We start from the raw sequence: 72,089 nt of genomic DNA, 5'->3' as shown, positions 1-72,089 counted from the left end.
CTACGACAGCTACAAGCTAAGGACTGCATTTAACAACACTGAGTGAAGAGAGAGAGCAAGCTTTATAACAACCTAATAAGTTAATTAAATTATAATACCTTGAGCGGACACCCATTCGAGCACGAGCAGAGTACTGGTTTGAAGTGGGTGGAATTGGCGGAATACCTGAGCTCCGTTCAGAAGAGATGGAGCTTTTTTTTCACTACTTGCGTGAAGCTTTCGGTTTTGGGGGTATCTTTTACACTCTGATCATTTACTCCATTCAGGAAAGTTGCACCATGGGTGGAGGTGGCAATGCTGTTTCCTCTGCCGGAGGCTCAGCTCCTTCCTCAACCCATCTTTTGAGCTTTTCATCAAATAAAATTGTTCTCATCACCCAGTTTAGCCTGCAATGCTCACCATGGAAATGCAGCCGAAGCTCACTATTCACATAAGATACCTGCATTAAGAATAATTTTCAGAAATTCAGTTAACTATAAATTACCTGGCGATCAGGTCGAGATCTTAGGACCAAACCAACAGTCTTTTGGAATAGCTGTGAGCCAAAACGACCAAATCGAGAAGTCCCACTTGACACTGCTGCTTTTTCTTGTTTCCCAGATGAGTTAGCTTCACAGATAAATTAACCTTATCAAAACAAAGATCAGACATAAGATCACAAGCCATTTGTTAGCACCCTTTTTCCCAAACGCACAGAAGAAATGGGATGGGGGGGTGTGACAAACTCTCCTTCACAGGGCACTCTGAAAGAAAATGATAGCTTATCTTCTTACTTTAATATTTGATAACATAATTTAAGGGGTAAAAAGAAATGGCATTTGCATTTGCCTTGTTCACGATTCTTGTGTATCGTATATGCCATTTCAACAACTGTCAGCTAAAACCATGATGATCGAGAAAAAAAGAAATACAACACCTCCAAAACTTGACTCTTGATATCTATGTTGCTTCGACTCTTAGTTTACTTGGAGTACCATGTACAACACATATTTGGGCATGGGTATAGGGGGTATAATCCACCAAATACACGAAAAAAATTTGAAAATAAATCAAACATGCCCATCCAACAGATGGCAAGTACCAACTCACACATCCAAGTTCAAGTAACATAGCTTGAGTTATCCCCCAAAAAAGTTCAAAACACAACTACTGTAACACGATGGTAAATTACAAGACTTACATGATATGAACAGAGAAACAACAAACATGATCTTTAACTTCAAATCATTGCAACCAAATTCATACCCCAGTCATCAATAGAATATCTTCTTTTCCGAATACCTTATCCCAAGAAATCTTTCAAGCTCAACTATAGCAACAGTCAAACTACACTAATCTCATGTCATATGAGCAAAAAGTAAAAATCAACAAACAACATTATCTTCAAGTTCAAATACAAGATAAGATTTTTTTTTTAATTATGAACTTATCCTAACAGTTCTTGTCAAAGGCAGGCAACTATCGCAACACTCTTAAAATCTTCCTAAATTCAATTTTGGGAATGTTTCCATTGCTATGAATCACATTCCGAAAACAAAGGCAAATCATCACTGTTCCAAGGATTCACATGGACTAAGGGGAAGTAAGTGTCTTTGAGAAAGAACCATGAGCAATTAAGTGTAAATGGTTGCAAAAAGACTCCTCTGCATGTTTTGTGTAAAAGAAATTAATCAAAAGCTATTTAAGCAGTCACCTTTCTATCACTTTGACCAAAGTATGGCTCAGATGCTTCTACTTGGCATTGCTGGTAGGTCAGTCTGACTAGTCCATTGATTAATGGGTTCCATTGACGCAGAAGGTGTCAGTGATGTCACGGCCATTGTCGATTCCATTGATGAAGAAGATGTTAGTGGTTGTATTAACATTGTAGGTTGACTGTCAGTGTTTGAGGCCCGTGGTTTGTGGGTAAACTCATTTGATGAACATTGTTATGCGATGTAGAAGGAAGAGGCGGAGGTTGGCCTCCAACAACACGAGCAGTATTATCAAAGAACGTGAGCAATTTACCGACCAGTTAGTTGGCCAAGTTTGTATAGTACCCTGTACAATAAATTCTCTTCTTAATTCAACAAAGAAAGGAAGGCTATGTGGTCTAAGGACTAAGAGTAACCTGCTGGTGGATTCTTAATCGATCTTCAAGAGATGACCTAATTGTTTCCAAGTTTCCACTTCAGATGTTCGGCCAGTTCTCAAAGACTTCAAATGGCTTGACAGTATCTGAATCAACATACCATGAAAAATATAAAGATAATCTACTTTAGTTACATCACCAAATGACATATGTGCCTCAAGACTTACTTCAAAGAATCAGCCATTTCCCAACTTCAGCCAGCATGTAAGCATAAATAAGCTTATATGGCTGAAAAGGTAGGAGAACTGAGAATTTCCAAGCACCTTAGAGTACTCATATAGTTCTGTCCTCTGCACAGATATCAAAAAGGATAGTATACAGTGCTACCGTGGAAGGTGGAGATAAAAATGAATGGCAAAACATTATGTCCAAGTCCAATATCTTGTCAAAATTCAAATTAAGAACTACTCCACAAGAACCAATGAAAAGGGAACTAAGCACAAAACTATTTGCATGACAGACAACGAGAAAGCAGCAGAACTGAAAAAGTTATCAGTAAGTAAAATTTATGCAATAAAGGTCAACGGCTACATCTTTTTGAATGGTCCTACCAATATCAGAAGACAGAGTAATGCTTAAATACCTGAATTGCCTCGGGACTAACATATGTTCGTGGAAAATTCCAATGATCAGCACCAATGACAAAGTCTAGCACCATCTGAATAAGGCTCAAAGTTGGTTTCTGCAACTAAATAGCATATGTGCGCAGCAGCAGCCTGTGCAGTTTTTTCCAAATGCAAAGAAATTATTCGGTGAACACAGAGAAAGGAGTTTATTTTAATAAAAATAGATATACAAGTGGGGAGCGGTATGGAAGAGATGGAATGGCTTAAACCAGTAAGAACTGTATTACCTCACTCCTCTCCTTCCACAAGCAATCTCCAAGATGAATAATAACAAGTTCATCATCTTTTGTTCTATTAGCTGTTATGATGGCCAAGTTCTCTTCCCATCCATCCAACATATTAGCTGCAACCTGCAGTATACAATATATATTTGTACAAGCTGAGAAAAAATGGTTCAAAGACTCCATGCAAGTTACAGGAAAAATAGAAAAAAGGAGAATGATCTTTTCAGAGCAAGCACTCAAATTATGTACACCTGTCCAGGCTGGTTGGGAGTATTTACATAACCAGGGAGATTGCTACTGAAGGAAACTGTGGAAAATACATCTGCTGGTTGGCCTGCAACTACTAGGCATAATGTCCGCAATGGTGACCCAGCTTTTAATTGCTTGAGTGCCATTAGCTTCACAGTATCGCCATAAAACTGGCAGTCATAATTTTAATTATCAGAAGCAGAATCAAGTCTCAAATACTTGCAGGTTTATTCAATACCAATGGAAAATAGATCAACCATTGTATATCCTGTACATATATATAAAACAGAATAATAAATAAAATTTATGCAAAACGTGATCACGGTAACCTGATCACCAAGCTGAGATGCAATAACAAGAGCAGGCCCCCACAGTTGACCTTCTCGTGCGAATTCTAGTGCTTCCTTCTTTCTACCAGAGACAAGAAGCCTCTGTACCTCTAGAGCAGTAGCCTTAACCAATAATAGATACCATTATGGAAAATCTCAATGAAGTTTTTCCTGTTTGGAAAATGCGTGAAAAATAATAAAATTAAAATTACAAGAAACTGAAAATGGTAGTCCATCCATACCTGAATCTGCGCTTCTGATGGCAAGTTCTGCAAGCAGTGAACGACAGCACTGTGTGAACCTAATTGCACTCCCTTCCCTTTCACAGACCCTAAAAGCTTAGCAATGGCTAATCTGGGTATCACTCTCCTGAAAGTAAAAAAAAAGGATAAAAGAGATAAAAAGAAGAAAGAAAAAGTATAAGGTCAGAGCATAGTAGAGTCCATGAGTTAGTTGCACAGTAACAGTAAAAAAGGGAATTAACAATTTCGGAATAGTTCACCTTCAAAGTTTGGTCAGTACCAAAAGGAGACCGAAGTTTTCCATAGTACTGACACGAAATTTTCAGTAAAGAAAAAGCAACTTCAAAACTTCTCCTCTATAGCCCACACTTGAAGATTCACAGTGTGCAATCCTTTCATCAATCCACTTATACAACTCTTTATTTCCAACATTCCCACCAACTAGAGGACCAGGTAAAGGTTGTTGGCACAATGACTGAAAGTAACCTTGGGCACCAAATCCGAAGCTAGAAGCATTACTCTTGTCTGTGACAACTTCCACTAATTTAGTACACTCACCACCTTCTACAGATCCCTTCACCCAAAAAAGAAAAAAAAATTCCTGATGTCTACAGCAGCAGAAAAGAGTTGCAACAGAAAGGAAACTAGAACTACATGAAATTAAAAAGAAAAGAATTTGTGCTACCTGGTTCCCATACATTGCACTTGTTTGAAACAAATTGTTGTTGCTCACCACAAGTTTTCCACCAAATCCAAAAGTCACTAGTGCATGGGGAGGGCGCCCAGCAGAAGACCTTCCCTCAATGGGTGAAGAAGAAAATGAAAGTGCCTATTTGAAGTGGCTGTTGAGATGGTTCCTGATATCTGAGCATCAATGAAAGCCGGTGTGAATTGCATCTGTTTCTCGGCTGAACAGTTGTCTGATTATTAATGTAGTATACTCTGAGGAATAAAACTGTCAAACCTAGACACCTCACCACCATGTAGAAAAGCCTGAGTTTGCTGGTTATAAGGATCAACTGATCGAGAAGGTTCAAATCCATTTTGTTGATCTGCAGGATTGTAAATGTTTCTTAATTGCTTGGTTTCAGAAGAAATGTCTGTTTCACTCTTCAAAACTGAGTAATCTCGGAAACTATTTGAAAATTGCTGATGGTAGTTGCCTGCAGATTCACTCTGATTCATATAAAGTCATGACTACCTGAAAGCTTGGAACTCATAGCTTTCAATATTTTTATTTTGATATTGCCAATCATTATTCATGATTGCTGACTGTTCTACAGTTGGAGTATACTCCAACATCTTCCATTCTAGGGCAATTGTATCATAGTACCAACCAGGGTACTGGGGATCAAACACCATGTGTGCGGGATACTCTGCATTTCCTTGTGAATTCCAATTCCAGTTTGAGGTATCTGAATTCCCAAAGTCCTCAGAGAAAGTTCCTGCAACAGTCTGATTTGTTTGGTGCAAAGACTGTGCGTCCATTTCCCATCTGAAATAAGATAACCACTATCTGAATGTGCCACACCAAAGCTCTCCTGTGAATTCATAACCGTATTTAGATATCCCTCCACTTGATACCATTGCCCGGTATTTGGATCATATTTCCATCCTGGATAAAGATTTTCCCAGTACTGATAATTGCTAAAATCCTGCCCATCTACATTTTGTTCTAATCCCATGCCATAGTATTGAACGTCATTATTTTGTGGATGAATAGAAGAAGCCAAATCAGAAAATGAATTCTCTGATACACCAACTGTCGCATTAAATTCCTTGACCATATCATCCTTATTCCCCACTTCAGAAAAAGGGTCCTCAGAGTTATCCCCAAAATCATTAAAAATTTCTGAGAATGGTCTAGATCCACCACCATAATGAACATTTGAATCAGAGTCAAATGAGCTCCACTGGACCTCTTTCACACCAGTAACTGAAGCTATATCAGTCTTACTGGTACCACTATCCAGCACACCCCCTCCTCCCATCCCTGTCACACTGTACTCCTTCACATTACTAGGTACCAGTGAGTTGCTCTCCTTAGTGGCCACAATACCCTCATTACCATCCAATAACGCAGAAATATCAGCATCTTCTACACCCTTTTGAGCTTCTGTACCAATGTCAACATCCTTTTCACCGGACTCAACCCAGAAGGCCTCGTTTCACTAATAATCAAATTAGCATTACTAGGTACCAGTGAACTGCTATCATTAGCAGCCATTACCCCCACTATCACCCAATAATGCCGAAATATCGGCATCTTCTAAACACTTTTCATCTTCTGTACCAATATCAACATCCATTCCACCAGACTCAACCCCAGAAGGACTCGTTTTACTAATAATCAAATTAGAAAAAGCTTTTGCTTCCTCGGAATCAGCAGCTTCTACTACATGTTAGGGGTGGATCCAGAAAATCAAAGTTGTCGTCATCATTGACCAAATTATCAAAGAAATCCTCATCCAATTGATCCTCCACTTCAATGGAGGAGAAGCCATCTATAACCGGGGTGGGGTTATGAACTCTTCCTATTAATTCTCCACTTCTTCCCTATAAACTAAACAACACTCTTTTCATTTGTGTAAATACCAAAATACGACTTACCAAAATCTAAAACAAAATCCAATTAAACCCTGAAAATTCAAGAAAAGGGATTTCAAAACTTTCTTTTCGATTCAAATCAAAACAAATATAACAAAATAAAGGTTGGATTGCGAGCTGAATGAAAGAGATTAAGAGGATCAATACGGGAAATAATTGAAAGGAGATCGAGAGAATTACCTGGGACTATATAGAATTGGCAAAAGGAGAGAATTGAGACAAAAAGAGGAAATTGGCGCAGTAGCAAACAGATTTGCCGCAACCCGTAAACACTAAAAAGTAAGGAAGATTGCTCTTTCTTGATTTCTTCCCATTTGCCTCCACGTGTTCTGCATTGACTGTTTTTTTTTTTGGTAACAAATAAAAAATAACAGATAATGAAATAAGGGTAACCTCCGCCTTTACTACCTAAACTATCACTTTTATTTCAATTAATATCTAAATTTTTATTTTTTTTAAACTATATATATTATTTACCTTTTATTTCATTTTAGTACCTATTATTTTTTTAATTTTTTAAAATTTAAGAACTAGCATTTTATGGGTAAATTACAGAATTCATCACTCAACTATCTTTTCACTTTTAGTTTGGTCATTGAAGTTTAATTCTTTTAATTTAATCACCTAACTTTCAAACTACTCCTGTTTTGATTATCCTAACTTATTTCATTAATATTTACTATGATGTGGCATCTTTTAAATACTATTTTATTAATATAAGATTAAAATAAAAAGGAAAGGACGAGTTGGAGAGGTCAATAAGAGTGAGATCGTGAGGGTGGATAAGTTGTTTGTGATTTAGGGTTTGTGGAATAGTTATGGGTTTGGTTATAATTTAAATTTATTTTTTTAATTTTAATTATGTATTAATAAAATAAAAATCCATGTCATAAAAATATTATTAAAATAAATTAGAGTGATTAAAACAAGAGTAATTTGAAAGTTGAGTAGTTAAATTGAACTTTTTAAACTTTAGTGACTAAAGTAGAGTTAGAAGATATTGAGTGGTGAATAATATAATTTACCCATGAAAAATGTCATTATGTTAAATTTACAAGCGAGTTACTAAAATAAGTAAAAAATAAACTTTAGGTATAACTTTTAGAAAGTAAATTATGTACTAAATATAACAAGGTGATAGTTTAAATACTAAATATGTAGTTTAACTTGAAAATAAATGCTGGTTGTATGAAACAAGACCATTGGTGGTAGTTTTATTCTTACTACAATTTTTTATTATTAAAATACTACAAAGTCTACAATTCTATTTAGCATATTTAGAAAATAATAAATGAACTAATCATACTAGTTGATTATTAAAAAATATCAAATATTTTAATGAAAAAAATTTCAAATGATTAAAAGATTATCTAAGTAACATAGTGTAATTTAAAATTAGTAAGTTGATTGAATTTTGATCAAGGAAAATTATACGATTTTATTTTAGTAATTTATTATTAAAATTTAATGGTGATATTGCCACAATATAATGTCATATCATCATTTTAAAAATTAATACATCAACAATTTTATTTACTTTTAAACATGTGTGATCAAAATAAAACAAAATTATAATAAGTATAACTTTAAAATGTAATTGAATAATCAAAATAAAAATTCGAGAGTAAATGAATAATTAAATTATTTATTTATTTTTTAATCAGAAGTCAATCAAAGTACAAGAATAATTTCCTAAACAAAACGTACAAGTGGTAAATAAAATATATATGTATTTAAAAATCCATAATTCTATGTTCAAAAATTTAAAAGTATATTTATTTGAATATTATAGAATATATTTAAATGATCTAATTTTTAATATTAAACTTCAAATCCTAAATTTTAAATTTAAACTAATTAACTTTATAACTTTCAATCTTAAATATGACATATATAAAATCCTGATTATGAAATATGTATTCCACTGTCAATAAATATGATATAATAATCTTTTTTTTAAAAATACCATCAAAGAAATTAAAAACCATTTTATTTTATTTTACTTTTAAAAAAGAGTGTGATTTCATTGTGGGCTGTTTATTGTGATTATTTTATTCAAAATCATTGGGCATAAGCCCCAACTCTGTTGAAGGATTTTTGGTTCAAGCACGCAATTAGTGTGGGTTTAGTAGATTTATTAATCAATGAGTGTATGAATTTATATATTTTCAGAAAACGACATGATTTTTATTATAATAAAATCTTTAATTGAGATTCTCATGGGTTAAATGATCATGATGAATTCAATTGGTGTCAAAATAAAATATAAAAATAGTTAAAATGTATTCGGATACTCGTTACATAATTAAATGAAAATATGATTGTTATCTTATTAATCACACAAGTGTATAGTTATAAAAAATTTATTTTTAGACATTTGTGTGATGGGGTATAATTATATCTTAATCATACATATCATGTTTCGTAGTACAAATTATAATTGTATGATTGTATAAATTTAGAGTTTAAAATAATATTAATTGTAAAATTAAAAAATGTAATTACCTATACCAATTCTCCTATCATGCTTTCATTTTTCAATCTTTTTACCACATGACTTGCGTCCAAGAGCAACTTGATTAAGACATTAAATCAGTAAAAGCTGAGCTAAATACATCACCCTAATTAAATTTTGTTTCACCCAAAAGCTTTCTTTATGGTACGTACTTAACAAAGATTTCCATTACAATTATCTGTCTTAATCAAGTTCTTAATTAAGTTGTTAACAAAATCCAGAGGCGAAAGGGCATGTCGGGTAGCCTAACTTTCACGGTTCGAAGTCCATTGCGTAATGAGTAGGCGTGATCTACCAATGGCAGTGAATCGTCAGAAACATATGGAAATTCAGTAAGAAAAAACAAATTGGGGACTCATTGTTTTGTGATGAGCTTTGCAAAGTTTCAAAGGAAGTAAACAGTCCCACTAAATCAACCATTTCTACCCACTACCATTCTAGTGCATTTGCTATTAGAAAATAGTATTAGTGTCAAATAAAAAATAGGGTAAAGTACACAAATGGTCCCTCGACTATGGGATACCGCTCTATTAAGTCTCTCGACTATTAAAAGTTACAAAATGATCATCTGACTATAGATTATTTCTTAGTTAAGTCCCTTGACTATTTAAAATTACAAAATGATCATCCGACTATTCATTATGTGCCAAACTTGTCATTTTCTGAAGAAAAAAAAATTGGCAGTTGTCTAAGCTGGATGTTAACATGATGACTGAGATATGATAGTCATTTGAGATTCTGGAATCAGATTTTATCATATCACAAGTAGCATGTTAACGTTCAACTCAAAATACTGTCAAATTTTCAACGAAAAAAAAGATGAGTTTGGAACATAATGAATAGTCGGGTGATTATTTTGTAACTTTTAAAAGTCGATGGACTCAACAAAACAACGGTCTATAGTCGGAGGACCATTTTATAACTTTTAATAATTGAGAGACTTAATAAGGTCATATCCTAACCTATAGTTAGGGAACCATTTTGTGGAATTTATCCTAAAAAAATATTAGTATTAACTAATAAGTAATAATGAAACATTAATAAAGTAAGTAGGATGATTTATAATGTTGTGGTAGAAGTTGTTATCTTAGAAGCAATTTCGTTCGGAATGACATAATCTCAAAAGTGGACGTTGCCTCTAAAGTTAACACAATCTTTCGTTCGAATTAATAAGGTCGATGAGGGATAAAATCGTTAAATTAAAACCAAACACTTTAACCGCTCTCTAAATATAAATAACACATCCGTCAAAATAATATCTCATTGTTTACATGACTAACGTTTATAAGCTATTTAACTAGGAAATTTGTCATTTTGAAATAAGATTCTCGTCAGAAAAGAAAGATGTTATTTTAACCTCGCCTAGTGGGCTGTCAATGGGTTGTTCTTCCTTGCATCATTGCTATGGTGAAGTCAATTTTATATGCAGCCGACGTTGAGACGGAGGAAAATCACGAAAAGAAAGCGTTAAAGGGACGAAAATTCACAAAGATGAGTCGAGAGTTTGCCATGTATTCTAATCTAACCTGAAAAGGCTAAACTTCAAATGGCTTCAATCCTTGGTTTTTCAATCATCCGGTAATCATGCCTCTGTTTTCTCATTCTTCGTCCAACCCTTGAAGTTGATTCGAGGACTGTCATTGACCAGTTTGTGATTATTTTTCAATCAAGTCTCCTTTCAAATTCTGCATTTAAATAATCCGCACTTAAGAAGATGAAGAAATGTAAAATGAGGATTAATCCAAATTTACTTTTTAAAAGAAGCAATCGAATTCAAGTCCCTTCCACTCCAACTAGGCAAAACATGGTTATTACTAGTTTATTGAAAGCGGTTAGTTTGTTAAACCTAATATATTAGTGGTTAAGCCTAACCGATTGCCAATATACAAGGGTATGTTTGTTTCGCGTAAAATATTTTTCGGAAAATTTTTTTTTTTTTCTACCAATCCGAAATAAAATGTGTTATGATTTTGTGCGAGGATTAAAACTGCCACAAAGTATGGGAAAAACATACCAAAAATCATAAGGATCATGCCACAAGAGTAGAAAATTTGTGCCACAAAAACAGGGAAAAGTGTCAAAATGAAAATGATTCTTATTCAAATTAAAAAGATTCAAGAAAAAAGAAGAAAAAGACATAGTATAAAAAACAAGAGAATGTCGACAACTAATATTAATATTATGCCGCCGCTAACTAAACAAAAATTAAAGAATAAGAAAAAGATAAAAAAAATTTGAGAGAAAATTAAATAAAGAAAGGAAGAGGGCTTATATGTTCTTTTAAATCCACGCTTAAAAAATTAGTACTATGAAGTTATTATTCGAATCAGACATTTTCTTTTAAATTAGTACATAAAAGAGTTTTTACTCTCAGCTTTATACTTAAACCTTCTTTATTAAGATTAATACTTGAAATTTAATTTAATTTATTATTTAATATTACTATTAATTATATAAAATTTTGGTGATGTGATAAAATTGGATCACAAGTTAATGTTGATGTGATTATGTGTTTGAAAATGTTAAAATATTAAAAGTATCAATACAGTAGATGAAATTAAAATTCTCATAGTGATTTGAGAATAAAAATTTTTTAGATATCAATTTAGAGTAACTTAAGAGCATTTTTAAAAAACAATATTAGATGTTTACTTTAGGTAATAATATATTAGTTGGAGAAAATCAAAGTAATTACGGCGGCTGATCCTATAAACAAAGTGCTCAACTTGGAATGGAATTGGTAGGGTATCGTCAATTATTCATTTTTTAATAAAAGGAAATTGCGTGTAAATAAAGGCAATTGGCATTTGGCAAGCTCCAATAGCCAGCATATAACTAGAGTTTAAACAATTGTATTTGTAGCCTGCGGGTCTATATATTATTAATATGCTAAGAAAATTCTGTTTCATATTATTTTATAATTATTTCAAAATTATTTATATTATTTTATTTAAAAATTATGCTTCCTTTCCTAATTTTTGTTCAACCCTTGATAATTAAATTAATCAAAATTAATAGAAAGATTAACTTCTTTAAATAAAAAACAGTATATGAACTCAATATCACAATATTAAAGTATGAAGCGTAAATTTTAAACTTAAAAATATAATGGTTAGATCTAGGGACGAACGTAGGATTTTATGTACGAACTTGAACTTATAAAATTTTAAAGGGTGAATTTAAACTTATAAAATTTTAAGAGATGAAAATAATTTTTCAATATAAAATATATAAAAAAAATTTAAAATATCTAGTAGTTTTAGATTTTTGGGGGCGACCGTCCCCACCTATCCCGCCTAGGTCCTTCATGATTAGATTATATTTTAACCTATTTTCTAATATAGTTAATAACTTGAATTTTATGTTAGTTTTGCTTTCATTGTTTGAAAGTGATATCATTTATAGCAATTAAATTAAGTCTTTCCTTCATCGCTTCAAGCATGGTACCGATTTTGAAGAGCATTACTTTTTTGTTACCTTTTTAATCGTATTAGCTTCGCTTGTGTGTGCGTGCGTTTGTGTTTGAGGACCAGAATGATAATATGAGAAAAATTATAAAAATCACATGAAAACATAAATAAATAATATCATAAAGAAAATATATAAATACATTACTAATAAAAAACAAAATAAACCACAATAATAAATATGTGTAAAATAGGAGGTTAACTTAGACATCGCAGCATGAACACACCACAATAAAATATGCTTTTATTTAGATTTTATTATTAGAATGAAACACATCTAAAATAGCTATGTTAATGACACATTTTATGTGTTTTTAAATCAATCCATTTCAATGGCCAATGAAGCAAGTTATGGCGTTTCTATGCTATACTATTCGAGATCAGTTGTAAGAGTCGAATAATGATATATATATATATATATATATATTGGTGCCTAGAAGTTTAGGTGAGGGGTGATTTTTCGTCTGGGATCAAGACATAACTAAGACTCAATTATAATTTACTTAGGAAATTATGGATTACCCACTAATAGTGACGGTGGTAAGGTTCAAACTAGGCCTTACAATATTAAATTCTTGAATTCCAACCACTTGAAGCAACATTCGTTAGCAACAATAATAATAGTATATATTCGATACACACGAATGTTTTGTAAAAAGCGAAGAGCATGATTAAGTTATGAGAATCGAGATAATACACCCATTACATTGTCCCAGTTAGGGTTAAAAGAATGAGACAAGATACATTCGTAAATTATTTGAGTTTCATTCGGTCAAAGTTCAGTCGTATTCGATTTGAATAGATTCGATTAAACTTTTTAATGAGTCAAAACGAGCTACTTGATACTTGACTCAAAAAGCTCATAACTCGTAACTCAAAAAAAATCGTAATGTTTTAAAAACTAAATTATTAATAATATTAAAACATATGTTATTTTTTATTTAAAAAATATAGTATAAGGTTTTCTTGTACTTTAAGGTTTATATTCGAGTTTCAATCGAGTTAAACCTGAGTTCAAATTTTCTTGAAGCACGAGTCGAGTTTCGATTTTTTATTTTAAGTATAAATCAAACTTGACAATCTTAAACTTTTCGAATCGAATCTAATTCAATAATACTCAAACTCAAATTGAGTAAACTCTTTTACAGGCGTAGTGAGAGCCTGAAAGACAGCACATTGTAACGCCGGTCCTACTGTGGTCTCTTAAATCTCACTCACTACTTAATGGGGCTTAACCTATCTAACCACCTCCAAATTTGTTCTCTTCTCCCCCACAAGTAAAAAAAAAATAAATCTTCTTCTACCTTCTAACTGCCTTGGAATTCATTATATATGGTAAATCAGATTCAACTTCAAGGCTATGCAAGTCATCGAATATTATCTCCATACCAAATGTACTGGCTTAGCAGATTCGTAGGTCAAGCATGAAACAGAAAACAGAGGAGGAAAGAAAAACAGACACCAAAATGAAAATGCTGTTCGAACAAGGAAACAAGAAACAGAAAAACCAGGAATCCATCAACAATAATGCTTGTTAGTGAACTGTTATTTTTCATTAAAATCCAGAATATGTAATCCAATGGTGACCAAGAAACAACTCTACAAATCTTGTGTTTCGAAGACAATCCAGACAAAAACTACAGTTATGAATAGCAGGAAAAAGGCTTTAACAAAGCCTGAATTTTTACTATGGAGCAAAATTCTTAGATGCCAAAACTATGGGTCAAAATTTTTACCTTTGCATGTGGTTACAAATTCAGCATCGGACACGGCGGAAAGTTCAATTTGGCTGGCATCATCGTCATCGGTCGGAGCAGGGAGATTGAGATCTATGGAACTGTCTCCTAATTTTTTGGAACTTGGAACAGGGGTTGCTGCTTACTAGTTTTACATGAGATCTTTTATGTCCACCAAGGGCTTGTCCAGATGAGAAGACTCTAAAACAGACAGGACATTCGTGGATTTTTGGTCTGACAGTGAACTAGTAGTGGTGGTGCCCATATTTCTGTTTCAATAGTTGCCGGCGGCGGGTAAGCTTTCATCTTTTTGTGACTCGCTCTGTGTCCACCCAGTCCTTGGTACGTTTTAAGAGCTTTGTTGCACGTTGGCACCAGTATTACCTCGACTTGTTCTATTAACTTGCTTGATTGAAGAAATTTCTGTTTCTTCTTCATCATCATCATCATCTCGATTTACTTTTTGCTTTTCCATTTGTCCCTCGAAAGCATCATAAGACAGAAAGCGACATCTTCAGTTGCTGTGTTGGATATCGAACTCACCGGTTCTGGATCAGCCCAAGACTCGGTACTCGGCTGTTGTCCTTCTTGTCGTTGTTGTTAACTTTAATCTTCTTTCTTTCTTCTTGTTGCTGATTTGTTAGTATCCTCCGAGTCAGTTTAGATAGTCTCGAGTTGGGTTCTTAGACGACTCGGTCTCACTTTCTCTGTCTTGAAGAACAACGGAGGCAGCATCAACGAAACTCAGGATCTACCAAGCGAACACTTGTCTTGGATTCTCTTCCCCTTTGAGTCTTTACTGAGTTGATTCGTTGATCGTTCTTGCTCTGCAACTTTGGGAGGAAGGGGAAGATTCAACATGTGAGACCTCATGTGACCACCCAAAGCTTTCCATTTGCAAAGCTTTGAAACATAACTTACACCTGTGTTTCTCCATTGCCGGAGAGCAAAGACAGTTTGTGCATGTATGAAACTGAAAAAAGAGTAGGTGACAAGCATTCCTCCACAACAGATTATATACTATTTTTACTCGCAGTAAAAAATAACAAAATGGGGAGCTTTTAGTTTCTTATTAAAGGGTAATTTTTTTCTCCTAAAACCGGCAAATAATTAAAAAAAAAACGTACACATGAAGGAAGAAAATGAGGACAAGCAACATGCGAGGCTATATTCCTTATAAATTTAGATCTTTTTTATTATTGAAAAAGGTGTGATGGGTGGAAAAGAAAACCCATCTCAATCCCATTGAGGAAGGAGTTTTCTATGGAGATTGGAGGAGAGTAAATGGCGTTTTGTAAGGGTCGGTAGACCGGTCTTAGTCCAAGTGTTTAATGGTGAAAATTTTAGATATTTAAATTATTTTGTATAGATATTTGAATTAGTCACTTTCGAACTCATGTTAAGTGTTGATCTTTCTAAATTTTAAGTTCAAGGAGGTGTGTTATATAGATAAAAAAATATTCTAAATAGATATTTCTTATAATATTTTCGTACTATTAAAAGAAAGTCATATTGTATTGAGTCTCTCCCTATTAAAAGTTATAAAATGGTCCATCGATACATGATATTCTTTGTCGAGTCTCTTAATTATTAAAAATTATAAAATGATCACTTAACTATTCATGTGTTCCAAAATCGTCATTTTCTGTAAAAAAAATGATGCCCATTAGAGTCGGATGTTAGTATTGACTGAGATATGATAAAATATGATCCTAGAACCGTTGAGTTGTATTTTGTGGATTGACTCTCCGTTTACATTATGTCGTCGAGTCAATGCTTGAAATGTTATATCATAGCAAGTGCTTGAAAGCAACGATAGTACTAGTGGACGTTATTAAAATATGATTTTATCATATCTCAGACAACACGTTAACGTATGAATAGTCAGAGGGGCTATTTTAATGGAAAAATGGCGAGTTTGAAATATATGAATAGTTGAGTGACATTTTATAATTTTATAGTCAGAGGACTTAACAAAATAACACTCAATAATTGAATGATCATTTTATAAATTTTAATGGTCATATGACTCAACAAAGTAGCATGTTATAATAGATGGACGATTTGTATACTTTACCCAAAAAGAAAAACCGATCCACTTTGTTTTAAGACATAAAAGTAAAAGCACTTGGTGTTGGTATACACTAGTTCAAGGTGGATATAAAGGAGCTGGGGGTGGCGTGACTGAGACTGGTAGAATATTTACAATGCTAAGATTGACAATACATGCGGGTGCAGTGAACATTAAACTACTCTCGGATCGGACACCCTTACATATCTTCACCATATGGTTCTTTTTGACCCTAACTAATGGGGTGAAATGATCGGACGATACTTCTTAAAAAAAAAAAACTGGCTAGCAGTGTTGAGGTTGGACCATGTACATGTTTTACATTGGGTGCATCAGTATGATACATCACATTCATCGACCATCTGCTCATCCATCAACATCTTCCGACTGCCATCTTCCATCTCTTGATATCACTATAAGATCGATTGTGGATTTGATAATCATTGGCATCCAAATAATTCTGATCAATAGTTAAACTTAAAAAATTAAAAGGAATGCTATTTAATTTATCTAGCTTAAAATTTAAGAACTTCATAAGGGTAAACCCCTTCGGGGGCACACATTTCGTCGTGCGGCTTAATTAGATTGAAATTGAGTCCAAGAAATTATAAAAAGAGGATTTTTAAATATAAGACAAAATGTGAATGACTAAAAGTGTAATTTTTCATTTGTGAAAGATGAGGGTTTTAAATCCTCCTCCATATTCTTCTATTCATTTTCCTCTTTCTCATTTCCTTCTCCTTCTTCCTCTCCTTGTGCCATAGTTGAAGGTGAGTCTTTGAGCCCTTTTAAACTATTCTAAGCTTCAATTTCGTTCTAATCCCTCCAACAACTTCGTTTTAATGATTTAAGCCTTGGATTCCTTATTTGTAAGAAAAAGATGGGGGTTTGCCATTCATGTATTGGAAGAGTGTGGTAAGCTTAATGAGCTTTATTTCGGGATTCTCTAACCAATGTAGTGTATTTCTAATCCTTTGGAGTGTGAAGGCTTTCATAAACGTGATGATTTGCTAAGATTTGAGTATTTTAGGGTTTATACTTAGTTTCATGATTAAATGGTGTTTTAGATGTAAAACATGTATTTTTATGTCACTTTAAGACCCTAAGTAACTTCCTAAAGCCTTAGCACATTTAGGAACCAAACTAAGACCTTTAAAGTGATTTTTGAATGTTCTCGAGCTTAAATACATTTCTAGGTTCGAGTATTGATACTGGATGAACTGTGATGAATTTTGTGCATTTCTAGCTGGGACTATCAATATTGCTAGGGAGAGTATTGATATTATCCCTACAATATCGATACACGGGTATACATACCGATAATTGGCCAAATCTCAACAACTTAAGTCATTTTTTCTACCAATAATCATAAGGCTATCGATATTTGACCCTCGGATATCGATACTACTCGCCTTTGATATTGCAAGTACAATATTTGATACTACTGTAAGAGTCAAGGATGATACGAAATGGTAGAACTTAGTCTGTGAAGGACATAAATGGCTAAAGCGGTTCAGAAACACTCATAGGAGTGGGTTATAACTGAAGTAACCATACCAAGTGTAATATTTCCAAGTTTCTTCAATCAAACATGTATTGAGAAATCATGAATGAATGATCATTCCGAAAGATGTGCAAGCGAGTGAAACGATGAAAGATGTGACTAGAGTGATAGTATAAGGTGAGTACTATGTGAAGTCCTTTAATCAAATACGAGCTAGTTACCCTATCGATTCAAGGGTGGATAAATAGGTAGTCTGGTGAGAGCGACTAAAGAGTCTATATAAGTTGTATTAACTAACTTAAGGGCGTGAAACACTAAAAAACTTATAAGCTCTTGCATAACGTTCTAGATGAAAGAACGAGTGAGATAGTATCGAGTGAGGGGATATGACCTCGTCTGACTTCGATAAGTTCGATAACGAGTAGTCGAACTACTTTGATTACCTTTTCATGGCATTGGTTGACGTGTGCGTGTTAAGACGTTAGCTCTTTAGAAGAGCTTGGTAATAAAATTGAGATAACCATGTAATGATATATGTGTCATAATTATAAGAATGAGGTAATATTCCATAAGACTAGCATTTGTATGATGCTCGGGCAACAACGAGGGCACTTAAAATGCTAGTTGAACATTGTACTAATGTTATGTGACCCATACACGTTGTGAGTACTAGAGTAGACTGGCATGGCAAGGTGTCGATGTTATATGACCTGACCTAGCCAAAGAGTCTGCAAGGTGTCGGTGTTATATGACCCTGACCTAGCCAAAGAGTCTGCAAGGTGTCGATGCTATATGACCCTGACCTAGCTAAAGAGTTTATAAGGTGTCGATGCTATGTGACTCAGACCTCGCCTAGGGTACTTGTGAGATGTTGATGCTAAGTGACTCAGATCGTACCTAATGTTCCTCTAGTAAGCAAATAAGGGTGTGAGTTCTGTGATCCTAAAGTGATCTCGAACTACACCATAATGCTCACTTGTGTTGATTATACTTGGTGTCTTGTGAAACTATGTACTATTATTGTGTGTTGCTTGATGATACATTATAGAATGATATTGAGGTTAGAGACATAGTACATATTTATCATGGTAGGGCCCTTGGTAGTGATTAAGGGAAATGTAAGACTTACACTAAAGAGATAGAATTGTTGAACCTTAAGTTTGTAGTTTATTTCCATATCTTCTAGCATGCATATGTTTATGAGATTCATATGTTGTTCTAGTTTAGAGATTATACTACTGGACTTTTGGATGTTTCCGTTCACAGGTTTTATATTCAGTCGTTCGAAGAGCATCGTTGTAGTAGGATTCCCAGCATTCCTCACAGAGCACTGGTTGGTTACTTGTAGTGAGCATTTGTATTCATAGGACCCTTACTTAAGTATTATGATTTGTAAACTTTGAGTTGTATTAATTATATTAAATTGTCATAAAGTTCTAATTTATAAAAATGATTTTATTACTATTATTGATATCTTTTTACAAATATGATGTTTTAAATTAAAAAAAATGGTTAGCCACTGCGTTGGTTTTGTGTGATAATTAAATCATTCGAACTTCGGGTCGGATCGGATTAAGGTGTTACAATAAGTGATTAGACTCAACATATAGAGGCCTAGTCCTTCTTACTACACATGTAGTAGGAAGAGGACCAAGTGTAGTAAGAAGGACCAAGGGATCAACATATCTCAAAATCAAAATCTAATGGCTAATATTATCAATGAAAAAGGTCGAAATAATTAGGCTCAGATCTACGTCATTTGTAGCATTTTTGACGGAACAAGTGTTAGATTTGAGCTTATGACGTTGAGACGAATCGATAGAACCACTTTTATATTTTTTTATATTGACGATTATGACCGACGATAATTGATCGAGCATTAAAAGAGAAAAGAGAAAAAATTAAAAGAAAATATATTTAAAGCATCATCACATTCATTTATAGTGTATAAAATATTATTATAATGTACAAAATAGAAATATTTGTAATTGTAAAGAATATTATATACTATATAAATATATTAGTAATGTACATAGATGCGTTCTTTGCTAGTTTTAGAGTGACACGAACAAGACACTATCGTAATTTGGTCGGTCATACCACTTCTACGTAGGCAGTTCAAGTGTTCACTAAGGAACTACTTCCATGCCTTGTCGAACGAAACGTAAAGGGATTGCTTATATTTTTGTGTTCTCATTTGATAAAGGAGTATAAAAAAATGAAAAATTAGAGCTGGAAATAGGTGACAATTAGAAGGTCTGTGAGATCTAAAATGAAATGATAAGGTGAAAAAGTGAATAATGAAAAACACGAATAGCAAAAATGATTTTGATATGGATATTTGGAAAAAAAAATTAAAAGAAAATAAAATGTTGTTTCTGATAATGTAGCATTGGCTAGAAATGGTAAAAATATAAAGTAATTTCACATGGAAAAAGAGAAGAGTTTGATGATGATATATATACTTTCTAGATTGAATATGGATCGATAAGGAATTCAATTTGTACCTGATTCATATCTATCTTTCGATTTATATTTAAAAAATTTCATCTCAGACTAATGTATCAATGATGTTATAGAGGGGGAGCAAAACTGTTACACAATAGTTTTTATTATTATTAATCATCGGTATACGATTTATTTACTAACTTCAGACGTGTACTGTAGTGATTTATTATGGGGGTGACTCTTCCAATTCAATTTACTCCATTCACGTTGCCATAGTTTAAACTCTTAATTTTATATAAAGATATAATATCTCATCCTATTAAACCAACTATGTGATACATTCAATTTGTTTTGTTTTAAGTCTCTCCTAAACCTGCGTACTAGTAGAATTTGTCACATGAACGTTAGAGCATTGGAACCCCTCTTTGATTTTAAAGGAAGTAAAAAGGTGTTTTCTATCATCACGTGAGATGATTAAGAAATTTTAGAAAACTGATTAGCACAAAAATTAATGGTTGATTATAAAAATTAGTAGTTTAACACTTTACTAGTGGAATCGTTCAGAGTTTCATGTTATCTAACAAGTGCCCTGGAAGAAACAACAATGAAGAGGCATGGGATTAATTAATTAATTATTGTATGGGCATGTTACATTATACATCTCCAAGATGTAATTGATTTGCTGCGTGATATCTTCCACGAGTTGCATGTAAATTAATACTATATGGTTGTAAAGAGTAAATTAACAACATTGGAAGCAAAACAACACAAATAATTTTCTAAGTGCATTTGCTTGCTAGTCGTAGTTGACGAAGTTGTCAAAAATCCGAAGTCAAACAAGTAATGCATTGGCATTTTCTTAGGAAGATTCCACTTGAAGTCATGGTGGAAGCGATTTCAACTTTTCCATTGCATTAATTTGCCCCCAAAGATGGAAAACCAAGCCACCAGGAATCGTTGACTACTCGTTCCCTCTATCCCATGATTCTAATTTATAGGTTGGTGGAACCATCAAACGGATCCATGAATCTATGTGTCTATATCAATCTTGTTCATGAATTATCGAAAATGTGCAAAAGCTCTATTTGCCTCTGTCATTCTATGAGTCTCTTTCTTTTCGCGTATGGAATCATCACTCCCTTTGGTAGCATTCTACTAATTCGGATCTTAATTTGAAAGTCATATTTCGACCAGGACGCTTTTAGGATGCCCCTAATAACCAATGAATGGCAAGCGTTTTTCCTTGTGTGGATCCTATTTCAATGGGAACTTGATGAGTCGATCTACCTACACGTCTTGCTTTTACTATTATATCGAGAGTTACTCCACATATTGCTTCACGTAAAACAGATAGTTGATTTGTTTCTATCTTTTGTTGAATCTTTTTCAAGGCTCGCTAGATAATTTAATAAACAAATTCACAAATTAAAGTGAATGTTATTTTTTTCTAGAGGTCTTAATTCGAACAATTACATCTGTAAAATATGTACATAATAAATGGTTAAAACAGATTATGAACTCATTATATGATTTTCTATAAATATTAATTATGAATTACCCGACTTTGATTCTAGATATTTGATTTTTTTATATTTAATGTACCTTTGGAGATATCATCTAGAGGTATCTTTTGAAAATCGCACCATTACATACCATTAAATATTTAATGGTACTCCCTAAATGACGGTAGTCCCATGATTGGACATGTGACAACTCTACATAATTTGTTAGAGACAAACAGAACAATTATTATCACTATCGGTCTGACACTAGTCATCCTAAAGCTGGGATATTTATATCTTGAGAAAAGATTGAAGAATAAATCTCTCCCCTTTGGACAACCTTGTAGATGAAGCCATTCATGTCTCTCACACATGAGAATAGGAAGCCGTCGGCTACCAGACGATTCTCTATAACTGTGATTCTTTATTTAGATCAAAAGAAGTCAACAGTTAACAACTGACAAAACCAATTCGGTCATATCCACAATATTCATTCACATTAGTGTTTAATTTTATTGTATGAACTTGTAATCTTCTTGGTTATGGGTTGGGTAGGAAAAGCTTGAAGGCTATACTGCTTACTAAACCAAAAGCAGTTTCTGTAAATCTCCTTTCTCAAGTTAGACCAAAACATGCCAACATTGATATTTGATAAACTAGTTTAATTAAATTTATAATTGCATTCTGTTTTTAGAATATATATATATACAAAATGTGGAAAAAAATTGAAAAGTAATATAATTGAGGACATTATCATAATAATGCAATTAAGCATCACAAAATATTGAATTAAGAGACAGAGCCAGCATTAGTAGTTGTACCAATCCCAACTTTTTATTTTTGTTCAAATGCCAATCCCAACTTGCAGCCATGGAGATGAACCTCCACTCATGTTGATGTCCTTTAGTTTTGTTAGCTTCAACTTTCTGTCAGTTTCGTCTTCTGCATTTCGCATAAAACTATTACAATGATCATTGTTGTTTTGATTGTCAACCTGTTGCAGTTGGTGTTGATTATCTTCTTTATCTTTGGCATCACCGCCTCCTAACCATAGCTGTAATATTCCGGTCGAAACGTCAAAACCTGAATGATTATCGTGCTTCCGTCGTATAATATCGTGATGATCAGTTGCTGCAGGAAGATTGAGATCAAACTTAAGATTGAGTGGCTCGGAATTGTCGATGAAATTCGGCTCCATTCGATCTTGGAACCGATGGAACTTAGCCAAAGAGGAGGTGTCGGGCAATTTCGAAGTGATCCAATGGCATCTTTTGTGTCCTCCCAATGCTTGTCCTGATGAAAAAACCCGGTGACAGATTGAACATTCGTGTACTTTGATTTCTTTTTGGGTGCAGAAGCCAAAGGAGTGCTCGTTCCTTGATCAAATTGCAAAGATGACAGTGGTTTCCTAGGGAAAAACTCTTCGTGTGTGGGAACATCATATGCTGACTATCGTCCATACGATCCAGCCGGGCTGCGAAACATCCCTTAACCTTCTGTGACTAGCTCTATGACCGCCCAGTGCCTGATGAGAATTGAACACTTTCCTGCATGCTTTGCACTCAAACAGCCCTTTGGCTACGCCTCTTGCCTTGTCCATTCCTACCCTACATGCAATAGGAGCAATGAAATTCATTGTGTTTCTTCTTTCCTCTTCTTTGCTGGCCGAGGCACAAGATTCATCCGGCTCGGTTACGAAAGGATGAACCGTTGCATTCGATAACAGCATTAGGCAATTCGCGAGATCTTCCTCTTCGCTCGACGGAAAAAAGAAGTTGAAATCATCCACGTTAGCTCTAAACGATCTTTTCCTTTTAGACCACCCGCAACCTCGCCTCATTGTGTCATTGTCGCCATCCGAGCCGGGTGAGGACACAAGCGATTCAGCATCGTCGGAGCTACATTTACCGTGCTCGAGAAACGATTTCCAAGACAGAAACTCCTTCCCACAATTCTCACAAACCCTACAGGTCTTTAATCGATTAGGGTTGGTTCGCAACTCGTACATGCGCTTGTTGCTAGGTGGAACATTCCTTCCTAATTTATCTTCCCAATCACTTGCATGATCGTCGTCGTCAATGTGGCCACTCTCGTCACCTATTCCATGCGCCCTCATATGCCCACCAAGTGCTCGCCCGGACCCAAATCCCTTCTTGCAAATTCTACAAAAGTGCTTAAAGTCCGATTGTTGTTGATCCACAATAAAAGCCATACGAAAGGGAAATAAAAAGAAGTAAAAGGCTGAACGATGGAGGAAGAAGGGTGAGTCGATTGTTCTCGTATAATGAAAGATTGTAGAAAAGTTTGTATGGTGACTTTTCTTCGGCTTTGTGGTTGTGCTGGTGGCGTCGCCGCCAGTCAATTCAAACGATTACTGTTAACTATTAAAAAAAACACGGAATTCCGTACAACCAGTGACTGTATGTTGTGTTTTTGGTCCATTGGAGTGTGAGAACGAAATATATATATAAAGAGGGAAGAGAATGTGCTTTGAGAGGTTAAGAGAGAAAGTGGTTTTAACTGTCGTACCTGTTCAATTCCAAGCCAAGAAAAACTATGTCATGCTTCCCCTTGTCTCTCGGTTTCCTCTTCCTGCCTTTTCCACATTTTTGTCTACTCTGTCCCGTTTTTATTATTGTTTTTTTACTACGTGCGACACGGCTTGCCTATAGGAAAATGAGCAGCACATGTTAAACTTGAAAACAATTAATTAAAATAAATTATTATGCTCTTAAAAATATGTAGATATGCATAGCATATTTTATTGTTGTTGCATGCTTACGTTAGGATATAATTGCTTTGGATCGACAAGCCGACTAATGACAAGAGGAATAGGGATGGAGTCGGGATTTCAACTTGAGGATGATAAAATATAATTAATCGTAAAAAATGAGGGGACAGAGTATAACTAACCATAGAAAATGAGAGAGAAAATATTAATATAAACTAAAATTTAGAGTCCTATTTAATATTTTACCATATAATTTTTTAATAATAGAAAAATTGGTGGAAGGGCAGTGGCCTGAGACATAGGATGGTTCCGTCCCTAGACAGGAGTGATCTTAGCTAAGTAATACTTTTGTGTTAGTTTATCGATCAATTAAAATGTCAATAGGGTAGAATAAAAAAACACGATAATTTATAGTAATTTAATTTTTTTCAATAAAATTTATATCTCATATCTTATCGTTGATCGTTTAAATTAACATAAAATTTAAATCTTTTGAGAACTAAGCAAAAGTGTCTCAATAGTCCATTCGATTAACAAATTGTTGAATAAGATATATAGTGATTTAATCTTGTCATCAAGTATAGTCAATTGTTACTCCAAAGCTTGAAATCAAGCATTGTTGGCATTTAAGAAGTAAGCAAAAGAGCCTCAATCTAATCCATTTGAGCGTACATGTCTTCATAATTTTAAAGCTTGAAGTCGTACATAGAATTCATTGAGATATCCGTGTGAGGTGGCTCAATCGAGTATGATCTCCATCTATTATAGCTAGAGGAACATTACCCTGTTCCTCAGCTTGATCTTCATGTTCCTCGTCATTGTCCATGTGATGTCACCATTGGAAAGGATCTTGCTCACCGATCTCAACACTAAAATCTCGATTAGTCTTGTGGGTCAACTTGAAATCAATGATATTAGATAATTCGAGAGATGGGTCTAAAGCGGTTGACACATGTAGTTGATCTAAGACACTAATACCCCTGTCGACTTGCATCAACTTAGGAGTTTGGGCCAGCGATTCAATGGGGTATGTAAGGAGATTTGCATGGATCGCAAATGACACTCTCTTGTTGTCTATTCGTCTATTCTCATATGTATCCTTCACCAACATGGGTAGGAAACTTTACCATTAAACTGAATGCAGTTAATATTAATTTGGCATTCTTCATCAGAGGTCTTCTAAAGTTAGCATTATACGCATAGGGTTAGTTGACTACAAGGAACTTTGTGTCGACTGTGACAATGTTTTTGTCATCTCCCAAGGTAATAAGTAACACGATAGATCTACTTACATCCATCGAGCGGTTGGAGAAAGTCTACAAGGCTTTAGTCCTTGTAACCCTTCCGTTTTTTGGAAAGCTTCTCATTGTAAGACCTCCACCGCACTTACATTATTCGTTAAGACTCTTTTAACAAAGAAGTTATTAATGCGAGCTAAAATGACTAGTGGCTCATCAATGGTTTCGTCGAAGACTTAGGAAGAGTCCATATCCCTAAAACTGACTTTTTAGTCTTCTATGCCTTTTTGTAACAGTTTTCATGGGGTGTGGCCTTTTGTAAGAGGATGTCCAAGGTTGAGATCCTCCTAAGATTACATTAATTATTCTTCTTAGTGGCCTAGGGACGCGCTCGGGTTGGTTTCAAGGCAAGGATGACAAGTTGAATTGATTGTTTTTGTTCTATAAAGTTCATCTTGATGGATTTTTCTTGATCATGATGTGATTTTATGCTCACCGTACTAAATTGTTGATGATTATGTCGGTTATAAGTGATTCACCCCTTTTAATTTGAACAAAGAATCATAGTCGATTGTTACGAGAAGTACTTAATACAATAAACAATATTCTTGAGACTTGAGAGGATGAAAAAAAGAAAAATATGAAGGAAAGAAGAGATCCCCTTCTAGTTATGTCGTAAGGCTTATATATTGACTTATAAATACGTTCAGTATAAGTATCGATCCTAGAATAATAATTGTCATTTATAAGTCAATAAAGTGAATTATTCATACTATTATGGGATAGAGTTCATCGATAATAATTCTATTAATAATAAAATCAAGAATTAAATGAATATAATTGTTAATCATATCAAAAGGCTGCAATTGTCTTCTCTAATATATTCCTAAAATTTCAGAGGTTTTGACCTGACTTTGAAGAAGGTACAACAACTATAAATCTCATTTTTAGCATCCATTTAACCACCAATAAACGAGAGGCATTGTGTAAAACTGGACCGACAAATCGGGTTGAAGACCCGAATTTATAGCGGGCCCTTTCAAGTCCAAAATGGAGCACTCCGGGACTGGTAAGACCCTCGATTCTAAAACCAATTTGGGCAGGAGATGCAGCAAAACAATATTATCTCCTCCATGGCAACGGTATCTGAATCACCCGAAGATAGCCCAAACCCTAATCCACCACCATCGCCGCCTCAGCCTCCGCCCCGCGACCCCCTTTCTAAAACCTTATCGCATTTTCCTGACCAAGTCACTCCGTGGATCGATTACGCTGTGGAGCAATCTGTTCTCTACCAGAAAATTATCGATGGGAACGTTAACGCCACAATCGAAGCTTCTAGATCTCGACTTTCAGAAATTCGCTCCACTTCCTCTGCTCATTTTAATCAAACCATCGTACGCTTCTCTTTTCTTTTTTGAGCCTTGAATTAGAACGGATAATTTATATCTCTTTTTTAATTGCTAGGATTCACTTAAAGATGTAAAATCGCTACTTGGTGTTTACGAGAACTTGGCATTTAACAAAGTTAAAGGTCTGCTCCATCAACGGATTCAGTACATGCACATTCTGTTCGTATATGGGAGAATCAATTTTTAGTTTCGATGTTTCGCATTTTGTTGCAGAGGGAATTATCAGTGTAGTTGCAAATCCATTGATCACGGGCGGTGCTGCTGTTGGCTTGGGATTTCTGGTACTTAAAAGTATGGTTCTATAATATTTTTAGCCAGTTTCTGCATTCATAGATTGTATATACAACACTTGAATCAATTAAATTCATCTCTACCATGTAATTTTACGCTCGAATGAATATGCATAACGTGTTATTCATAGAAACTTGCTCTTTCTATGTTGTAGTGCTGTTCTTTCATGACCAATTTTAATGTTTAGTTCAAGTTTTTTGTAATAGTGAAGAGGTCTTGATTAAGTTGCTGCTTAGCTTACTTTCAGGTTTATGATTCCTAGGCTTGCATATCTATAATTCCTTAATGGACACTTTAAGCAATTCTCTTCAACTTCTTACTTACGTTGTTTTATCCTGGATCTACAACTTGAACCTAATTGATATTGTTTTGTAATTTTCAATGCGCAGGGCCAAGGCGTTTGCTATATTACAAGGCTTTGCGTCTTTTTCAGTGTGAAGAGGTAACATAAATATTGTTCTCTTTATAAGTTATGATTTATGGAAATCCCCTGTCTGTCCTCGCTACCTGATTTTTGTTGGTGGATTTATTTTGATTATAAATACATATACACAATTTGGATTTTAGAAGACCCACTACTTATTTTCAATTTGTAATTTAGAAGAGGACAGGAATGAGATTTCAAGGTGCATGCAAAGATTTTTAAGTTTGCAACAGTTGAAGGTAGTAGAATTGTGAAATGTCAAGGGAAAGTTGGAATAGCCTGTTGTCGTAATGTTGGAGAAGCTTTAATAGCTTCTTATGTTCCCGTTTCATATAGCTTGAATGTCTCCCAAAGAATGGAACTATTGTTCTGCTTTTCGAAACTTCTGTTTCTTTTTGCACATCATGGTCCATGCAGCGATATTTTTATCAGTTTTTAATGTTTATAACACGATCACTCAGGTCAGAAGTATTTTTCTTAATTTTATTAGACTTTCGAGAGGGAAAAAAACCCAGAATAGGCTGTGCTCATTAAAATTCAGTTTAAAACGCTATTATAATCCTACTATTTGTTCTTGCAGTCCATGATTTCCAAAGCTGATACTAGAGTGAAGGAGCTGAGACAGTCAATTGATCGCCTTAAGGCTGAAAGTAAGAAGTTGGAGGTAACATTTTCCCCATTTGATCATACAACTATTGACAAGTATTCTTTTATCTCGTGATAGTTGCTTTCACGCTTTAATAATATTAGACATTTGTACATGTACATTGTCTAGCTACTCGTGCATTGTTTAGTATACCTACTTCAACTTTTAGTTTTGTTTTATAGGCTATTCTCGGTGATGTAAAATTTAGGTTTTCTATTTTTATTTTTCCTGATATCCCCACAAACAGGTTGTTTCCAAAAATTAGGATTTTGATCTTCGAAGCAAACTTGACTTCCTCTGGTTTGTGTTGGTTTTTTAAATAGCATGATTTTCTCTGCTTATTGGATAATGAAATGGACTTATCCAGAAACTACATGGTTTATGCATGTGTGATTGTCAATGGAAGACAACTTTTATGCTTCGATTTAGCTTATTTTAGAATTCTTCTGTGTTAAACACATAAGTAATAATTTTTTTCTTTATTTAATAATAATCGGAAGGTAAGAATGAAATGTTGATGAAAACAGAGAATTCACTGTCTCAAAAGGTATACTTAAGCTGTTTTAGCTAGTGCTTTGGGTTGTGTGTTCAATGGAATTTTGTAATCCCCGGGACTGTAAAAATATTTAAATTGCCGAACTGACTTTTTGAACAGTGTTTTAGCTGTTTTGATCTGGTGATGTCTATAGCTACTTGTTCTTAATAGACAACCTGGAAATACATTGTCATGTAGTTCCTAGACGATAAAATTTTAACGTTATATTAGAATATCACTAGAAACTGTGTACTACTTGGAAACTATAGTTCCTTTAATCAAACATTTGTGAAATATGTTTCATAATTGCTGTTTCCAGCGGAGTGCATCGGTAGCTGAAGAAGAGCTGATCCGTGGCAGGACAAAACTCAGGTTTGTAATTTCAAAGGAAGTGCAGTGAAATGTTAACTTAAGGACAAAACATTTGTGAAATATGTTTCAATTTTGTTTCAGGCAAGCAGGCAAGCAGATCCGAAGTGTAATTCAGTCAGCTTATAAGATTGAAAGACAAGCAGCAGGTATTCAAGCACTTTCTCTCAATTAGGTTCATTGAATTGTTTTACAGCATTAATGTGGCTGAGAAAAATCCCTTTATGTATTGCATCAGGATTAAAAGATACCCTTGGAGAACTTCCAAGCAGAGAAGCATCTCAATTTAGATCGCATGTAATCTTTCTGGATATGAATAACAAAAGATACCTGTTTTTTTTAATGTATTTATTGATTGTGATATAATGAATGTGCAGGTTTCCAAGCTTGCTTCTGAGGCGATGCGAGAACGGAATACGTTGGCAAAGGAGGTTTCAAAAATTAGTAATCATGGAATTGCAGTCTGAGGAATCCTTTGCCCCTGTTGTTTTCTTAAGTTCACATAACAGATAAGATGTTTTGAGTGAATACATTTTGTTATTATAATTTTAATTGGAGCCTGGTGATTGCACATCAGGGAACCTGTATAAAATAAACAAACTCCCATTCTCAAGGTTTGGTTTCTTAACTTTCTGGTCTTGAAGTTTTGGTCCAATATATGAAAAATTAAATTCACTGTTACCATTACAGTACCTGCGGATGTATGGTTTTTGTTCTAATATTGTTATGTTTTGGTTGATCATTTCTAGTTTGTCCGTATTGTTTATTATCTTTTTCAAATATGTACATTTTTATACTTTAATTTCTAGTTTCTCAAAATTATATTAGATATTTTAAAGACTCACTTGTTTAGTTTATCTCCCAAAGTCCGACTTGAACCAATTCCATTTGGTTTTTCAACTGTTTTTTTTTAAATAAGCCAAGAAATAATAAAAATATATATCCGGCCACGCCATGACCGTGACAGTCGCAGCTCTCACCGTATCATCACCTCCGACTCCGAGTGTCTCGACCAAACTAAAACGACGACCCCGTTATGATCCAAACTCCATTTATGCCAAACCACGCCATTTTCGCCTTCCTATAATCACATGCTCCTCCCTCACCGCCCAATCGCAATCCGCCAAACGTCACCTTCTCAATCTCATATCCGACCAAGACCGGGGCCTCAAAACCCAAAACGACACAACAAAAAGAGATTCAATCATCAAAGCCATCGATGACATGGCTGTCCGGGCCGCGACACAGTCACCACTGGCGCCTCCCTATCCGCAACATGGCGGCTCCTATGGACCACCGAGAAAGAGCAGCTCTTCATAATAGAGAAGGCTTACCTGTTCGGTACTCAAGCCGGCGACGTTTTGCAGGTCATCGACGTCCAGAGCAAGACTCTCAACAACGTGATTACCTTCCCACCTGACGGAGTTTTCTTTGTTCGCTCTAACTATTTCAAGTGATTTCTTCTTTGGCTCAAACTATTTTTCAGTTATTGCTCTATTCATCTCGCTTAAATACTTGCTCAAATTTGATTGGACCTTTTAGGTTTACGAGCGCGGTTCTCAGTGGAAAAACTGGGAGATCCCATTGCCTCCATTTGGACAGGGTTGGTGAGTACTTGTATCTTCGTTTTTATTATTATTATTGATAAATTTATTATGCGAGATTCAAACTTTTGGCTTTTAATTTTTTGTTCGTTTTACAGCCACAAATAGTTTTAGGTCTTGATTTACATTTGGAAATCTGGGTACCAAGTTCAGCATTAGCTAATTATGTCCAGTCCTCCTTGGTGCTTTTTCTTGAACTGCAATTCCATAGAATCATGTTTACCACTGATATTTTTAAGGTTCATTGTTTCATCCAACGGGAAAATATTATTGTACTTTATGAAAAAAATTTATGGGCTTCTCTTTGTCATATAGTTTACCTGTTCTTTTCGAAGCAGGCAAATGTTTTTACTGATCTTAAAATTCTGTATAGGTTTGAGCCCGTCTACCTTGATGACGAGATTCGAGTTGTGAAGGATATTAGGGACGATTATTTAATTGTAGAGCGTGGTCCATATAACTGGAAAGAATAACGTTGAAGGACCTTGTCTCTCATGATAATCAAATGTGAGCTTCCTAAGGTATTGAAAATTAGTTATTTCTTCCTTTTTGTCTGACTTTTTTTTTTGAATTTTTCTTGTATGGCTTGATTTGAGTGTTTGAGGGCAGTAAGGGCTAAAAGTGAGTAAGAAATTGTAGCCATAAGGAGCAAAAACAGAAATAAAGCTATGCTTATTTCATTTCTTTTCTTGCTGTGTTACATCAGTATGCACATATAAATACTTGAGGAAATTGCATAGAAAGTTACCGGTAAAGGATTTTCCATTTATTTTTCATCAGGTGAATGTTGCATGGATTGGCTTCTGCTTCCGAATATTATCTGCAGAATTCATTTCCCCTTCACTGTTCTGCTGGTGACAAACAATGACACGCAATGTAAATTTAACAAACATATACGGTTATGTGAATATTTTCCGGAGTTGAAGCACAAAATCGCAGCACAGCCTTATATGAGCTGATTACTACATGCTTCCATGTTAATGCTTGAGAGTCCATTTTGTATTATTTTTGCCTCATGCACATAGGATTAAATTGAATTGATTGACTAGGTTCAAGAATTTTCATTTCCATTCATCTATCCACTCATATTTCTTTCCTTTATTTAGACATCATGGTTTCACACTTGCTTTACACGCTATTCTACTTGTTGAGCTCTCAAATGTTTGAAGCCTATACTCTGCTTGCTTATTTACTTAGAGCTCCCTTGTGAAACATATTTTGCTCATTGTTCAAAGTCTGGGAATGTATTATTAATTGAATAGAGAATTATCTGAGATTGCTTATTTACTTCGATTTCATGGGCCTTCTCTCCTTCCCATCATTTAGGTTTTATGGGTTTATACTGCTAAAACATAAAAAGTGCACGTGTAGATGTTGGTCATTGTCGATGAGTCGGATGGAAAATGTTTTCTCGAGTATTTTCTTGTCGTTGATGATTCGTGGAGTGATGAAAGGGAAGATGTTATAGAACAGTGATTGGCTCAACCATGGTTTGGCCCAGATTGAGATTGAGGAATCTAGAAACATGTCAAACCGGTGCTCATGCATTTGATGAAGATCCCATAAACTGTTGGCAATTTCTGATTTTGCTGAATCTTGTTTCAATTAGAACAAAGGTAAAATGTTTTATGGCTAGTCCAAGTTGGATAGATGATTATCTGTTATTACCTAATTTCTTTTATGGGAAGTAAATAATTATCTGTTATTACCTAATTTCTTTAATGGGAAGTAAATATTTGCATTGATTGTGCCCAGCGCATTCGATGCTGGCAAAGATTCAAAATGCTTTTCGGATGGATTTTTTGACCCAACTGTATTGTTTTTTCAGTTTTTGGTTTGGGTCAATACTCAAGTTTACAGTGGGATTGTTTTTGCCATTAAAACGAAATTTTAAGTCAACAACACTTCCATAAATATTCTCAAAAACACAAACAAAAAATTCTCTGACCCAATTAGACACAGCCAAAATCCCCAAACGTGGGCTTAAATGCAGTTAGAGCCCATTTCTATACCAAACCCATTTTGCCCAAACATTCAGAACCTTGGCCCAAACGTAGACTTGTTTCTCAACCCCCAACTCACCCAGTCAAACCTTCTAACGAGCTTGCTCACGGCATCTCGTTTCCCTCGACAAATCCTACTCCCACAAATTTCTGAAACCTCCCTCATAACCCGTAAAATGTCGATCACCTTTATACTCTAATTAGTTTCCAAATTCTGTCAGAGAGGGGTTAGCCATTATATGAACTCACAAATCCTTCACTCGGACTCATTTGTTCCAACATCAACCGAACCCAATGTGTCAACCATCGCCTATACCATCATCCGAACCCACTGACACGCCAGCACCCGCCACATTATCATTTAAAGCCACCTACACCATCCTCTGAACCCACGTACTACCCCTAAACACCTAGCCACTGCATTGACCCCACAATCCCACAACCATTCTCATCTTTTTCTTACCTGACATCATCCACGACCCATTATCTCCAAATAAAAAAGAGAGAAAAATAAAATCAAATAGGAGAAGTCGAATACGAAGGAGAAACGTAAAGAAAAAAAGTGGACCATAGGCATTGGCAGACTTTCGGTGACGCAAGTTTTATTTCGCAGGTCGTGTAAAAAAGAGTTTTTAATTCACATTTTCCTTACAATTACATAGATCGTCTAACATTTTCCTTAGTTAACAGCTACCACTTGAGAAGACGACCTTCCGGGAGCATGAAGCACATTGACCAAGAGTTTTTAATTCACATGGCCTTACTCTCATTGTATGTTTGAATATTTGTCGCTTCTTGGACATGGTTTACTGACTACGATCCAAATAGTATCCCAACACCTAACTTTAAATCACTTATCTTAAAGAAGAAAAGACAGTAAAAACATGAAGTAGGTGGGTGGAGTAGTAGATTTCACCTATTTTTGAAACATCTCTTCTTTCTACACTTTAAGCACGTACCTAATGACTAGTCCCCAGCTTTTTCAATGAACTAGTTGTCAGAGATGGCCCAATGTCCACTCAGACCTCTATTTGGCATTCGTGGGATTGCTGTTTAAACGCATTATGGCACGTGTATGCAAAGATTATTTAACGCAGTCTTTGGGTGTGGTTCTATGCGAGGATAAAATTTTATATTTTATATTCTTTATTCATAATTTAATTTCACAACCGTATAATTTTGTAATTATATACATAGACGAGCATAAACTTAATCCGACCTCGTTTCATAATAGTACATCATCCAAAATCTGGCTTGATGTAGAGTTACGATGGTTTCATCGGATTTAAAATTATATTCGTTTTTTCAAATAAAACTCACATTTCATTCAACTTGACACAAATATATATAAATTTTTAATTTGATTTATAAAATAAAAAAATTAATATAGAGTGTTATTATTATAATTATTTTTAAATTTATAAAGTATAATATTTTTATTTTTTCTAGATTAAATATTTTTCGTAAAAAACTCAAATCCAATTCAATCTAAACTTATATTTTGAAAATATCACTCGAACATGATTTTTTTAAGGAAAAAAAACCAACTCAATAGGTTCGAGTCAGATTGTAACTTGTTATGTTTGGATCTTGTGACTATTCCTACTTACAAACTTTCTAAATTTTGTATATAATTTTTTAAGTTAGTATTCCGATATGCAATTTTGTATCAATCCATGCGTGTATGAAGAACAGAATCTTCATGAACTCAACATGCATCCATCAACCTGCACTCAAATATGTTGAGTTAGATATCTGCAAATTTATTTATCTCTTTATGTTCTGTAAATACCGCAAATGAACCGGCAAGAAGAGCGGCCGTTGCCTGTTGGGCTTGAGGGCACAACCATGATATGCCGAAAACAAAGAGATGTACTGCCAAATTAGAGTTGGGATTTTGTATGGTTACCTTTGCTTATTAGCCTTACGATATTGGAATTTTGATCTATCCTACAATTGCATATAAACGAGATAAGAGATAACAGTAAAGATCTTTTATAGCGACAGTGTTTTGTTTCTTCTGTACCGACACTGATATTTTATACGAGAAAAAAATGCTAGTGAGAAAGATACGAGAAGTGGAAGTGGAGAGTGAATTAAAAGCTGAAACAATGACACGTGGAGGGCGAGCAATCTCTAAGAAATCTGAGTTACAATAGACAGAGTAGTACTGTACTGATCCCAACTTATGGAAATCTGTTGGATCTTTGGTGGTCCCAATGACCCATCACCCTACATGGATCAGCGTTTTCAGCCTTACGTCTCTGCTCGCTCTCAACGGCGTCGCCGACGCCATGTAACAAATACTATTGCACATGCATTCCCCCATGGTAAGGCTTTTACATATGGCTTGCCTTGCCTTGCTGCTTCAATATTGCCTCGTTTTACTGTTTGCTGAATATAGGTACATTACATATTCCTTCTTTAAACAATTGTTGCTAAGAAAACGGCTGTAAAATGAAAACGTTAACATTTATAAGAAAATGTAAATAACAAAGAAATTAACAAGGTACAATTATTATATTATGTAATTTATTGTCTTAAAAGTAATTTCATTCATATTAATATAATTTTAAAAGTATATATTGTCCTTTCAATGTTAGTATAATCTTTTTAAATTTTATACATTCAAAATAAATAAGTGGATAGAAAAATACCAAGAAAAATAAAGAGAGGAAACATTAAGAAACATGTGATTGCAGGTGTATAAAATACTTACTTATATTGACTTGTAGCTTGATATTTGTAAGAAAATTTTAAGGATAAATTAATAAATAAAATGAAAATGATTATTATATAAATCTCAACCGTCACTAATATTTATTTAAGTTAAAAAAAATCTTCTTTAAAAATAATAAAATTTCATTCTTCTTCTTTTCGTTATTTGATGATACTTCATTAATACAAAGAAACAAAATTTAAAAAAAAAGACGAAAAAAAAACAATAATAAAATTAATCGTCTAAACACTAGTATGTGTTAGGTTTAAATTAGTACATAGTGAAATAAGCAATTATTCTTTTAATAAATATATAAATAATCTTAAAGTTATTAAAATTGAAGTATACTCATGGCATACACTAATCTCATATATAAATGAGTTTCGCAATAAATCAATAATTAAACTAATATATATTGGAATGATAATAATTGTTATAGGAAGATTATCCAAAATCTTTCATGGAAAGTGTGCACACATAATTATTATTAAGAAAATAAAAGAATATATTATAAATCAAGTTTGAAATAACTTATTTTGAAGAGATAAATGTGATCCTATGGGTCAAGGTATTAAATCATAAAATATATTTTCTTTAAACTAATCTCATTATATAGAGAAAATATTAAATAAATTTAAGAAATTTGATATGATTTATGTGAAAACTTCTTGTTTATGACAGTAGCATACAATTTAAAAAAATAAGTATGTATTTAGTACCTAAATTATTAGTTTTGGTTTGTTTTAGTATTTAAATTTTTAAGTTTTTCAAACTCATACCTAATGTTTAATTTTTGTTTTCTTTTAGTATCCCGCCGTTAAAAACTTAAAGCATTTAGTACATAAAATATTAGTTTGGATTTGTTTTAGTACCTAAACCTTCTTTTTTTTCAAAACTTAACTTTAAATTTTGAACGGGTACTAAAATGAAACAAAAATTAAAGTTTTTAAAGGTATGGTACTAAATAAAATAAAAAATAAACTTTAGACATGTTTTTGAAAAAAAATAAAATTTATATACTAAAATGAAACAAAATTGATAGTTTTAGTACTAAATACATAATTTATCCTTGAAAGGGATTAAAGAAAACAAAACTATTTCAAAACTTGGGTGTGCAAAAATCATTTAGAATGTTATGTTTTTAATAAACTATGTTCATCAATTGTTTATATTGTTAGAAGAATAGGGTATGTCTAAAGAAAGACAATCAAATATAAGGCTAAGAAAATACGCTACTAGAAATATTAATATATTTTAACACTTTCGGTAGAGTGCTACCTAAAATGTTATTTTTTCCACCGAAAATATCGATATCGTATGCTACCTAAAATGTTATTTTTCTGCCGAAAATTTTAATATCAAAAATATTCATTTTAATTAGTGAAATTAACATTTCCGGTAGAAAAAAATAACATTTTATGTAACATTCTACCGTAAATGTTAAACAATATTAACATTTTCGGTAACGTTTTTCCTTAACCTTATATTAGAGTGTCGTACAGTAAAACTGCCCAGTAGACGAAGTGTCTATATATATATCCGAACGTATTTAAACATTTATTTAATAACCTCAAAGGGATGATGACTTAAAAGTTGAAATTTATTGGATATCCTATAATCTTAGAAGGATATTATGATGCAAACTAAATAATTATAATATTGAGATTAATTTTTCAAATGGCAGTGTGTTTACTTTGGAAGAAGTAATCATTTCTTAAAAATATGGTACATAAAGAATTATTGCTTGTTCTACTATATGACCAAAATGTAGAGCTTTTGAATTAGTTCAAGAAGAGATTGTGACAGATCTAAAAATTAGAAAACACAGGCCTAAAATTTTAATTAACGAATATTCTTAGTTTTTTCTATTTTTATTAACAAATTAAGTTAAATTTAATAATTTTCTCAAAATAATGGATGTGCGATGGTTCCCCTAAGGAACTACATACATTTGCCCCTGACAAGATATTAAGTAGCTTAAGAATTTGTTTGCAGATATTTCTTATTTTGTAACTCATAGGTTACAAATCTGTGTTACTATAGACCAAACTTACATTAATCGTACAAAAAACTACATATAAATATGGCATGAATATGTAAGATACTTAATAACGAATGAAATACATTTATCGGATCTTTTGATAGAAAAAAATACGTAGAAAATTGATTTTTGATTCAGTAAAGGGAATGAATCTTAAATTCATTGAACATGAAATTCGTAGTTGATACTAAATTTGAAAGAATTCATTAGTATATATTTCATCGTATCATTATAATATATTATGTACACGTGCAAGTTTGAACTTTTTTGCTCTTAATGAGTTCATAGTTCAAGAATTAGATGGTCTTTGATTCGAACTCTCAATGAATTCGTTGAACTTAAAATACAAATAATTAAATACTTTTAATGAATTTATATCAAAATATTTTGATGAATTTTATTGAAAAGGACTAATAGATTTATTAAACTTTTAGAATGAGATGGTGGATTTATTAAATATTCTCAATATTTTTACAATTTTAATTTGATTAGTCTATATATTAAAATAGATTTAATAAAATAAACTATATAAATGCGAAAGATTAAACAAAATGATCATAAATGAGTATATGTTTTAATTTTTTCTTTAAAATAAAACTTGGTTTTTAAGTTAAATAAGTATAGACAAAGTGTGGGTAGGCTTGTAAATGAATTGAATGTTCAGCGAATCGTTCATGAACCGTGCGGCGGGAAGTTTGTTTATGTTCGTTTATTTATTAAATGAACAAACATGAACAAGATTTTGCCTTCGTTTAATTAAATGAACGAACATGAACAAAGGGTTCATTCATTTACGTTCGTGAACGTTCAATTATATGTTCGTTCATTTATGTTCGAATAGATGACATGTTGAATATGTTACGAAGATTATTGAAGTTGTTTGGATATCAAGAAGATTGTTTTGTTGAACAAATTAACTTTAAGACTTTATTATGTTCATATAGCTTATTTATGATTTATGTATGTTTTTATCGTATTCGAACAAATTAACTCTAAAGTTGTAAGTTATATTAATGAATTTTAAGTTGTTATTATTGTTGTTTACTTTTTTTTTACATTCGTTTGTTGTGTTCGAATAAGTTTTTTTTTGTATTGTTCGTTTATTATGTTTGTTTATGTTCGTTCGTTCGTATTCGTTCGTATTCGTTTATTTATTAAATGAACGAACATGAACAAAAAAAATTTGTTCATTTATATTCGTTTATTTATTAAATGAACGAACATGAACATACCTCTATTTGTGTACGTTTGATTCGTTTACAGGCCTAAGTGGGTGACAAAGCATTAATTTAAAAATAAATTATAAGTTGAGAAAATTTCGTGGTAATGGACATAATCAATTACAGCATCATTTCTTGCACCAATAACTTTTTAGTTCACACAATTTTCTTTTCAATTATGAGATATCTAACGTACCACATTCTTAATATACTGTTAAATAAATATGTTATCGGAAATATTAATATTTTTTAAATATTTTTTAATATAGTGCTATTTAAAACATAATTTTTTCTACCGAAAATATTAATATTAAGCATTATCTAAAATATTTAACATTTTCGGTAAAACGTTACATAAAATATTATTATTTTTTCTATCATAAATGTTAATATTAGATTTTATTAGAAATTAGTTAGTAAAATAAATATTTTTAATAAAAAAATATTATTTTAAGTAACGCTCTATCGAAAATGTTAAAATTTTCTTTTATGATTTAAGTGTGACATGTAAGAGAGGATGTCATACGACAACCTTAATATATGACTAAGGAAAGACGCTACCGTAAATATTACCTAAAACATTATTTTTTACCTAAAACATTAATTTTTTTAAGATTTCTGGTAAAGTACTCAATATTAACATTTTCAATAAAAAAAATAATATTTTAGGTATTATTTTTATCGAATATGTTAACAAACTCGGTAAAACACCCAATAATAATATTTTTAATAAAAAAAATAATTTTTAAATAATTTTTTATTAAAAAATAATAATATTTTCAATAACACGTTTCCTTAATTATATATGAAGTTGCGGCACCAGATACCTCCCCGACTGCTAAGGAACTTGCTGCTTTAAACAAAATGCTAATGCGAAGCAGCCTTTGGCCCCCACGTGATGCTTATCACCTTCATTACCATATTCCCTCTTCAAACTTTCTCTTCTTACCGTTGGATATTGATCCAACGGATTTTAGTTTTCCGATTTTCGATGGACACTTTAGATTATGGCCATGGGAGTGTAATGCATGTGCGGGGTATAATACTGTACTTGACTACAAGGATGGATTAAGAGTATTTACAACAATTGTTTTTCTGAAAATTTTAAAGTATTATATATTTAAAATATTTTATTATTAGTTTATTATTATTATTTTAATGCTTTAAAATTTGAAAAATCAAGTTTCTAACCTAAAAGCTTATGTCCGTCTTCATTTAGATTAACTTCCTAATTATCCTAAGTGGAATTAATTTAACGACGCTGGTTAAACCTTTCCAGCGAAGAAAGAGGGCACGGCAGGCAGCAGAAGCTGAAACAAGTTGACCAATTTATCACCATTTCCAATAAATGCTAAATGCATACCCACTCTCCAGCTCTGCGCGTGCCACACCCTTACTATCACTGATATCCTGAAGAAATGAAAGCTATTGATCTTCTCTGAACATTTTCTTTTGAGATTCATCTTCTCTGAACATTCTTCGCCAATTGCAGTGTTATTATCATTATTTTCTATCCAATTTTTTAAAGAATTTAAAAATTTTCGTAAATATATATCTTTCGAATAACTATAATTTCTGAACATATTTATTAGCATGATCACGTAATATGTCAATGTAAAATACACTACAATCTAATGGTCATATTTATCTATTATTTGAGCTTACAAATAATTATTATCATTTATAAATTTCACATTACACAAAGTTGGAGAAAGAATTTCTTTAGAATTGGTCTTCATCTTTATGAACTCATTGTAATCAACCTTTTTTTTGTAGAAATATTGTCTAAACATTATTTAAACTCAAATTTAAAGTTTTGAAGCTTGATTTACTTTTTATATCCGTTTGCATAAAATTTTGAGAAAAATGTTATTTCAAATACAATATGTTGTTATATATATAATTCAAAAGAACAATATGAACTGATTCTAAAAAAATGTATGTTTATAATAACTTTGAATAGTTGATACTATATATATTTTATAGACGTAGTTGTTTAAATTTAAAATTATTAAAAAATAATTTTTTTTAATTATTAACATCACGTGATAACTTCATATGTTATTATACTTTGTACTTGAGTAATTGCTATTATGTATACATATACAAGTTTTTTCTTTTATTGAAAGGATAACGTTGAGAGAAAAGAACAATAACATTCCGATAAATTTAAAAAGGACTAAATATATATGTTGAGTAGAACATATTATGTATAAATCAATTAAAGTAGTAGGTAGGAAGGAAATGGCGAGGGTTAAGGAGGCGCGTTGAGTGGAAGCTCATAAGCCCAATGGTAATGGTAAAGGACAAAAGGGACAGAATAAAAGACAAAAGCATAGGTAAAAAGAAACCCAAAGCAAAGCGAAGACCAACCAGGACATAACAGTCATTTTCTGGACATAAATTCTAAGCTTCACATCTTTTCCTTCTCTGAAAACGACTGCAAGCAACCTGTGGTCTACCTATGAATACATAAAAGAAATAATATATATTTCTTCTTAAAATATTAATGGATGGGATTTATACACCGACTCTGAATTCTGAAACAATCCTATATAGATATCATCTGTCTCTCTTCTTCTTGTAGTTATCTTTATCCCAGCTATCAAATCTTCTTCTTCTTTTAACTGTCTTGTGTTTCCAGCATATATAATTCAAGGCCCTTCTTCAACAATGGTGGATCTTCAAACTGTCTGCTGTTTGTGCGGCGACGTCGGTTTCCCCGACAAACTCTTCCGCTGCAACAAATGCCACCACCGCTTTCAACACTCGTATGTCTTGTCTCCCTCCCACCACCACCATCATAATCCATGCATCATCATCACAAGTAGATAACTGTATGCCCACATCTCCCCTAAGCACCAACCCCCACCACCAACTGAAAATTGTGGACTATCAGCATATACAACCATATTTCATGTGTTTTTTATATAATTTTCTCTTACGTTTTATTACTTGAAACTATTTCTTGATACTTGCAGGTATTGCAGTAATTATTACAGCGAGTTCGCGGAGCCAATTGAACAATGTGATTGGTGCCAAAGCGAAGAAAGAAACTCGAGGCATGGAAGCTCTTCAAAGAAATCACCGGCTGGAAACGGAACTGGAATAATTGTAAAGCGGTCCGAGTATTCTGGCGACAAAATCAAGCAACAAAACCGAGACGAGAGTTGTGGTGATCACAAAGGGAAGAGCAGTGGCATTCCTTCTCCAAGGCCTACCACACGCAGGTACAAGCTTCTCAAGGATGTCATTTGTTAAAAAAAGACCCTTTATTGCGTTGATAGTGGCGAATGATCATAAGGTGTTACCCAGTAGTGTTTTCTTTGGCAGCAAGGTTTTCAGCTTAACTTTTTCATGTAAATTCCCCATAAAGTAAAGTATACTTTTTATCAAAATGGATCGGTGGCACAAGTTTTTAAGCTATTTTCTTCAATCCAATGTCTGCTCCCGTTTGAACTACTGTTAGTCTTTTTATATATTTAGCCTTAAGTTTTTGAAGTGAAGAAAATTATTGATGCACGACCGATGAGAAAGGTTTCGTGCATGAAAAATGTCGGATATCACCTAACTGAAAATAGGGTAAACTACAAGTCATCTAATTATTTATGCCGTTTTTGTTTTAATAATTTAATTATTTTTTTTAAAATTAGCAATAATATTATATTTTAATTTTATTTTAGTCATATATTATATATAACTTAATTTTGATGTTAATGTGTTGTCATAAGATAAAAGTTATAATAAAAAAATTAAAAAATATTACGCCAATAATTTTTTTAATCGAAATAAAATCAAACATAACGTTAGTAAGTGATTAAAATTGTATCGAAATGATAGTGGAATGATAAGGTTCATAATGATTTTGAAAATTGATTGAGTGGCTATGTAGTTTATCGTTGAAAATGTAGTTAAGTCCACTTGGCTCTGACAGAACAAAAAGGTTTTGATTACTTAATTGAAGTCAGATTGGTCCCTTGTAAAATGCGAGGATCAGTGCCCTTGTTCGGATAAGAATGGGAGATTATATTTATTATGCGGTAGCTAGGTAGGGTTTGTCTTGTAACTAACAAAGGGTAAACGGGGGGAGATGCACGTACATTTCCCTTGGCTTTGTAGAATATGTTGATGAGGAAGGAGAATTCAATGCACTTAAATTGTTTGGCTTTTGGCCAAAGAGTTCATGCCACCTAAAGCTGCAAATATTTATATATTTATTCAAGAGCCTTTAATTGCGAAGGACCCTCGTGGTTAGTTTTTAGAAGAAAAAAACAAGAAAAGAATTGCCTCCAAAATGGGTAATTTTACATGGTAAACTACGTCAATGGTCATTCATATTTTAGTAAGTTTTCATTTTCCCATTAAAGTTTTAAAATTAACAAATTAGTCATTTATAACAAAATAGTCACTCCATCGTTATATCCGTCAAATTGATGATATGACAACATTAATAAATAAAATAATATTCATTTCTACCTTTAAACTACTATTAAAACATCAAATAAGTCACTGAATAATGATTTTCTATCAAGTTTACCCCAAAACTTCTTAATTTGAAAATAAAAAGAGATTATATCCATTCTTATCGGACAAAAACATAACATATAGCTAATACCAAGAATTATGAGCAAAAGTGAAGCAAGTTTATGATTGTTTCTTCACTAACAATTGAGTTTGTCATAGTTATGAATGTTATACTTGGAATCAATGTGCATATTACATACAAAACTGCTCCAAATGCGGTTGCATACAAACAATAATAATAAAAAGATAACAACAATGTCAAGAGTTTAAGCATCGTTTCCCTTATGTCAAACTATCTGCAACACAATCTCTTAGTTTTGTTGAAATTAAAGAAACTCAAAAAGCAATTCCACTGCAAACATTAGAATCAATTGTGACATTTAAGCATGGTAAAATTATGGTCCCAAGAACTAAAAAATATTCTCAATTGTAAATAAAGTGTGTGTATTTTAAATATGTATATAAGCATATGCAAACTAGAGCTCTAGGAGTTAATTAGATTCAAAGAATAATTTTCAGGTGGAGAAATGGTGGAGGGACAAATAGGTTGTTTCTGGTCAGCTGAAGCTTTTGACAAATATATCTGAAGTTGAAATGAAATTAGGTAACATGAAATCAATAAAACGATGTAAACGAGGGATAAAAACGTTGTTTTGGAGTTAGCTGGAGCTTTTAGTCACTTGCTCCTGATTCGGATAGTAAAGTCTGCTCAAGATATCAACTTCAACACGTAATTCACACATTATCCTTTAGCTTCTTTGGATGGTGGTACCTCTATTTTCTTGATTGCAACAACATTCACAATACATAAAGAGAACATTTGTATGTTTTTTACTACTCTCTGATTCATTACCGTCTATTGAACCATAACTCATGCATGAAGCAAACAAAGCTATTGCTACACAAACATTAGGAGAAATTATAAATACATCCCTTGATCGTTATTATTAGTGGGTTGAATTCAAAGATACAAGTTTAGGCTAACCCACTATTTTTTGGTTATTCGTCAATAATGTTAATGTTCAAAGTAACATCGTCAGTATCGTATCCTTTCTCGAAGTTTACAAATTGGTTAATTCCCAACCTACAATCATTTGAATCTCTTCTTTTTCCATATTAGAAATTTTTGGAGTAATTTTGATATAAAATAATTATTTAAGAACCTATTTAATGTTTTAGGATTAGTTTAAGGGTAAAACCGAATATTAATCTTTTTATTAATGTTGCCATATCATTAATTTAATGGAGCTAAAAGTGGAGTGACCGTTTTATTATAAATCGATAACATTATTGATTAATCTATTACTTTTGAAACGTCAGTAGGAAAATAAAAATTTACCCAAACATTAGTGACTATTGGTGTGATTTACTTAATTTTATATTATATATTTGATTTGAGATTTGAAAGTGTCAAACATGGCATTCCCGGAAGAAGATAAAATAAAATGATCTGATATTCTTCTAATACTTTTTCTTCGTAATTAAGTTTGATCTGATATCTTCATGTGAATTTGATTTGAAGAAGAAGGGAAGTCGCCATAAACAAAACAACGAGACTCAATTTCTTTGTCGGATTTATAAAAATAATTTTTCTTTTGTTTATCTACCGTCCTGTAATTTCAATAAGGTTTGATATCCTTCAGATTTGAAGAGATTCTACTAAAAATAGATGTATTTATAATTACAAGTAATGCATTTATATGATTATGTCCGGCATATATTTTGATATAACAAATAAATTTAAAATATTTTATATTTAATTAAATTTATTCAACTGATTTAAAAATAATTCAAAATCCACAAATTTTGAAAAATGTTTTCCAAGTGTTTTTGACTTGATCTACGCATTAAATTATTTTTAGAAACTCAAAATAAGTCAAAATACTTAATTTTTGGGGTAAGGTTTCTAAATATTTTTGAAGGCTTAGAAATCTTAAGGCCGTAGCTCAAATTTGTTAAATTTCATTCATGATTCTAAAACCCCTTACTGATTCCAAAACCCCTCTGTCTGGTTTCTAAATCCCTTGTATTAGCGTCACAAAAGGTACATGAATATTGTGACGTTACCTGTTAACATCGCTAATATTTATATTTTGTGCCGTTTTTCCGTAAACGCCGCATTATGTAAAATTTTGACGGCGTTTGATATGAAAACGTCGCTGTAAATCTGTTTTGATGTAGTGAGAAAAGTTAAAATTGAGGGAATTAAAGGCTTCAAACGGTTATAATTCATCCCAACAATCATAAATATAAAAATACTCCAATGAGCCTTAAAGAATGTTAGTACACTTATCCAATGCAATAAGAGAATAGAGTCTTTGTTTTTATTTTCCATTTTCTCTTGTATATTGTGTATTGAGCCTTATTGCATATCTTTTTAATTCATTCTTTGTGAGCTTAATCATTGTAAACACTTACTTAGAGAGATTTTCTAGTTTACACAAAGTTAAATTAAAAAGGGGAGTGATTCTAGTTTAGCATTTGGAAAAATTAAAGAGCTGTAAAGGTTATATCATATCCTTACAAAGGTAAGAACAAATTAGAGAATTTGTTAAAAAATTCATTACTGTGAAGTTAAAGTATTATATGTAGACTTAGTTGAGAAGACGAACTACTATAAATATATGCACATAATTAATATAATACATAAACAAACAAGTTGATAATTGAAATACTTTATATTTAGATCAAAGTAATTAATAATTTAATTTTCTTTCACTGTTGTGTCGTTCATCTCTTTTCTTTTAGGTTTTTGATGATCAACGGCGACATCAACATTAATTTTGGTTGCCGACCGCCGGTATTCTTTATTATCTTTTTCTTTTATTTATATTGTATCTCTATTTTCTTTTGTATAAATTTTCAATAAGTATGTCGATATGATACGTTTTCATCTATCTTTCTCGCGCATTTTCTTTTTTTTCTTTTGGCATGTTTTTTCAGTTATTGACCTTTTTTCCATTTATCCTTTTTTAAGGGTTTATTTACATCAACACGACCGATTAAGATGGCGCTTATATGATATTTTGTTGATCTTTCCTATTTGGACCCTCATTGGATGTAGATACCCAATTTGCGTTTGTGGATAGCTTTTCACATCGCTCGAGTCTAATTTACGATTTTTCAGTGATTTTTCAATAGCTTAATCCTCTTTTGTGATTCATTTGTCGATGCAATCAAACTTGTCGGTATCTATCTTTGTTCAAGTTTCTTAGTTAGATTTTTAATCTTTCCTTGTTTGGTCCTTATGTGATCTTAAGTTGTAGTTTTGTTTAATGATTATAGAAATTTTTCCTAAATATATGCTTAATTTATGATTGCAATTGTAATTTTTTTTGTGATTTGAGTTATTTTCTATTTTTGAATAGTTGGTTGCTTATCTATAAAAGTAAGTAATAATTTCCTCGTATGTAATATAATTTAAATCGGAATATTTTTATCAATTTTATCAAGATTTCATTAATTAGATTAATATTATTATAAGATGCGACATGTAAGCCAATAAAAAAATATTACCTTTTAGTTTTGTAAAAAAATGGGAGGTTCTGCTGTGAAACGTTTAAAATAAGGTTAATAAACGGCGTGATAGGTAAAAAATATTACAGGTTGCGCTACTTATGATGTTATAAACTGAAATTGAAAAAGTTATTAGTCAGAGTAACATAACAAGTTGATCAAAATTTAAGCTGATTGAGCATTAGATTTTCACATAATAAGAAAATAAGTTAAAAACTAAAAATGTTATGAATATATATAAGAAATATAGTTGGGTCCAATAATGTCATGGTTTACTAAGAAACAGGTTGTGATATACAATATTAATATTTTTATTAACAAAATAGGTTGTGCCCAATATTGTTATAGTTCACTAATAAAGTAGGTTGTGGTATGTAATGTAATGTTGATATTGTTTTAATAAAATAGGTTACGCCCAAGAATATCATAGTTCACTATGAAATAGGTTGTGATATGTTATATTAATATTTTTATAAACAAAATAGGTTAGCCAAAAAATAAAAAAGGGTTTAAAATTGTAAAGATCGATACTTAATATATTATTATCAACACTTTTAAATATTAAAAAAAGTTGAAGATAAGATCAAAATATCAAATATTAATACTTATGCAGTAATGATTGATACTTTTAAAAATTAAAAAAGTTGATAAAAATCAAAATTTAAAATATTGATACTTATGCGATGATGATCGATACTTTTATATATTGAACAAGTCGATGAATATGATCGATAGTTAAAATATCGATACATATGTTATGAGGTTTGATACTTTTTATTTATATCGATACTTATGCTATTGTATTTGTGGATAAGTTTGATATTTTGCGGCTTTCTCATTTTCCGTATATATTTTAATTCAAAGTATCGATTTTTGTGGACAAGTATCAATATTTATCATGACTGAACTGCCAGACAAATTATTTAAGAAAGGAGTTCGAAATATAAGATATCGATACTTAATTTATGTTGATCGATATTTTTGCATAAAAAAGGCGATGCCTATTACGATATCACGAAAAACCTATTTTGTCTTACTTTTACATGATTAAACAGTTTCGTTATAAGAACGATTAACATTTTAAAAAAGGCGTTACCTGATACATTATAATAAGCAACATGTTTTGTCTTACTTTTGCATAATATAAAAGGTTTCATACTTATAATTTAAACGGATGACATTAAAAAAAGTGTCACCTGGTACATTATCATGAGCAACATGTTTTGTTCTACTTTTGCATAATATAAACGGTTAAATACTTACAACATAATCAGTTGAAATAAAAAAAGACGCTACCTATTATGTTATCATGAAAAAAATGTTTTGTCTTACTTTTGCGTTATATAAACAATTTCATACTTTTAACTTAAACAGTTGACATTAAAAATGGTGTTACCTACTACTTTATCACGAGCACAATAAATAAGTTAAAAGCTTAAAATGTTATGAATATTTATAAAAAAAATTGAAAGTATCGATATTTGTGGAAAAGTATTAATACTTTGCATCCTTCTCATTTTTCATATTTTTCTTTAAATTAAAAAATATTGATACTTTTGAAAAAGAATACATACTTTCGTATTAAAAACATGAAAAATGATTTAACTTTCGAATTTAAAAATATCGACACTTTTAGGAAAATATCGATACTTTGCAGTCTTATTTTTCATGTTTTTCTTTAGAAAGTATGAATAATTTTGAATTTAAAAAACATGAAAAATGATATTTTAACTTTCTAATTTAAGAGTGTCGATACTTTTGAAAAAAATATCGATACTTTGCGGATTCTCATTTTCCATGTTTTTCTTTAAATTTGGAAGTATCAATAGTTTTGAAAAAGTATTCATACTTTCAAATTTTTTATTATAGAAAATTAGCATTTCATATCGCAACTTGCTTTCTTAGTGAACTATAATATTTTGTGTGCAACCATTTTATTAATAAAAATATTAACATTTCAGATCGTAACTTTACATTTGATAACTTTTTCCTTTTTGTTTTATAACATTTTGTGTTCCTCTTTTAACATGTAAGATATATTTCCTGGTTACATCATTTTAAATTATTTTAAAATAATTTCAATCTAATATATTACAAATAAGTTAGCAATTTTAATCTCATTAAACCAATTTTATTAATATTTTTTTCAAAATTTTAATTGCGTCGTTTTTAACCTTATGTTAACTTAAATTGTTACTTAGAATTACCAAAGAAGAGAGTTTGTGGCGTCGGGTTTGTGATATAAAATTCACAACTCTTACACGTGGATAATCTCTCAAACTGACACTTGGATGCCGTTAACATTGAAATTGTCAACTCCAAACCACCCTGTAATCTCCTGCTGTATATTAATGATGACAAAACGATTATCAATTACAGAACAATTTTGAGATGACAAAAGTGTTGAATAATGCAATGAAAAAAATCTTTATATAGTGCTGTCGAATAATTATTGTTTAAGTACGGTGATTGTTACAGTGATCACCATAGGTTTTCAGGAGCACATGGCGACCTCTATAGGTCTCCAAGAGCAATTGGCGACTTATGGAGCACTTTGTCATAAGAAACACTTGACGATCTATGGAACACTTGACTACCAATGAGGTCACAATAACAAACACTTAGTTCAAGAAATAATTTGGGTAGAACTTATATGGAGAATTTTTTTTCCAACGCTCTACATAAGCGAGGAAGCCATTTTGAGATACAAATGAGGGAAACCACATGTCATGAGATCATGACATGTGATCTTGATCAATTCTCTGTTGGCCTCAATTATTATTTGTACTTAGATAACACGTGAGGATTTGGGATTATTTTAACTCTGCCTTATATTATTTTGGCAAGTTGTGTTTCATATAATTTTAAAGTTGTTGAAACATCTATTTTAATTGGCAAATTAACAGTCAAATGCCATATTTATTGAAAAATATGCTTCTTTTTGTCCCCTTGAAGGATTTGTTTAAGATGGAAACCGCCCTCTCCAATAGTGGAGGCGAATAGAATCCAAGTTGATCACTTTGCTAACGACTGCAGATTTGACTTTGACCACTCGCAGCTGCAGAAGAGCATGGGTATGTCCCCCGTCTATTATCTTAAACCAATGGTTTGATTAACACCATACATAAACAAATGTGGAATTAGGGTTCAATCCATGGAGATTCTGAACTCCTTGACTCAAAAATTAGATTTCCTTTTGTTAGGATTCTTCCGCAAGTCATATTAGGTGTTTTTATATCTTTCAACATGTTATAATCTTATGACGTGATTTAAAATAGATCTACGTGATCTATTATCCGATAAACATATATTTATATATTTATTTATCCTCTCAAATTGTAAATAGTCATCATGATCATATACTTAATTAAAAATATATTTAAACCTAGACTTACCTAAGTCATGACCCACTACATGCCCAAAAATATTAGAATATAACTCAAACAAAAATATTTATGAATTATGTTAGAAAGTAATATTACCTTATTGATATTTTTTTAGATATATATATATATATATATATATTAAATTAAAAATTATTTATGAATTATGTTAAATAAATTTAGTATATAAATCGCTATGATTTGTAGAAAGGGATTTCTTCTTCTTTTAGACTCTCTTAGGGGGTGTTTGGTTCAAGGATTGTGCCGCATTCCATGTTTGGTTGGTCGGGAATCTCATTCCCGATAATGTTTTATTACCAAAAAGTAGATTTTTTTGGTATATTACCGGGAATGTCATTACCTCCATTCCCTTAGGTATTGTAACATTACGGCGTTTTAGATTAAAATGCCCTTAAATTTTTATTTTTTTTCAAAAATATCCTTCTTCTGTCATTGAATAATAAAAATTCTACGAAGGTTAAATTACAAATTTATCCTTAAATTATTTTAGATTTACAAAAAAAATCTATAATTAAAATTTTATATGAAGTTCAGGGTTAAAAAAATTTTACCCTTTCATTAAACCTTTTTTATATTTGTAATTTTGTAAAAAAAATTATAAATATTATGAATTTATTTTTTAAAGAAAATATATAAATATTTTACAATTTGTAATATTATACAAATATATAATAAAGACAATTTGGTCAAATATACATTCCAATAATCTTTTATTCTTTAACCAAACACGGTAATCTTTTATTCCTTTAACCAAACACGGTAATCTTACATTCCTGCTAAACCAACCAAACACAAAATACAACATTCCCAGTAATCCTATTCCCTGGTAATCTTTTATTCTCACTGGTAATCTTACATTCCGTGAACCAAACGCACCCTTAAGATTTTCTTTTACCTCTTTACTACGAACGTTATCAATCGACCATCATATCATCATCATTTGTGATTCTACGTTCAAATAAAAAAAGACAGACTATCGGTGGCTGACATAATATCCATTTATCTTCCTTTTAACATTTTTGTCAAGTTTTGTTACGTCTTTTTTTTAATTGGACTATGACCTTATCATGTAACCCGCAACACCTGGCCTCGACGTTACGACCAAATCTTAGATATCACAACAAATTAAATTAACAGAAGTCATAATTTCCATCTTACAACATCATTGTCAAAAAAACAGTATAGTCTACAAACAATAATAAAAAATCATAGTATAAATATACATGTATCATAAAAGGAGTTGAAAATGTTCAAATTCAATAAAAACGTAATAACCCAAAGTCTCATATCGATATACGAAAATAAAATAATGGAATAATACAAAAAACGGACTCTGAAATCATCCAAATAATATCGAAAATGAAAATGTACTACTAGTCAGTCCTTCAAGCACTAGTCGTATCCTAAAAGACAAAATGATCTTAAAAGATATAAACTAAAAGTGAGAACCATAAAGCTCAATGCGTCCTCTAAAATAAAACATAAATGTCTTAATGATGCAATATAAAATCAGACATCAATAAATCAGTTGACAATTAATGGAAAGATATAACAATAAATTCACACAACTTTACATTTCATCGTGAGTAATAGGATGAGTCTGATGGGAAATCTAGTTATAAACAAAAGTCAGAACAAGGATTAAGCCCTCCAAAGAGGATTTTGAAGAGAAACGGTATGAGGATATAATCTAACACAGAAATAGGACAGTGATATAATCTCATACAAAATTAGGACGTGGATATAATCCTAAGCAGAATCAGGACATGATCAAATCCCATACAAAATCATGCCAGTGATCAAATCCTATGCAGAATCAGGACAGGATATAATCTCGTATAGAATTAAGACAGATCAAATCCCATGCAGATGAAAGAAATGCACCAAAACATAAATTCATAGTGATGCTATATTAATAAAAAAAATCAAACATATAACGGATAAATATAATCAGGTTACAAACATGTGTTCCAATAAAATCTTGTCATACAATATCATTAAACATTAAACATTAAATGCATCAAACATGTCAAGTGACACACCTATAGTAGCTAATCGATGCTAGTAAAGTCTTATGCTTCCCACATTGGTAACACTAGGTCATACCCGGGGACGTGAATCTCGAGACGAACATGCGGAATCGAACTAAGTTGAACATGAGTAGTCAGGATTTATCGGAGGAGACGCGAAGATGGGTTTCTAACGAAACCCGAAATTTCTCCTCCAAACACACTATCGTCTGCAACAATGAAAAAATCGAGACCACTGGATGAACGGAAACAACACAACAAACAACGAGTTACTGGCGGTGATGCACTTCGCAACCGAAGGGACGACAACCAAAATGCAATTAAACAAAAACGTCAATGGAAGTAGTAAGGAGAGAAAGAATGAAAGAAAATGCGGCTGGTAGGTTGCATGAACATGAAAGAGGGAAAAGGGAAGGGATAGGGTTTTTTAACAATTAATTGGCAAATTACGTTATAAGGCTTTCTACTTTTTGAAAACTTTCAGATCGAGGCAAAAATTTCAAAACATACTAATTTCACCCGAAAAGTGGAATGTGACGAACCTTATCTCATGAACGCTCACTACTGATTCTAAATTATTGTCTACCGTCCATTTGTTCTCTCAAAAATCGGCTGACAATGTCCCAGTTGCATTTGAGATTAAACTTCCGTCCCGCTTTCATGTGAAGACGAGTCCACTAGGATCCCATTTTGGTGTAAAATGAATTTTGGTTTTAATTCCTTAATAATTGATGTATTTGCTAAACTTGTTCACATTCTTTTGGGTACACAATTTGTGTGACTTTTAAATGTCAACTCTCGCAGACGACCTTCAGTTTTGAAAAAATAAGTAATGGAATTTACGGAACGACCATGTTAGGCAACTTCTCATTTATGGTTGTTTGTTCATTCAAATTTTCGATATTGCTTCATTTGTATTAAGATAAATATTCTTTGAAAATATACTTTCTGGGTTTTCACTTTTCATTCTGCTGGTTAGGGTCTTTTGCTTGTTCGGGCTTCAAGGGCCCTTTATTTGTCTTCTTACCTCTTGATTTTCATTGTAACCCTCCTTTTATATTAAAGAAGTTTTCTTAGGGTAAATTACACCAATCATCATTAACTTTTCTCTCTCTCCTATTTTACTCACTTTACTTTAAATATGTTCAATTTCATAACTGAATTTAACATAATTAGCATTTTTGGTCACTTAAGCATTTTCGCATTAAACGACGTTTTGTTATATAGATGCAAAACGACATCGTTTTGATAAAAATATATATTTTTTAAATGGAGTTGTTTTAATGCCGTTAAATATTTAATGTCTAAAACACCAAAAATGCTAATGATATTAAATTCATCAAGAAAATTAAATGAATTTAAAATATAATAAATAAAATAAAATATAAGGTAAAGTTGAACGATAGATTGGTGTAATTTATCTTTTTTTTAAAATGATGACGATGAAGCAGTAGCAGTAGTAATAGGTAGGTAGGCCAGAATCTATAACTGCTTTGCTCGATGATGGAACACAGTTTTAAATCAACAAAAACTGAGGGAACAGCTTCATTCATGAGGTATAAAGCCCAGTTTCATCTGAAAGGTGGGAAATAGACGTAGAAAAAGAATTAAAAAAAGTATAGTCAGATAACAAAAATTGCACGTTAGAACTAGTAAACCCATAACTATCGAATTCAACTATTATCACAATTCACACCACATGAAGACATTTTCCTGAGCTTGTGAACACCTCATACCAACAGGTTGTAGTGAACTGTTGAAGTATGGAAATTACCATCCAATACATGATTGAATGATTAGCGTGAAAATTATCAACTAATACGTGAATGAATCAACCCATTGTAAAAATTATCAACCCCATCATGATTGAACCACCAATGTTTGTAATAATAAAAAAAAAGCTATACCAATAGTAAAGAACAATACTTTATCATTTATTTCAACTTCACAAGCTGCCCAATTTATTGCACTATTAATACGATGACTACCTAATAACCTCCTAACCATCTTCTAACTAACATAACAAATAATTCTCTGCGCCTACTTCTACAATATTTTCTTTTGTACAGTCCCACCCAATGCAATAAAACATATATGACATGCTTTCAAAATCTATATATATAGATCATAATCAATTTAGGGGATTACGTACATGGGTGAATCATATAGACTATGCAAAAATTTATGCCAGGTGGTACGAACTTAAGAAGTTATAATAACAATTTTAAGGGGTGCAGAATTATAAAATTTAAGGGGATGTGAACTTAGATAATCAATGAAAATACAAAGAAAAAAATATAAAATATTAGAGAATTTGAAAATTCTAAATGGTGCGACCGCATTCCAGTGCCCCTCAATCAATCCCTAAATTGATGTATGAGTTGATGCAAATCAGAATAAACTTTTATAAAATTTCATACATAGTAGAACAATGCTATAAAAATTTATGTTATCTAACACGAGTTATGTTTATAAAAAAATTTGTTACCAATGTTACAAATGTGATTATTTAAGTGTCTAACATTACAAACGTGATTATTTAGATGTCTATACCTTTTTTTTAGTCAGTTTAGGTGTCTAATGTTACCAACGTAATTATTTAGGTGCCTCGTTCGTAACCGATATTAAAAAAATTCTATTATCTGACATGTGTCATGTTTATAAAATTTTAATTTTTTTAAATAGTAAACTTAAAATTATATTTTTAAAAAATCAAAATTTTCTTAAATCTTTTAAAATCCAAAATCTTAATTCTAAAACATTTACCCACGTCGTCGATCATCGCTCTTTCCCATCCTACCGTCGACAAATAACCACCAACTAGACCTATAATGTTGTTACCGCTATCTTACCATCGCTCTATTCCCCTAAATCCCTAAACCCTTAAAACCCTAAACTTTATATCCACCATTGCCCTTGCCGCTTGATTGTAGCAACTAAAGTGAGCTATAAAGTTAATACGACATTAATTAGAGCTAAATCAACTACAACTTAGACACTGCTCAAAATGTTGGAACAAATTATCTTACGCTCAGCTATAAAGTTAATACGACATTAATTAGAGCTAAATCAACACTAATAAAAGGCAACTTCACTCATCACAGTTCTTTTTATCTCATTTCCTTGAGTAAAGTTCCAAAATCTCTACTTTCTTATTTAAAAAAGGGTAAACTCACTGGTGACCACCCAATTATTTTCCATTTTCACTTTAACCACCGCTATTTCGATTTGATCAATGAAATCACCCAACTATTTAATTGTTTTAATCAAACCATTAGTTGTTAACTTTTAATGAATAATGTGACGTGACAGTTAATAAAATTGGTATAATTGTATATTTGGTCCTCAATATTTATACATTCTTTAATTTGATAATATTTTAATTCAACTGAATAAATTTAATCTCCCAATTAGTCATTCGTGATTATGAATTATTTTTATTTAATTTATTTTTATCCACTCAAATTATGACATGTGTCACCATTGATCGATAGGTAGAAAATAAATTAAAGAAGATGATTCTAAATACAGAATTGCACTGTGGAGATTTGAAATCCAAGATCAAAGGAATAACATACACGCTCGAAAGTAGAAACCACTGAACCAGTCTCTTTACTTGGGCTAAACTTAAAACATATTTTATATAACTATTCTAACTAATGGAAGGGAAAAAAACATGTAAAATACTGCTTAATATCTAATTGAATTTTATACATTATATATATATAATTATCAAACTTAATCTTTTTATAACAAGAGTAAAATTTTAAACTAGATTATTTTTTACTTTTATAATTTAATATATATAATTTTTAAATAATTTTTAAAATTTAATTAATAACTTTAAATTTCTATTAAAAATGAAATTTTCGAACTCAACAATTATTTAAGTTAAAAAGACTTCATTTAATTTTTTTATACCCAATCGGATTGTGACACATGTCACACCTGAGTGGATATGAAATAAAACAAATTAATAATTAGTGGTGACATGTGTTAGTATCTAATTGGATGATTAAATTTATTAAATTAATTTAAATGTTTGACTAAATTAATCAAATGTATAAATATTGATGATCAAATATGTAATTATACCAAGTTTTTTAACCACCACATCATCTCCTCCATTAAAAGTTAACTGTTAGTGGCTTGATTAAAACATTTAAATAATTGAATAATCTAATTGATTAAATCGAAATATTAATGGTCACAGTGAAGGAGTATAATAGTTAGATGATCACCTGTGTAGTTTACCCTTTAAAAAAATTCTCCCCTGATTGTACCTATTACTTGGACCATTTTTTAGGTAATAACAATTAAACATGGAGTATTATCTTTAGAGATGGATGGCAACACCCCAACCAACAGCAATAATAAAAGTCAAAAAGTAAACTCTGCTCCTTCACCGGTGACGAAGCAAAAGATGGCTACTTAAATCGGGAAGGGAATGGCTCCCCAAACTGTTGGCCAAGTCCCCCACAAACAAAGGACAATCACCAACTGATCACGTGCTTTGCACGTGAATCCTCCCTTCGAAAATCCAAATCAGCTAGGTCCCCCTAGCCTTAATTAGGGTTGCCTGCACCTGGCAGAGGGTAATTATTGAGAAGAAAAAAAGGATGTGTTTGGGTACCCTACAAAGCTGGAGATGGGGAGCCAAGGGATTTGCTGCACTCCTTTTATGAAGCAAATAAATGACTGACCGAAACGTTGCTTTCAACTGTTTGTCCAAACACAAGGAATGGAAAGTAGAAGTGTACACATAACTTACCACATTAAATAATACTAATCATTTTTATTAGTAAACTTAGGTTCAAATTTCAGATATTTATATTTATTTTAATTTTCAAACCACGGACTACTTTGTAAAAAACATTATATCTTTTCATATCATATTTTTTTTGTATAAAGTAAGAATTCAATTTTTAATTTTATTTCTTGAATAAAGTTTGACTTCTTAAGGGCAAATATATAATATTTGGCATATTCTTCTCCTTCAACAAAAAGATACATAAAGTTGTCGCACTACTTTGTGATCCTTCTTGTCCATAATAATTAAATAATGCACATTGGCTGATGAAACATTCGTCAATAGAGAATATTATACAATTACATATATCTAAAAGTCATACAATAATTGATAAACTATAGGATGGGCGAATGAATTACGATACAGGTTTTCTTTTTCGAAAAGGTTAGTTCATTTATGCTCTAATTACCATCAAACCAGCACAAAGGTCCCATCAATTTGGAACTATTAATGAAATGGTACGAAGGTGTGACATATTGACACAAACATCAGCTCAAACCCATCACTTCCAAGTAAATGATAAAAATTCTCATGAATGGGCGTTATCCATCAATCCATCACAAGGGGCATTCATCTAATTCCAAAAAAAAAATGATTTCTTACTACAAAAAGTTCTCCTACTTAAAAAAAACAATTAAACATGTCTAATTTTTTAATAAATTAATATTGTTCACTAAAATTATAACAGCGTGTCGTTACTTTATTTGTCAGTAAAAGTGAAAAATATTTTTTAAGGAGTGGTTCAACTTCAAACTCATTACCCTATAAAGAGACCCAGTGCTTAATAATTGTATCGAGCTAAGTAATTATTACATAGTTGATATATTTTATCCTTTAAGTGTTAGATATTAATTAAATTAGTCATTTTGATTTTTGGACTCGAAACTTCAATTAACTAATGGGTAAAGTATAGTAATGGTCACTGAATATTTCTGAAGCTTGCATTTAGGTCCTCCAACTTTTAAAACTTGCAATACAGTCCCTCAACATTTATTCCGTTTGCAATATGGTCTCCCAACTTAAACCACCGTTAGAAATTAGGGTAAATTATATAAAAGGTTATTGAACTTTTTAGACACTTGAATTTAGGTCCCCCAACTTTTAAAACTTGCAAAATAGTCCTCAATTTCATTCTAAACCCCAATTTCTAAAGTAATTCAATTTTATTCTAAACCCTAAATTCCAAAATAATTCAATTAAATTCAATTATGTCAGATTTATTATTATTTAATTTCATCTTATTTCATGTGATACATATTTTTTATATAAATATAATAGTATAATTCTTATCTGTTGAAGAAATTTTTTAATTAAAAAAAATAGTTAGGATATAGAAGAGGTTGAAAATAATTCGAATTTTAAATTTATAAAATGTTATTTTGACGTATAAATAAAAGTGTAAACTACTAGGTTGACAACTTAACTATCTAACCCTTTTTACTTTTGTCATCGATCTTTTAAATTTATCAATCATACAACATAATTATTTAACTGTTTCAACTAAGCCACTAGTCGTTACCAATTGATACAAATGATGAAGTGGCAGTTAAAAGGAATTTGACATTATTATACATTCAGTTTTTATTATTTATATAATCAATTTGGTCCTAAATTAAATAGAATTTAATAAATTAATCATTTAATTAGGATCTGACATGTGTTAGCACATGATCATGACACGTGTCATTGGTGACACATGTCACCACCTAATTATTTATATGCTATCAATTTGGTCCTAAATTAAATAAAATTTAATAAATTAATCATTTAACCAGGATCTGACATGTGTTAACATGATCATGATATATGTTATTGGTGACACATGTCACCACCTAATTAGAAGAAAATTAAGTTACAAAGAAGTAAAATTTGGGTCTTGGGCAAACTCAAACCTGAGTCACGCAAATGAAAGATACAGGGTGGAGCCACTAAGCTAACACCATCGTTTGTGTTAAGAGATATACAATAATACATATACTAATAGTATGACCAATGCCAGAAAAAAAAAGAATATAATGGAAAATGGAATAATGAGATTTGAACTTCGGCAAAAAATTTGAAAGCAATAAATGATGGGAAAATATATTATTTTTTTACAATAAAAAATATTATATTTGATAAATTGTTTGATAGATTTAATATATTTTTTAAATATTAGTTGATACAATATTTTAAAAGAATAAATTTAAGATTATATATTTTTAAACTAAATTTAATAATTATATTTTTCATATTTATAATTCATGATTATATATAATCTTAAGTTGAGTATTTCTAATATAATTAATAATTTTAATTCCTTATTAAAAATAAAATATTCAAAAAATATAAATGATTCATACATTAATATATATATTTTTTTTATTTATACATCTAAATATAAATATACATTTATATAAATATTTTTATTCGTATATTGAAATATTTTGATTAAAATATAAACATATTTTAAATACTAGTTTATACAAGAAAAATAAAATATATCAAAAATATAAATGATTCATACATTTAAATATAAATTGAATCATTTATATTTTCTATACATCTATATTTAATAAGAAAATAAAATTATTGGGGGACTGTTTTGCAAGTTTTAAAAGTTGGGGACCTAAATTCAAGTGCCTGAAAAGTTCAATGACTGTTTATATAATTTACCCTAATTTTCTAACAGTGATTTAAGTTGGGGGACCATATTGCAAACGGAATAAATGTTGGGGGACTTTATTGCATGTTTTAAAAGTTGGGGGACCTAAATGCAAGCTTCAGAAATGTTCAGTGACCAATCACTATACTTTACCCTTAACTAATTAATTAAATATAACCTAAATTAAAAAATCCAATAAAATAAAAACCCATGCGCAAATTGAATTGCAAACGGCAGTAGGCCTTGAGCTAATTTGCATGCACAAATTTGAAAGCCCATAGGCAGAATGTTTTCATGCAAGTTGAAATTATAATTGGGGCAATGCAAATTTAGCATATCTGTGTTTTAATATATTTAGAATTTCAAATTATTTTTTAATAGTATGGTGTGATTATAAGTTGTGAGTTAATGGGATTACTTGTTGTGGTATGATGAGTGGCTACTACTCTTTACCACACAAACTGACACACCAAGAACTAAAATAAGAGAATAAATACAAAGAACTGTTTTAAAAATTCAGATTTAACCTACGTGAACTTATAATATTTAAACATACACATAATTTTATGTTAGGATATGAATTTATTAATTTATATTAAAAATTTAAGAAGTGTGAAATAACAAACTTTAGTAATATAAAATTAGATTATTAATAAAAGAATACATAAACTAGATGAAAATTTAAAATATTTAAAGATACATATGCACTCTAACACCTCTCGATCCACATATGCATTGTACATGCAAATCCCACTCAAAAGTCGCCCATATATGCTCAAATGGTCAGCCTTATGATCGACTTTAAACCTATGTATGAGTGTGGAAATAATCATTAATCATCGAATTATTTATCATATCATCTACATCTATCTCATGGATAAATCGCATGATAAATAAGTTTAGTAATCAACCAAAGTAAATAGGACTCAACTTCCATCATATATGAACATTCTTGATCCAAGACTCTTATTTCTTGGTTGTTTTTAACGCTTGATCGGATAAATGGTGTAATGATGTTGCAAAGCCAGCCAAATACAGTTATGGTAATGTTAGAACTCTTCTCTTCAAACTTACTGATCAGGACAACTCTTACCGAACTGAAATATTCACGTATCTAAACATATTGTTTAGGGTAAGCACACAAAATACAAATTTGTAATATAGATGAACACAAATAGAATTTTAGGTGAGCACAATAAATAAAAAAAGTAACTAATAATTTTTTTTAGATTTTAGAGTAATTATGTGTCCACCCTAAATAAAGGGTACATTTGTGGCTGGGTTTAGATAAGAAACTATCTTCCACATTTACCTGCAGATTAAAGTAATGCTAGATTATAAACAAGTTTTCTAGGTGTAAAATTAGGGTTTTTGAAAAGAAGGTTTGGTTTAAAACTGTGACATGAAAAAGGTTGGGTAAGGACCCCACAATTAAATTCCTGGAAATTGCAAGGAGATTGAAAACAAACTTAAAGGCAAACCACTCCTTTCCCCTGTTGATAACGCTCATGAGGAATAAAACCACAAGCATCTCATCATTTGGGCACAAAGTGCCAACTTTCCTCTCTCGAATGTCCCAACCCCAACCCGCTTTTTATTACCAAATCAAACATGCTTTCATTGCCTTTAACAAAGAGCCTCGTTATCAAATCTTCTGTACGGACTACAAAAATACCTAGAAGAATCCGACACAAATATAAATATCTAAAACCTTAAAGAGTTAAGAATAGGACCAATGCCTTTTCCCCCTTTAAACTTGAATATTCTATAATTAAAATTGTAAATTAAGTCATTCATAAGGTATGGCAATGTGTCAATGGCGAATTATTTTTATACTGTGTTTGGGATCCATCAAATCAAATGTTAAATTTGCAAGGTTGAACTTGGGATCTAGTAAGGGTGATATTTTTGTCTCGGTGTAGGTCCCAACCCAAAGGGCCACTTTTAGCATCTTCAACTGCTCTCTAAAGTCTACGAGTCGTTACAAAATTATAGACACACAGAAAGCAATGATAATGATGATATTACAAACATCTCATTGATTTCTCTTTTATAAATTATAATAACGTGGATCCACAAAATTTTTAAACATGTGTTTATTTTTAATCTAAATTTTATTTAACTATTATTTTTTATATGGAATATAAAATAACTTCAGTGACCGAAAATTCCTTATAATATACGATTTTAACCAATTTTTTTACGATTTGCCAAAATGACCAACAAAATCGTAATACGATCTCTAAATCGTAACGCGATCTCCATTATCGCAATTCAGTTTCCAGATTCGCAACACGATTTTGATCATCGCATTGCGATTTTCGAAATCCGCATTGCAATTTTAGATAATCTCAATGCGAATATGTAAATCGCAATGTGAATATGTAAATCGCAACACGATAACACGTGATCGCAACGCGATTCTGACTATCGCAACGCTATTCGGACTATCGCAACGCGATTCTGACTATCGCAATGCGATAATACGTGATCGCAACGTGATTCTGACTATCGCAACGCGATTCTGACTAACGCATCATTGAATTTCAAATTCGCAACAGGTTTTAGTTTCGCAACACAAATGGGTATATAACTACTACGCAGCAGCATCAACTCATAACCTAAATCCCTAAATCGCAACTCATTCCATCTACATCTATCACTCTCTCCGACGATATCCGTTCCTATATCCAACGACATCCTTCTCCATCCGGCAACAGGTTTTAGTTTCGCAGCTCGTTTGTTTAGTAAATTAATTTACAATAATGAAATCATCTAATGTTGATCATGTTTGGATAGATTTGTGTTTTGGAGGGTCATGGGAGAATGTTCATGCTGTTTTACAATATATGTCTTTACCCATGAATCTTCAACTAAAACTGTCATTAAAAAAGTTAACTTATGAAACTCTAATGTTACGTGTTGCAAATAAATTGAATTTAGAGCCCTTAAGTGGATTTAGGCTATCTTATCAGAGAGAAGGTAAAGTTTATTTGTTAACCGATAATGAAGATGTTGAACGATTCATTGCTTATATTAGTGTTTCGCAAGATGATGTTACATTGTATGTTGTTGAACCTAGAAGTAGTGAAGTTGGGTCAGTAGCGGGTAGTAATCAACTAAGTTTTTCAACCACAGTTTATGGTGCTCAAAATTTAATGGTTCCACCACAATTTCATCACCAAGCAAATTTTGTTTCACCACATTTCCAATACCAAACACAATCTTAAAACCCACAACCTTTCCCTAATCCAAATCCCAATCAACTTTCAGCACCAAATTCCGGTTTTCGTATTAACTAGTTAGACGATGACGAGCCAACAGAAAAAATTGTGAGTACTAGTCGGTATTCGAAATTTGATATTGGTCAATACTCGGATTTTGATGATGTTTCAGAAGAAGAAACAGACCCTGCATGTAATGATTTTGATATTGGTCAATACCCGAATTTTGATGATGAAACAACCGCTGCCGAGGAAGATGTTGTTGATGATAATGAGGAGGAAGTTACGACTGTGAATGAACATGTTGAACATCCATTATGTAATTCATATAACCCTGAAGAAGAAGAAGAAGAAGAAATCCCTGAAGAAAAGTCCCCGAAGAAAATGCCACGGGAGTATAACTGGAATATGCCAGAATTACTTCAGATACCGGAAGAAGAGTTGGTAAAAATAGCAGTTGATTGTTACACAAAAATTATTCGTATCAAGAAAGATGATTGTTTTGATACAAAGGAAGACTTGAAGATAGCTTTGTATACGAAATGTGTGGAAGATGGCTATCAACTAAAAGTTAACAAATCAAGCAAAGATCGTTTCGAAAGAATGTGTATGATTGACAAAAACTGTACGTGGCGTATGATTGCAAATAGGATAAAAGATTGTGAAATGTTTCAAGTTAGGACTTTTATTGATAAACATACATGTTCAAGAACCCAAGTTTTTCCTCACCATAGACAGACAAACAAAAAGGTGTTGGGTGATTTTCTGGCTGAGTTAATGTTTTTGAATGGCAGGGTATATCGGGGACATGAAATTATGACTGAGATGAATGCTCGGTTCAAGATTAATATCTCATATTCTCAAGCTTGGAGAGCCAAATGTTATGCCTTGGAATTGTTGAGGGGGTCGCCAGAAGCATCGTTTGCCCAACTGCCGGCTTATTATCACAATTTAAAGCTGAAAATTCATGGGTCGGTAACTCATATCAAAACAGATAGAGATGGACGCTTTGAGTTGCTGTTTATCGCCATTGGTGTTGCGGTTAGTAAATCAATATAATTTTGTTGACTCATTTTTGTTAGTTACATGCATTTCACATTTAAATGATTATATTTCTTGTGTATATGATTTTGTAGATTCGTTCGTTTATTACTTGCATGCGCCCAATTATTATAGTTGACGGAGCACATTTAAAAGGTCGATACCTTGGAGTAAACTTATTAGCAGTAGCCATGGATGCTAACAATGGGATACTGCCAATAGCTTACGGGGTTGGCAAATCTGAAACCTCTGATTCATGGACATGGTTTATGGGGCATCTTAGGGATTGCATAGGTCCTATTAGCAATCTAACAATCATATCCGATAGGGCAAACTCAATTGACAACGCTGTTAGAAGGTGTTTCCCAGATGCTTTTAATGGACTTTGTGGTGTTCATTTATATATAAATCTAAAATCAAGGTCTGCTGGTATAAAAAATCACAAATGGACATACTGGAAGGCTGTAAAATCTTATCGGGAAGTGGATTTTAATAAGCATATAAATTGTTTAAGACGTGTTTTGCCTCAGTGTGCTCAAACACTAGAAGATGTCGGGTTTGAAAGATGGTCAAGAGTACACCAACTTGGAACAAGATATGGTTTCATGACGTCTAATAGTACATAATCAATCAATGCTCTAAGTCGTCATTCCCGAAAATTACCCATTACTATGTTAATGGAGTTTTTTCGAGACTCTATTCAACAGTGGTACTACAAGAAAAGAAACCATGTAGGTATTATTTCTTTAAATTTGTAACTTATCATATAATTTACTAAGTATTATTTATTTAAATTTACATGAACATTGGAACATCGTGTTACACCATGGACTGAAAAAAATATAACGAAACGTGTTGTGAAGTCAACGTCATGGAGAGTTAACCATGTTCAAACACTTTGTTTGAAGTACTGGATAAAAACTTAAATGGGCTTGTCGATCTAAATGCAAAGACGTGTAGTTGTATGAAATGACAAACATCTAGTTATCCGTGTGGCCATGTTATAAAAGTTGCTCTTCATCTAAACCAAGATGATTCAAGCGCATATGCTATGGATTGATACACTACAGAAGTATATCGACAGACATATGCCGAGATTATCTACCCTATTCCACATCCTTCTGAGTATGACATACCATATGACTTACAAACATTTTTGCCACCAGCCATGGACAGAAGGCTACCTGGCCGACCAAAAAGTCACGATCGTATACCGTCTAAGGGTAAAGAGAAGAAGAGATCGACATGTAGTCGGTGCAAGGAAAGTGATCATACAAGGTTGACATGTGGATCACCAGTGCCATCACAATCATCTTTTCCTCTACCAAAATATGGATCATCATCAAAATCCAAAGCTCATATGGTGTCAAGCAAAAGGCAATCAAAATCGCAATCAAAATCAAAATCCCAATCACAAACGGCTTTATCTTTTGGGACTATTAACTTAGGTGATTTTTAAATGCAAACGTTGTATTATGTGTATTTTATGTGTAAACTTTTAACATTTTCAGTTAGGCCCATGTATATTAGTAACTTGAGTTTGAACATTGCTATGATTTGTTCAGTTGTTATCACTTATTACACATTCATTTGACTATCGCAACGCGAATATGACTATCGCAACGTGAATTTGAATATCGCAACGGGATAATCGCAATGCGAAAATGACTATCGCAACTCGAATTTGACTATCGCAACGGGATAATCGCAATGCGAAAATGACTATCGCAATGCGAATTTGACTATCGCAACGAGATAATCGCAACGCGAAATGACTATCGCAACACGAATTTGATTATCGCAACGGGATATTGACTATCGCAACGGAAATTTGACTATCACAATGAGAAAATCGCAAAGTGTATTAGACTATCGCAACGCGAATATGATGCATATTGAAATCAACAAATCAACTTTTACATTTCAATCAATTAAACAAGAACAAATAAGAATTATTTACACATCAATAATCAACTTTTAATCAATTAAACAAGCACAAATAATAATTATTTACACATCAATTAAACAAATAAGAATTATTTACACATCAATTAAACAAATCAACTCTTATTATATTATTTTTCTCATTAATTAAACAAGTCAGACTTTTAAGAATCAATTACAATAAAAAAAAAGTGTACCCCAGACAGTTGTTTATGCACATCAATTTCACGCAGCTCACTTCAGGATTAACCTGCAGAAACCAAACATTTGCTCAAACAACACTTTCTACACATCTAAAACCAACAAACAGCAAATTATATTGAATTCTAGGTACTTAACAACACTTGCATTTGATTTACCAATTGTTTATGGACACTTTCATAACGTGGATGCAGGTAGGCAGCGTCTCGCATATATCGTTCTAGCCATAAAATGCCGAAACCACAAGCCTACTGCACCTCTATCTCTATCGGTGGGAGGTAGAAACTCTGTACTTCCTGTCGTCAAACGCTCCAAGCACATGCATACGAGAGGACCACAATCCCCTCTGGCTTCTTGCGTTTGTTGTGGCGCGGTCTCGTCTCTGATAACTGTAATATTGAACTTATTTGGCTTATTGTTTCCAGAATAAGTCCAATAATTAATCGAATCCAAGAATTTAGCCAAATGAGAGCTCCATCCCTTAATAATATCTCTCAAATCAGACAATGATATGTAATTTATCATGCTGTTATATACTGTTATCTTCAGGGATGGAAGCTGAAGCTCGACGAGAAGCCAATGAGTATGTTCTAAAATAGGGATAAACACCTACAATCATAAGTAATAATTCAATTGCACACTTATTTATAAACACCTTTAAAATATTTAAAAAATAAATACTAACCTTATCGACCTCCCACCATGCAAGATAAAGTTTAGCTTGTCCATTAGCCAACACATATGATTCATGTCGTTGATTCTTCATGTGAACTACGTGAAAAGGCGTCGGCATAATTGTATATCGCGTATTTTTTTATTTTTCTTGATTTTCCTTATTATTAGAAGACGTAACACCATGCATCAATATCCTGTTTACAAAAAAAGACATATATTAGTGAATTACATAAATTAAAAAAAATTAATCAAAATGAAATATAAGAAGAAAAATATAAGACTTACCCCCCATCGAAATAGTCTTTGTCTTCAACCCCTAATAACACACCCCACCAAGACCGATCAATCAACAAATGCATATCATCGTTGAGTTTGTATATGTCAGCGTAACACCCCTGGCTCCGCTCATGTAAATAAAAATCAAATGCGGTCTTAGCCCAAAGAGTATTATCCAGAATTGTTTCCAGTAGTTTTTTCCTCTTTACTTTATCTGCCGGAATGGTACTGGCCAGTAACTTATACGAAAGCCAACAGTCATCCATCATGTCTGGCACGGGAGGGGATTTCTCAATAATTCGATATAATATTTCGTGTGAATCGGGCTCTAGAATGTTGGGAGGGACCTCTTCAACGATGACAAGGGCCTCTTGAACGGTGGGAGGGGACTCTTGAGGGATGATAGGGGCCTCTTGAACGATAGGAGAGGCCTCTTGAACGATGACATGTGAGTCAGGCTTCTTCTTACGGAGTCTTCACACAATTGGGGTGAACGGAGACTTAATGGCACGTGCACGCCGTCTGATGCGTGAACCCCGTCGTGCAAGAAAAACCCGACGTAAAGCATCCACATTATCAGGCCGCTAAAAATAAATTAATACATAAAATCAGTAAATAAACAAACATGATATTAAACAGTGAAAACAAAGACAAATATGTTTCAAACTTGCACGGTATTCACCCAAGTCATTATTCTATCATAGTTCACAAAATGCATCAGATAACATTCCGGAAGTAAGCACTTATATAAACATTTAAAAGGACAACATATAGGTTTAGTGCATGTTCAAGGACAACATAAAGGGTAGTAGTTTATTCTTCAAACTTAAATTTGCAACACTGTGAAGTTAGTATTTGTCTTTGTCATTTGGTTGAAGTAATTCAATCCATTCAAGTTTCAATTTGCAGTAGAAGAATAGTTTTTGAAACTTAAAATCGCAACATGAAACTTAAAATCGTAACACAAAAATTATTATCGCAACGTGAATTTAACTATCGCAACGCGAAACTAAATTCGCGTTGCGATAGTCATTTTCGCATTGCGATTATCCCGTTGCGATAGTCAAATTCGCGTTGCGATAGTCATTTATGCGTTGCGATAGTCGTTTTCGCATTGCGATTATCCCGTTGCGATAGTCAAATTCGCGTTGCGATAATCATTTTCGTGTTGCGACTATTCTTCTTCTGCAAATTGAAACTTGAATGGATTGCATTACTTCAACCAAAAGACAAAGACAAATACTAACTTTATAGTGTTGCAAATTTAAGTTTGAAGAATAAACTACTACCGAATGAATTTACTAAGCAATCCAAAAGAAAAATATGAATTTACTAACTTCAACCAAAAGACAAAACAAAGACAAATACTAAGTTATTTAAAAACTGTTTAGCAGTATTGGCAGTAACCGAATGAATTTACTAAGCAATCCAAGTGAAATGGTTAATCTAAATGAAATTACGAGTAAATCAAGTTAAATGAAAAATCTTAAACTTACCTCGTTTCATAGAGTATGAACCTCATTCTGCAACGATGCTACCATCTCACGTAGAGCCGTTACCTCACCACGTAAAGTAGATACCTCCTCACGCCATTCACCATTGTCATCGCGTAAAATACTGACCTCCTCACGCAAGGCATTGACCTCATCACGTAACTCCCCTAACTCATCCCGTGGAGGTGGAGGTGGAGAACTGGGAGATAAATGTCGTGGCATCTTTGCCGGTCGCCTATCATGAGGTGATGGTGGAGAAGAGGCTCGATGATGTGACAGAATAGGTGATGGCTCTCGTTGTAGAGGTGTATAGTGTGGTCGATCAGGTGATGGCTCTGGGTGAGGTGATGGCTCTCGAAGTGGAGGCTGCTCATCATCCGTGCCATCAAAAAAATGCTTACTAGCTTGCCACCAATCAGTGGCAAGCTCAGCCTCCGTGGGTGTCAGCCTCTGTAATGGAGTGTTGGCCTCCTAACAATATAAAAGCTCAAATAAAGTTAAACGTGTACTAGTAATAACTTGTTTATATATAGTAGTATTTGTGTTAACTTACATCATTTATTATCGTATACCGTAGTAACTCTTCCCAAATCAACAGCCGCCGTTTCCTCTTCCAGGAAATAGCCCTAGGAATATCATTTGAAGTTTTGAATGCATATGTCTGCATGTCGGGAAAAGCCTTAAATATCCAAATCTACAAACAATATAATACACAAACATTAGTAATTGTTAAAATAATTAATTACAATTTTGGAAACATTATATAGAAATTCTTACCTTAAAGGCCCAAATAAAACCTGACAAAGTGTATTTGGAACCATCGCCACGCAAACTTTTGCGGTCATCAAAGGCAGACGGCAACTTATTCCAGGTAGCTTTCCATAGATACGAACCCCACGGAAATAGGTTCCATGCATTTAGGTCCTCTACCAATAATATTAGGTCCTTAGGAATAGGTTGTCTGCCCTCTCTGCCTAAAAAACTGGCATGCAAAAGTACTAAAATGCATACTCGGACAACATCAACGTCATCCATCCGAGTAATATTACTAGTGTATCGACCTACATCATCGTGTCCGAAGCGTAGACCATTGATTAAGTAAAATTCCTCCCGCCCAAAACACGTATACGCCGGTGGAAAATGAAACCATATCTCTTCATTACCACGTTCTATACTCTCAGGTAAATCGCGTGTCATGGTCTGAAGCCACAAATGGGTCAACATAACATCTCCACCCGGATGTTGTACTTTCAGCCATGGCCCGAAGCAAGTATCCTCAAACAATTGTCTTTGTACAGGTGAAAGCTTCGACGCAATTGTAGTGACTAGGCTTATTTATTCCTTAAGGTCAATTGAGCCGAAAAAAAATTCTACAAAAACAATAAACATATCAAGTTGGATATACCAAAAACTACACTGTGAAGATATACTAAAAACAATAATAAACATAAAGCGTAGTAGTTTATTCTTCAAACTTAATTTTGCAACACTGTGAATTTCGTATTTGTCTTTGTTTTTTGGTTGAAGTAATGCAATCCATTCAAGTTTGAATTTGCAGAAGAAAAATAGTTTCTAAAACTTAAAATCGCAACACGAAAATGAAAATCGCAACACGAAAATGATTATCGCAACGCGAATTTGACTATCGCAACGCGAATTTTGTCGTTGCGATTTTTATTTCGCGTTGCGATTCTCGATTTCAAATGGTCATTGTCTAAAATTGAAACTTGAATGAATTGCATTACTTCAACCAAAAGTCAAAACAAAGACAAATACTAACTTCACAGAGTTAAAGACTAAACAGTAGCAATATTGGCAGCAATCTATTATTGAAATTACCAGTAAACTTATCATTAATTTCAATATGAAAAACCTAATAATAATGCAAAAATTTCAAAATAAAAATAATTAAAAAAACTAACACTCGGTGGTTGATTTGGTTGATTTTCCATTTCTGATCGTGAATGATTGTGAGGGTGGCTTTGAGATGGAGATAGACGGATTTCGCCGGAGATGGGGATGGATTTCGCCGTAGAGAGTGAGAGATGGAGATGAGACTGTGTTGTGATTTAGGGTTTTAGGTTAAGAGTTGCGATTACGGGTAAATATTCGTGTTTGGAATTTGAAAATAAAATACGCGATACTAATGGCGCTTTGAAAATCGCATTGCGATTTTATATTATCGCGTTGCGATAGTAAGAATCCCGTTGCGATCACGTATTATCGCGTTGCGATAGTCCGAATCACGTTGCGATAGTCAGAATCGCGTTGCGATCACGTGTTATCGCGTTGCGATTTACATATTCGCATTGCGATTATCTAAAATCGCAACGCGGATTTTGAAAATCGCAATGCGATTGTTAAAATCGCGTTGCGAATCTGAAAATTAAATTGCGATAATGGAAATCGCGTTGCGATTTAAAGATAGCATTGCGATTTTGTTGGTCGTAAAAAAGTTGGTTAAAATCGTATATTATAAGGAATTTTCGGTCACTAAAATTATTTTTTCTATCTGAAATATATGTTTATCCTATATAAAAAATTTATGTTGTTATATAAATATTTTTATTAAAAAAATATTTTAGAATCTTTCACTGATTATAATCATAACTCTGCTTCGGTACGGCCGGCCTACATGGAGGAGACAACTTGATCGTTTCATCTCCACCTTAGCCATACACCCCGAGTCTCCCACCTCCCCAACTTTGATTTTTTCTAAAAAAATCGTACCATGTGGCTTACTTTCCTACTTTTTCTTTGCTTATTAATTTTCCAGGAAAGTTCCATTAACCAGACAAAAGGGTAATAATACCATTCCCAAAATGTAAAAAGTAGACCCAAAGCAAATATAATATAATAACAAATATTACATGTTCTATTACTCATAATTTTCTGATATTAAAGCAATGTTGAAATTTCTGATATAATAATAAGCGAGGACAGTACATTCAACTTGTTATTGCAAAAGCTGATTCCTTGGCTACCTTCTTCCAATATTTTCATTGTCTATATATATATATATATATATATATATAATATGGTTGAATGGCATTACTTGTTAGTAATTACCCAGTTGAGAAAAAAAGTGTGGGGGACGATGATGAAGATGCCGATCCATTGTAAGGTCTTTGCTTGAAACAATCCAATGACATTCGCGGTGGCGATACTGCCACCGTTACTGAAGAAGAAGACTGAACCCCAGAATCTGGCGGTGACCCTGCAATAATCAACAAACAGATTTTGAAACTAAGCAATGGAGTATTTTTTTGCGTGTTTGTGTGGTTTATGAAATGACTTACTTGAGTGATTATCAGATGAGGGGAGGTGCTTATGGTTCTCTTGACTAGTATTGGGTTGCTGTTGAGATTTTCGCCTCCGTCGATTGTGATCAGCCAATCTCTTCCGACAGCTACGCTTCCCATT

General features: G+C 32.5%; 4 protein-coding genes and 4 pseudogenes across 4 annotated transcripts in view; 3 read left to right on the top strand and 5 right to left on the bottom strand.

Annotated features, from left to right (window-relative positions):
• Window positions 1–6,110, bottom strand: part of LOC120120123 — a 6,453-nt pseudogene extending 343 nt beyond the window's left edge.
• Window positions 6,111–14,106: 7,996 nt separating this feature from the next.
• On the bottom strand, window positions 14,107–15,063 carry LOC120120121 (annotated as a pseudogene).
• Window positions 15,064–22,495: 7,432 nt separating this feature from the next.
• On the bottom strand, window positions 22,496–23,863 carry LOC120120120 (annotated as a pseudogene).
• Window positions 23,864–26,694: 2,831 nt separating this feature from the next.
• LOC120119151 lies at window positions 26,695–29,989 on the top strand. The gene is made up of 9 exons (XM_039139029.1): window positions 26,695–27,017; window positions 27,088–27,154; window positions 27,246–27,323; window positions 27,713–27,765; window positions 28,328–28,411; window positions 29,248–29,300; window positions 29,382–29,446; window positions 29,536–29,594; window positions 29,675–29,989. The coding sequence occupies exons 1-9, from the start codon at window positions 26,727–26,729 to the stop codon at window positions 29,762–29,764; spliced, it is 840 nt and encodes a 279-aa protein (XP_038994960.1). The 5' UTR covers window positions 26,695–26,726; the 3' UTR covers window positions 29,765–29,989.
• Window positions 29,990–30,199: 210 nt separating this feature from the next.
• LOC120119196 lies at window positions 30,200–31,979 on the top strand (annotated as a pseudogene).
• Window positions 31,980–41,504: 9,525 nt separating this feature from the next.
• LOC120119267 lies at window positions 41,505–42,150 on the top strand. Its single transcript, XM_039139101.1, has 2 exons — window positions 41,505–41,655; window positions 41,866–42,150. The coding sequence occupies exons 1-2, from the start codon at window positions 41,558–41,560 to the stop codon at window positions 42,143–42,145; spliced, it is 378 nt and encodes a 125-aa protein (XP_038995032.1). The 5' UTR covers window positions 41,505–41,557; the 3' UTR covers window positions 42,146–42,150.
• A 24,140-nt stretch (window positions 42,151–66,290) lies between these two features.
• LOC120119763 (elongation factor G-1, mitochondrial-like) overlaps window positions 66,291–72,089 on the bottom strand; it is a 17,840-nt gene continuing 12,041 nt past the window's right edge. The window contains 1 exon segment of the mRNA XM_039139572.1: window positions 66,291–66,302. The gene's annotated coding sequence lies outside the window, so the exon portion shown is untranslated.
• Window positions 71,625–72,089, bottom strand: part of LOC120119764 (squamosa promoter-binding-like protein 8) — a 2,045-nt gene continuing 1,580 nt past the window's right edge. The window contains exons 2-3 of the mRNA XM_039139573.1: window positions 71,966–72,089; window positions 71,625–71,883 (exon numbers count right to left, since the gene is read on the bottom strand). The exon at window positions 71,966–72,089 is cut by the window's right edge and continues 25 nt beyond it. Of these exons, the coding sequence (XP_038995504.1) occupies window positions 71,732–71,883; window positions 71,966–72,089 (276 nt within the window). The 3' untranslated portion in view covers window positions 71,625–71,731. The remainder of the gene's footprint in view (window positions 71,884–71,965) is intronic.

The sequence above is a fragment of the Hibiscus syriacus genome, unplaced genomic scaffold, assembly GCF_006381635.1.
Source record: "Hibiscus syriacus cultivar Baekdansim isolate YM2019G1 unplaced genomic scaffold, ASM638163v2 tig00110332_pilon, whole genome shotgun sequence".
Taxonomy (NCBI): Eukaryota; Viridiplantae; Streptophyta; class Magnoliopsida; order Malvales; family Malvaceae; genus Hibiscus; species Hibiscus syriacus.
The sequence above is the reverse complement of the archived record's forward strand: the minus strand, read 5'-3'. Positions and strand labels throughout refer to the sequence as shown.

Bases quoted from the DNA above. Each gene is read 5' to 3' on its own strand.
- LOC120119151 (XM_039139029.1), top strand. From the start codon at position 26,727: ATGCAGCAAAACAATATTATCTCCTCCATGGCAACGGTATCTGAATCA. The intron at 29,301-29,381 runs GTTTGTAATTTC...ATTTTGTTTCAG, and splicing joins CGTGGCAGGACAAAACTCAG to GCAAGCAGGCAAGCAGATCC. The intron at 29,595-29,674 runs GTAATCTTTCTG...ATGAATGTGCAG, and splicing joins CATCTCAATTTAGATCGCAT to GTTTCCAAGCTTGCTTCTGA.
- LOC120119267 (XM_039139101.1), top strand. From the start codon at position 41,558: ATGGTGGATCTTCAAACTGTCTGCTGTTTGTGCGGCGACGTCGGTTTC. The intron at 41,656-41,865 runs GTATGTCTTGTC...TGATACTTGCAG, and splicing joins CACCACCGCTTTCAACACTC to GTATTGCAGTAATTATTACA.